This window comes from Ovis aries, chromosome 16 (assembly GCF_016772045.2).
Source record: "Ovis aries strain OAR_USU_Benz2616 breed Rambouillet chromosome 16, ARS-UI_Ramb_v3.0, whole genome shotgun sequence".
Classification (NCBI taxonomy): domain Eukaryota; kingdom Metazoa; phylum Chordata; class Mammalia; order Artiodactyla; family Bovidae; genus Ovis; species Ovis aries.
In genome coordinates this window covers 22,432,719-22,493,666 of record NC_056069.1, presented here as the reverse complement: position 1 = coordinate 22,493,666, position 60,948 = coordinate 22,432,719, and the positions used below count along the sequence as shown (strand labels likewise).

At 39.3% G+C, this 60,948-nt stretch overlaps 1 protein-coding gene across 6 annotated transcripts; it reads right to left on the bottom strand.

Annotated features, from left to right (window-relative positions):
* Window positions 1-2,977: 2,977 nt before the first annotated feature.
* Window positions 2,978-31,931, bottom strand: MIER3 (MIER family member 3). 6 transcript variants are annotated; one of them, XM_042233770.2, is made up of 13 exons: window positions 31,842-31,931; window positions 30,098-30,122; window positions 26,687-26,832; window positions 17,939-18,073; window positions 16,620-16,740; window positions 15,654-15,739; window positions 15,392-15,464; window positions 13,215-13,366; window positions 10,841-10,922; window positions 9,364-9,458; window positions 7,306-7,433; window positions 7,080-7,222; window positions 2,978-6,966 (listed from the first exon to the last, which is right to left on the bottom strand). In XM_042233770.2, exons 3-13 carry the CDS (start codon window positions 26,783-26,785, stop codon window positions 6,509-6,511), a joined length of 1,572 nt encoding a protein of 523 aa, XP_042089704.1. In that variant the 5' UTR covers window positions 26,786-26,832; window positions 30,098-30,122; window positions 31,842-31,931; the 3' UTR covers window positions 2,978-6,508. The 6 variants fall into 6 exon arrangements, with proteins under 6 accessions (XP_042089704.1, XP_042089705.1, XP_060256239.1 ...); XM_042233771.1 differs by lacking the exon at window positions 31,842-31,931 and adding an exon at window positions 31,597-31,656; XM_060400256.1 differs by lacking the exon at window positions 31,842-31,931 and adding an exon at window positions 31,597-31,656 and having other exon boundaries at window positions 9,364-9,455.
* Window positions 31,932-60,948: the final 29,017 nt, after the last annotated feature.

Sequence of the window (60,948 nt, the reverse complement as noted above, 5' to 3'; positions counted from 1 at the left end):
TGTGAGCATTTCTGATCTAGGACTAGGACTTCAGTGACCCTGTTCAGTTTTGTTCAGAGAACCCTGCCAGCCACAGAAAAGAGAATATGGATTAGAGACTTACCTGGGTGGGCAATCTTTAACAGTGCTATACCCCAAGACTATTTTAAATTAAAAATGGAAGCGTGTATAACAAACTACCCAATTTACAGATACCATGCAACCTTTGAAAAAGGAAGAGAAGCGGCATGCTGGAAAAGCAAACCATGGATAGATGGAATGGGTTAAGGTCTACAAGTGTCTAGATTACTCTGCCCTCACTAGGCTCTCTTCCCTCCCCTAAAAGCCTGAAGGGCTGTGCTCCCGTATGGCACTCGGCTGCACACTTCACTGTATTTAACCAAGAATCACTGGTGTTTCTCCCCACTTTGAAGGCACTTCTGTGTATGTGTCCACCAGGGAGGCGTGCTCATCAAGGCTGCTTGGTGTCTGTGAATGAAGAAATGTGATTTTAGATGAGCAACTGAAGCAAAGATGTCCTCTTGTCCTTGTACAAAATCTGGACATTATGTGCCATCTGATCACTGCAAATTAAGAACTAGACAGGAAAAGCTCTGGTCAGAACAAGTGAATTACGGGACCAAACTTGTGAAATTAGGCCAAAGTGAGATATTTACCTTGGGAAGATGAAGAGTTGGGGAAGTTATTTCTGGAGTCTACCAAACAGGAGACAGGGATCAAGACCATCCCCAAGAAAAAGAAATGCAAAAAAGCAAAATGGCTGGCTGAGAAGGCCTTACAAAACTGTGAAAAGAAAAGCAAAACGCAAAGGAGAAAAGGAAAGATATACCCATTTGAATGCAGAGTTCCAAAAAGCAAGGAGAGGCAAGAAAGCCTTCCTCAATGATCAATGCAAAGACATAGAGGAAAACAATAGAATGGGAAGGACTGGAGATCTCTTCAAAAAATTAGAGATACCAATGGAACATTTCATGCAAAGATGTGCTTGATAAAGGACAGAAATGATATGGACCTAACAGAAGCAGGAGATATTAAGAAGAGGTGGCAAGAATACACAGAAATTGTAAAAAAAAGATCTTCACAACCCAGATAATCACAATGGTGTGCTCACTCACCTAGAGCCAGACATCCTGGAATGTGAAGTCAAGTCGGCCTTAGAAAGCATTACTATGAACAAAGCTAGTGGAGGTGATGGAATTCCAGTGGAGCTATTTCAAGTCCTGAAAGATGATGCTGTGAAAGTGCTGTACTCAATATGCCAGCAAATTTGGAAAACGCAGCAGTGGCCACAGGACTGGAAAAGGTCAGTTTTCATTCCAATCCCAAAGAATGGCAATGCCAAAGTGCTCAATCTACTGCACAATTGCACTCATCTCACACGCTAGTCAAGTAATGCTCAAAATTCTCCAAACCAGGCTTCAACTATATGTGAACTGTGAACTTCCTGATGTTCAAGCTGGTTTTAGAAAAGGCAGAGGAACCAGAGATCAAATTTCCAACATCCGCTGGATCATGGAAAAGCAAGAGTTCCAGAAAAACATCTACTTCTGCTTTATTGACTATGCCAAACCCTTTGACTGTGTGGATCACATAAACTGTGGAAAATTCTTGAAGAGATGGGAATACCAGACCACCCGACCTGCCTCTTGAGAAATCCGTGTGCAGGTCAGGAAGCAACAGTTAGAACTGGACATGGAACAACAGACTGGTTCCAAATAGGAAAAGGAGTACGTCAAGGCTGTATATTGTCACCCTGCTTATTTAATTTATATGCAGAGTACATCATGAGAAATGCTGGACTGGATGAAGCACAAGCTGGAATCAAGATTGCCAGGAAAAAATACCAATAACCTGAGATATGCAGATGACACCACCCTTATGGCAGAAAGTGAACAGGAACTAAAAAGCCTTGATGAAAGTGAAAAAGAAGAGAGTGAAAAAGTTGGCTTAAAGCTCAACATTCAGAAAACGAAGATCATGGCATCCAGTCCCATCACTTCATGGGAAATAGCTGGGGAAACAGTGCAGACAGTCACAGACTTTATTTTCTTGGGGTCCAAAATCACTGCAGATGACTGCTGCAGGTGACTGCTGCCATGAAATTAAAAGATGCTGGCTCCTTGGAAGTTATGACTAACCCAGACAGCATATTAAAAAGCAGAAACATTACTTTGCCTACAAAGGTCCGTCTAGTCAAGGCTATGGTTTTTCCAGTAGTCATGTATGGATGTGAGAGTTGGGACTATAAAGAAAGCTGAGTGCAGAATTGATGCTTCTGAACTGTGGTGTTGGAGAAGACTCAAGAGTGTCTTGGACTCCAAGGAGATATAACCAGTCCATCCTAAAGGAAATCAGTCCTGAATAGTCATTGGGAGGACTGATGTTGAAGCTGAAACTCCAATACTTTAGCCACCTGATGCAAAAAGCTGACTCGTTTGAAAAGACCCTGCTGCTGGGAAAGATTGAAGACAGGGAGAAGGGGATGACAGAGGATGAGATGACTGGATGGCATCACCGAGCTCCAGTCCATGGGGACGCAAAGAGTCAGAGTGAGTGACTGAACTGAACTGAACCAAACTATAAACATAATAAGGAAGACTAGTTTACTCTAAATATACTATGAAATAATAACATCTAATCAAATTTCAGATTTCAGGTTTCCCTAAATGACAAGTTACTGAGAACAGTGTATCAAACGTAACAGACATTCAATAAGTATTTCCTGAATGAAACTGAAAGTACATATAATCCTCACTTTGGGATAGCTAGAATTTTATCGTACTGATAGATGGACATTTATTTTAGAGGATTTAAGGAAAACTATTTTACCTATCAATTGTATTTATCTATCAAATATCTTATTTACTACATCTAAAACCTACTTAACAGTGGTTAAATATCTGCCCATGTGTTACAGCTTAAGAGTCATTAGATAAAAATCTATTTGTGGCAAATACTCACACGAACCAAGAAAAAAAAAGATTTCCAGATTTTTATTTCTGGAACTGTACACCAGGTATTAAAGTACAACAAATACAAAATAATGCTCAAAAAAATCAGTGTTTATGTACAAATATTAAAATCAATGCAACAATAGCAACTTCCTCTTGAACATCTGATACTAAAACTTGTTCTGATTGTCACTAATCAATCTCATACTCACGGCGTACTTATTTCAAACCGGGACAACTGGAATCACTGGTCATCTAAGAGGAGTTTTAACATCTACCATATTTAACAATAAAACTAACAGTTTCCTCCTTTCAGTGAAAAAATTAAGAACTTTTTAAAAAACATAGTACTGTCAATATTTTTATAAATTATTTCAATTTCCATTTGTAGACAATGTGCTTTGAAACTCTGGGCAAACAATCTCCTTGGTGGTCAGGTTTATTCATTAGTTTACATTCAAAGTTGAAATATTTACTAGAGACTTTGGTTAAATTAAATAGCTTCACTATGCTCTATTAGATTTGATGTTCTCAAATATTATGACCCTCAATTGTAAAAATTAAAAAGGAAACAATTGCACAGTTCTTTGACCTAATTGTACAGACTTTAGTATTGTTTAAACAGTATTCTACATCCTTCAAGTAAATTCAGCAGTTGACCATAACAAGAGGAAAACTAAACACTGAAAAAGCTAGCATGAAAAAGTGGAGTACAACTAACAAAAGTAAAGTATTGCTATAATCACAGCACCAGTTTCACTTCTAAATGAATCCGCTGTCCTCTTCAAACCCCCTGTACATAAAAAGACACATCAGCCAACACTGCAACTGCTCACCGTGGATTTTTGGTTTGTTCATATGAAAATAATATGGCAAAGAAAAAAAGAATTTATCACAGTTTGTTATAAGAATTGTGCTTAACACTTAATAATAAAGGCATTATTGTTTCTTCATAAGACTGCAGATCAGTTATTTTCACGCTCTCAAACGCAATTCTTCTAAGAAACAGTAACAAATTCTCTGTTAAGATGCTTAAACGGAGAGGGAAAAAAACCCAGTAAATCCAGATTTAAAAGGAAATTCAATAAATAGTTATTTTACATGAATAAAGTCATAGTGGTACAATTTATGAATGTCACATCAAGCATGCACAAAAATGGTATTATACATGGAGGAAGCAGTCAGAAAATATTGAATTAGATCTAAAAAGATATGAAGAATTTACATATATATACAAAAATCTTGCAAATTATTGCCTCATTTTAACAAGGAATTAAAAGTAAACGTTACCAGCTAGTTAGCACTCTCTAAGAGGCTAAAATCAGATTGGTGTTTAAAAATCTATTAAACTAGCTGGAATTTATTTTTCTCTCATATCATTTCTGGATTTTGGTCAAAAATCTTTATTTAAATAACTAAAGTGTCCATTCAACTTGCTGATAATCAAAACTTTAGATAAGAAACACTGTTTCCATCTTATATCAAGATCCCAGCAATGCATAGATAAACTGAATATATTACTGCATCAGCTACTGAGAATGGGCATGTTCATTTAAGTGCAACTGGTATTAGCATTCAGTCATCTTTGTGTAAATTATTTTATACAGACCAGCCACTGTAAACCCAGAGTAAAAATTAAAGTTATAACAATGGAAGATTATGGCCAGTATCTTACTAAATTATAGATGTATTCATTTTTAACAAAAGAAATTAGGTTCAAAGTTTAGCACAACACCACAGCAATATGAAGCTGACAACTTGGATAAAAATATCTGAAAGCAACAAAAAGCCCAGGCTACCCATTATTTACTGTGTGCATACAGGAATGCTGACTTTAGATGTATAAATTAGAGACTGACTTTAAGTTATTAATTTAACTACTTTCGTCCACTGTGCTAAACTAACTTTTTTAGTAAATGTGCTAATGCGTAAACACTTCAAAGCAATCTTCATTAAAATGCTGCAAAGAAAAACAAGAATACAAATCATCCAAAACTAAGGATGTCATTGCAGTTCACAGTTTGTATAATAAATACCCTCCCTTTCCATCACTAAGGTCACTACATTCTATCTATTCATCAGCACAACCTTGAAGCGACTTATACTTAAAAATATCAGCAATGTAGCCAAATATTTAAGTTTTGGCAAAGCAAAACAACTAGTAGAAATTGAAAATTTTAATTAAGACGGTGCAAAAAAAAAAGGAAAATTCTGTTTTAACTGAACTATAAAAGCAAAGCTTATCACATCCTAACACTGCATTACATATTGCGTGAATTCACCTTATAACTTAAAGATGCACGTCTACAGAGCAAAAATGGCCAGAGTTTATGACAATGGTTTCTCATTCACAATGTTTAGAATAAAAATAAAAGTGAGTTTTGAGACGCATCTGAACGTCAATCACTTTTTAGAACTTAAAAGTGGTAACGTACCATTGTATTTCAGATAGAAACTCACATTTTTTCTTCCCAACTGGTCCAAGCTAAACAGAAAAGTTTAAATATACTTCAAGGTTCTACTGCATTATGTGCAGGATCTGGAAATCCCACCTAAATATTAACATTTGAACTGCAGCACTACTAAACAATTGAAAAAGTGTCCCAAAATGTAAACCAGTCTAAGTGGCAACATCCTCGGCTTTGTAGACTGTGCCCTGCAAGTCAACTGCCTCAGGAAAAACTAAGTTATCAATGACCAGTATGATTTTTATGATTACAATCTTGATAATGGTGGACAAAACCCCATCTAAATACCATATCTTCAAATGCCAATTTTTCAGCCAATAAATGAAGTTACACAGAAGTCTTCCGGCAGTAAAATGACCAATTCTGTGTAAGGTAGCCCTGGTCTAGAATTCTGAAACAGGATCCAAGCAAGCGTCTTCATAATTTGCACGCAGTTCCTCGTGCTGGCTTCTATAAAGATGGACTTGCTGTTTTGTAAACTGAAGTGCTCTAGTTGAATAACATGAGAGAAGTTTCCATTTTTAAAAAAATCCTTGCATGTTTGTGCAGTTTAAAGAAACCTACCCCTGCTTTTATTTAATTAAGAAAATAAAACCAAAAAATGCTACATTGAGCAGGGATCAGGATCGGTACCTGTAAACATTGTTATTCCACTGCATCCATTACGGCAAAAGGAATTTACACGAATAGAAGCCACTCCATTCAGTTCAGAACATCTGTGCTGGTTTTGAGCTGGTGGCCTCTGTCTACAGGTTTTAAAATTGGGAGTGAGGGCAGTGGGGAACAGAAAAGAATAGAAAAAGAAGGGAGTGGGGAAGAGGTATTGGGGATGAGGAAGAGATAAGCAGAGCTTAAAGCTGCACCACAGAGTTCAATCTTAGTTCCCAACTCTGCTGATCATAGTTCATTTCCACATTTATGGATTGAAAATGAAAATACTCTTGATAAATCAAGATATAGTTCTATACATACTGACATCACTGATGTCATAGTGAAAAAAGTTCAAACTTCCAGTGAAAGACTAAGCAAACCTGATACTTTCCTGGTACTGGTACTGCACACCCACTGTTTCTGGGCCCTTCACTCATTTCATTCAGAATGCAGGGCGGCATGCTGATGCAGAGCGTGGGCACTGATGAAACCATTGGTCTCGTTGGCAGACAGACTGCCAAAGTCAGCCACAGACACGGCCATTTTGGCACTGGTGATATGATGTGTGTGATTTTCAAAGTCTACACCCAAATTATTTACAGAAACCTCATTCATAAAGGATTCAGGAACAGCAATGCCCATTTTCAATCTCTTTGCTGGTCTTTCTGACTCTTCACTGCACATGTTCATGGGGTTCAGCTCTGAGTGATAAAATCCAGTCTCAAATAAATTAAAACAATCACTTTCCCCATTGCTGGGCAGGGTGAGTAACTCCTCCGTTACAACAGGCACATGATTGACTTGTCCACGGGGCGTGTTGCCCAGTGGAGGAAAGCTATCATCCAAACAATTCACATCCGTTGGATTGCAGACGGTCGCTACGCTGCTGGTCAAAGCTAAAAAGAAATGAGAAATAGTTTCAGTAAGTGGTCCTACATCATGCAACAAAGAGGAAATAATTCTGTCCCACATTACACTAAAAAATGCAAAAAGATGCTCATGTTCTTACCTGTCAAATCACTGGCAGTGAAAGAGTTGAGAATGTTTAGCTGTTGATCAGGTACAGGCTCAGGTCTGTTAGAAGTTAAGGCTGAAGAATTTACTGTCCCACCCAGAGCTTCTGTTTCATCCACCAAACGATCCATGTAGTCCCTAAAAAACACACCCAAATAATGTTGTGATTGCATATCACAGTTAAAAACAAAAATCCCTGAAGTCAAGCCCATGGTACTTACGTAACTCCAGGGTGATGGTTGTATCGTTTCTTTCCAAATTTTGTCTGTTGAGCAAAGTAATCATAACGCTCAGATTTCTTCCACATATAGTAGAATGCTACACATTCAGCAACTGTTCTAGTTCTCACCTAATAAAAAAAAGTTGAATTTTTTTTAAAAACCAAAACATTCTACACATTTTTAGTAACTTTTTAACGCCCATGGGTCTTATTTTCTATCTTCCTAATTATGAAATTCTGAATATGTTACTAGTAAACTGTTTTTATTTTAACACTATTTAATAATGAGGCTACCTTCCAAAGCCCAAGGCTTTTTATTTAAATCAGAATGTAATAATAATAATAAATGTGCATTCAGAAATTATCTTACACCTTTACTGAAAATCTTAAAACACTGACATACTTTACTTTTCTTCACTGAACTTTCACCATGATTCTGACTGTACCAAGGGTATACTTGTTAACCCTAAGTGATCCATGAATGAGCCTCAATGGGATATAGTAATTCCCAAAATGTCATTCAAGTACACTTTTCTGGGGAGAAGGGTGCAGCTTCATGAGATTATCGAAGGGCTCCATGACCCAAAAGAGACGCCGTTTGTAAAGGGATCAGTACTCAACCGCATCTGGAATTTAAGATGATCGCCAGCTAAAGGCAAGATTTTTCCTCTATCATGCATTTGGCTCTTAGCTGCAACAAAGCCTGGTAGAAAATCAAAAATGATAATAAAATTTGAGCCTTACTCAGCTTGGCTCCACATCCAGACTAGGGTTTCTCTAACTATATACAGCTAAAGGTATGAATTCAGATGTACAGAAAAAAAATTCCGTATCTTTACCCAATAAACAGTTTCTCCCCTGTTTAATTATCCAATAAGGAAGTTTCAGAACCTCTATTGTGATTAGTGGCTTTGTTATAAGATCATAATATAGGAACAAGCATTTTAAACCAAGAAATAAAGTATACCTTTCAATAAACACATTAACTGTAAGTCTCCAAAACTTGAAAGCAATCAAGATGTCCTTCAAATGGTAAATGGATAAACAAACTGGTACATCCATATGATGGGATATTATTCAGTGATAAAAAGAAATGAGCCACAAAACATGGAGGAACCTTAAATGCATATTACTTAAGTCCAGAAGCCAATCTGCAAAGGCTACATACTGTATGATTCCAATTATATGACACAATTTTTAGATCACTGAAACTATTCTGTAGGATACTATAGTGGTGGGTAGGTATCGTCATATATTTTCCAAAATCCATAGAATATATAACACAAAGAGTGAATCCCAATGTAAACTATAAACTGTGGGGGATAAAAATATGGCAGTGTAGATTTATCAGCTGTAACAAATATACCACTCCGGTGTGGGATGCTGATGGAGGAAGAAGCCATGTGTGTGCAGGAGCAGGAAATACATGCGACTTCACTCTACCTTCTCAATTTGGCTATGAACTTAAAACTGCTCCAAAAAATAAAGTCATTTTTTTTAAAAGTGTGTATATATTCTAAAAAGCCTGAGATAATTATATCTCATTAAAATATGATTTGTTTATTCTTTATTTTTGTCCTAAGGAAACTAGAATTCTGAAATATTTAACTGGATATTCAATGCCTATTGCTATTCAATATTCTAGGCCTACTGCTTTTTAAACTAGATTTTATATTTCAGAGCAGTTATTGGGTTTGTGGCTCAGATGGTAAAGAATCTGCCTGCAATGTAGGAGACATGGGTTCAATTCCTGTCTCGACAAGATCCCCTGGAGAGGGAAGTGGCAACCCACTCCAGTATTCTTGCCTGGAGAATCCCATAGACAGAGGAGCCTGGCAGACCATGGGGTCACCAACAGTCGGACACAACTGAGCAACTAGATGACATGACATTGAGTTTACAGAAACACTGATCAGAAAGTAACCAATATGTTAATAGCATGGGAGCATTAACAAGTTATAGCTTTTTTCCCCCACCCAAGTGACTTATAAATTATTTGCTTATATTCATTGTAATCACTAAGCAATTTTTCCGTTTATGTCTAATTTGCCTAACTTACCTTATTCTTCTGTATAAGATGAAAATCTTTTCCAAAAAGCATGAGTGCATGTTCAAAGCTCCGGCATTCTTCTTCTGTCCACGCAGTCATTCCTTCTAAAGAAATTTTAAAACAAAATAAACTGGCCTCGAAACTCATATATACAAATCACTGATTTACTTACAGTACGGTTTCCTAATAAAAGACTATAAACTTCTACACACACACACACACAAGTCCTTACTAAAAGTATGCTTTTAGTAATGCTAACCAAAAAAATTTAGAATACCAAAATATAAACATTGGGTTTTTTTTCTCTGTATAATGAGACAAGAATTTATTTTTTTTCCTACAATTTATGTTCATTGTTTTTCTAATTTTTTTTAAAAGAATGAGCATTTTTAATTAGAAAAAAATAAAATGTTATTTCCTCTACGGAAAAAAAGTCTTACTTTGGTCTTATATCAAAATCATTTATGGTCTCTTTAATTAGAGACCATAAACAATCAACACATATTTATTTAAAATCAGTTTGCAGAGTGCTATACTGCAGAAATATGAAAGGAATAAAAAACAGCTTATGCTTTCAAAAGACTAAGTCCCATTCAACTTCCCAGCAGATATTAATACTGATGAATTAAATCTATTTGAAGCAGAGGAGACCTGAAGTGCCTCACTCACAACGGAGAACTGGTCCCCAAAGCCATTCACAATGGTCCACCACAAAGGTGAAAAACAGTTTGACTGAAAAAGAAAATCTTAGAAACCTTGAACTAAAGAAAAATTAAATGCACTTAGCTTTTCAGAGTTTTGAGAGCTTAAAATAATTTTTTTCAAAAAAGCAGCTACTAAAAGGAAACCTTTCAACAGACTATTTCATCCACAAGTTTCGATGCACTGTTTTCAGCGTTTACATTTTTCCAAGTTTATTTACATTATTAAGCATTATTTCACTCTACATATACTTAATGACAGCTGTGGTGCATGCAATCCATTTGTATGACAAAAATATTAAAATTACAGTTAACCGTTTTCCTTGACACACACAAATCAAAACCTAAGCACTATGAAAGTATTGTTACATGATTACTAAAAATATACTTCTTGCATGTTTATTATACATGTTTGGAATATATTTTATGTTTCTTTTTTAATTTTTAATCTCCTTTTCATTTCCTGTCTGGTTTGAGAAAGAAAAGACAACTTTTTTCCCTCAATGAAATCATAAAATCATTCTTGTTAATTACTCTGGATATACTGTCATCTCTGGGGTCTGCTTTGTTCTGGAGGTGACAGGGGGTAACTAATTTGCGTTTGAACAATCTTTGGTATGTCTAAAAGTAGAAGGCAAGAAAAGGAAAAAATTATTTGCTATGAAGATGAACACAGATCTTACACAAAAGTGTGACAGGACTACTCCGTCCTTTATACTCTGCTTATTCTGATCCCAAAGACCAGCCCCTGTCCTTTCCCTCTCTTGACCCCAAGTGCTTCTTACCTTGAGATGCCTTTCCGTTGCAACAGTATCTTTCGATTGCTTCCTTTATGTTATGATTACACTTGAGAAGTTCATATAATGCCTAGGGGAAAGAGGAAAAAACTATTCAATAAAACTAACCAAAAGTTCATACTTAGCAGCATTAAAAACAAACACACACACAAACAAAAACATGTGCATTTTAAGAATCCTGACAAATGCCAGCTGAAATGCTAATTTCAGGACATCTGAAGCGTATGTTCACCTAGACATTTAATTTATCCTATGCACTGACTCTGGTATCCCAGGAGTGTTTTCATTCTCACTCTGCTGCTCAGAAGTCATCTACCAAAATCACTCCTCGCTTTTTAATTTTTTTAATTGCTAGATCTTCTGAGCTGGGAGACTTCTTCTATTTTAGCTGTTTATTTCCAGCTGGGAAAAGTAAGAATCGTGGTCTTGTCTCTTGTTACCACCTGCTCCCTGACTTTTAGAGTTGTAGTAAAAGACAGCAGCAGCAGGCCTAGAGTAGAAGGATAGAGATTTCAATGACTGGAGTTTATAATGGTCTTAGTTATTCCCATCGACTATGGAAGACAGCATTTTTTAAAAATTAGAATTTCCTCCCATTAAATCTGTTTGGAATTATGAATATGCTAAATAGCAGCAGACAGAACTCAATTGAAAGTTAATTAATAATCTATTTTGTCAAGTAAATTTCAAGAAAGACAACTGTATAAGTTAACCTATTAACACATGAATAGGCTGATAATCAATACATCAATAATCAACCATTAAAAACAATCTCAACAGTTGCTAAAAAAGCTTCAGATAAATCAGTACCCATTTTTATTTTTAAAAAGACAAAAAAGTGTAACAGTTGTAAGTAGCTGGATATTATCTTATTCTAAGAAAACAGCCGGCATCAAACCATGGCTGGTATTAGGCTTAATGTAAAAACCTGAGGTGTACTCTGTGGTCACTCACTCAGCTGTGTCCAGCTCTTTGAGACCCCTGGGACTATAGCCCACCAGGCTCATCTGTCCAAAGGATTTTCCAGCCAATACTAGAGTGGGTTGTCATTCTCTTCTCCAGGGGATCTTCCCAACCCAGGGATTGAACCTGAGTGTCTTGTGTCTCCTGCATTGGCAGGAGGATTCTTTACCATTGGGCCACCTGGGAAGCTCTTTCAACCAAAGCAGGCCTCAAACCACTATTACTACCAAAAGTCTCTGAGAGTTATGGCTAATGTAGTAGGACATATAATAAGAATAAGAGATATAAAAATGGTGAGGAAGGAAGAAAAGTCTAATTTAATAATAATTCTAAGACTAGAAAACCTAAGAGAAACAACTGAAAAATCATTATACTAAATTAGTTTCAATAGCTTGAGAAAAAAATTCTAATCTATATATTTCTCTAAATCAATAATATACAAATACAAATATACTAGAGATCCCATTTACAAAGCTAAATACACACATACATTTCAAGACAATGAGGAATCAATTAGATACATGCGATATTTAAACAAAAACATTCAAGCGATTAAAAAAATCAGAGAATCAGATCATGCTCTTCAAGTAGAAGGTTTAATGTTTTAAAGGTACTAATTCTTCCAAAATTAATTTACAGTTTTAACAAAATATCAGTAGAAAAATCCAACAGGATTTCCTGTTGACAGCTGACGAAACTGCTCTGAAGTTCAGCTAGTATGGCTTCTCTGTTATTTGGAAATTCAAGTTTGAGTCCATCTATCTCTGGGCACCCATCAGTCAGGATTAGCTAGACTAGCAATAACAAGTGAAAACGTATACGAGAGGGGCAAAACAATGCCAGGGAGAAAAAACCCTGAGAGGCCCTGCTCCTGCGCTTACCCCACGCACCATCAGGAGACTGCTCTGCATCTACAAGTACACAGTACTTAACAGACCCCCCTAAAGCAGATTTACACACACTTAACAGACATTAACTTCAACCACTTCCTTAATAAAGTTCAAGAATAATCCAAGAAGTAACTTCATTGTAAAATCTTAAAGTCCAATCATAGAGAATGTCTAAATATACGATGGAACATACAGTCACCAAGTCACCAAGAATGAACTATTAAAGAAATCTCAATAGCAAAGAAAATGAGGTTAAGGGATTAAAAGGATGCAAAATGGTATCTAAAGTAGAACATATGTGTGTATAAAGGAAAAAAAGCTAGAAGATATGAAATAATACAGAACGGTGATCATTAGGTCCTGGGGTTTTTTTTAAACCAGTATCTTCCAAGTTTTAGAATCAGAAAGACACAGCCAGTTCATACATTAAAAATGTTTTAATCAAATACAAGAATATCAAGAAGATACTACATTAGTTAGCTGCTACTTCAACAAAAATTGATGTATACCTGTTCATTGTCCCTTGTATGTGTTCCTGCAGAAATTCGATCCATTATTTTTTCATTTCCAGTTCTTAATGAGGTCTCAACAAGGTACTCCTTAACTTTGCTCTCCAAAACCACACCAGGACGCCAAAGTAACTGGTCTTCATTTTCATACACTGATAAAGAAAATCCCATTAACACATTAAATGCATCAACACACTACAAGATGTACACAAACTGTTCTCCCTCTTCCTATACAAGTAACTAACTTTGAAGACCCTGGTCATCTGATTGTCTGGTAAGCTGAGTCTGGTAAGCTGAGTCTTTCATCAGTAAAGATTTAAAACAACTTTTTAAAAAATTTTATTAAGGACCAAGTATTTCGGTGACTAAAGCAAGCAAGTTTTTTTGGTGGCTGGATTTACCAAATTAGAGGCTTTCTATGTAGTCTAATAGAGACTTTTCTAAGTAGTCTAATATAAAACCCAGCAGTGGTATCTTACATTCTTCTAATGAGGGGGTAAAAGTAACTTGTGTAAATTCAGTAATAACTTTACTGAAAATTTCTTTAACTCCCTAAATGACTCTATGAAATGTCTAGAGGTTAAAAATTGCCAACAAATTAAAACAAACCAACAGAAATAAAAATATCAGCCAGTAATGAAATAACTAGGAAAGATCTATTTTTACTTTAATATACTGATGAAAAATGGAAAAGAATGGTAAACAGTAAGAGAAGCAAAGTTTCCACCTTTTAGAGAAGCTCATACTTAATAAGCAAACGTCACTAAAACAAACTGTATATTTTATTAATGCAAACACTGCTGCCATTCTCAAAGCTTCCACTCCACACTATAAAGTCACACAGATGGCCCAAGTATTTATCCCATTGCTCCAACTTCAATCCATTCTTTAAGTGTATAATAATTACTAAATATAGCTAATGAAAGTAATTTACTGAGAGCTCACTATATAGCAGAGACCATAATAAGTGCTTTACACTCACAACTGTATAAGGCAGGCACTACTACTCCCAATGAGCAGGAAATTAAAAAAATAAAGTGTGCCTATGAAGCAATCGGACTGAACTTTTGAGGTAAGCTTCTGGAACCAGTTTCTTTATTCTTTGGTCAAAACTTACATAGGTAAAATAGTTTGAGTTTATCTCTTCTTAAGAGAGAGAAGGTATACGCTCCTTTCTGAAGGTGCAGAACTGAGCGAATACCACCTCCATCATGTCTCATCTAAGGACTGGCTGCTGCTGAACATGTACTCTGCCCAGGGCCAAATCTATGTGGTTTCCAAGTGGAGCTAGGAAAGTGTACCTGGATTTTTACTTCCCACCACCTCATCCATCCACATTCTCAGAACTAGCTATAGTTACAATCTACCAAAACTGTGAGGAAAACTGATTACACTTAAGTAGAGTGTGTAACAAAAGCAGCAGAATCCTTGAAGTGAAGTCAAAGTCGCTCAGTCATGTCTGACTCTTTGTGACCCCATGGACCATACAGTCCATGGAATTCTCTAGGCCAGAATACTAGAGTGGGTAGCCTTTCCCTTCTCCAGGGGTCTTACCAACCCAGGGGTCAAACCCAGGTCTCTCGCATTGCAGCCGGATTCTCTACCAGCTGAGCCACAAGGGAAGCCTGAGAACACTGGAGTGGGTAGCTTATCCGTTCTCCAGCGGATCTTCCTGACCCAGGAATCAAACGGGGTCTCCTGCATTGCAGGCGGATTCTTTACCAGTTGAGCTATCAGGGAAGCCCTGAATCCTTACATTCTATCTTTTCAGGGCTGAGGCAAGGGAACTTCTTCCAGCTTCATTTTTCTTAAGCATTTCTTCTGCAAAAGATTTTATCCCTACTGTTTTCATTATCTCAGGTGATACAGTGCTACCAGCTCCCACTGGAGTGGGATGTAGGCCAAAGAGCTGTACATTAAGAGCAGCTCCACTATTTTAACAGGTGTTTAGCATACTAAGAAGCACCACAAGAGGTGGGGGGATGGAGGGGGTGAGCAGTGGTTCTCTGAGTCTCAAGGTTAATTTTGATACATTATTCCTAAGTCAGGCTAACTCTTCCCCTACTCCAAATCTATCTTTACATTCACAGGATGAGTATACAATCAGATACTGAAATAAACATATTGAGAGATAACTTGGCTTACCAAATATTATCAAAATTAAAGGCCTTTCTTACCTTTCTCATTACCAGCATACTCTCCGAGATAAGGTGGAATCTCTGCTTGATATTGTAAACCAATCATTATTTCCTTCAGAAAAATTTAGAAGTAGAAACAACTTATTATAAAAACAAATACTGAGAAAAAAGTTCCAATTCATTCATCAGTTACTACAAGTCTAAAGTCATCTTGCAAAATTACCTTTAAATTATTTCAGAAATGTTTTTAAAAGCTACTTTAAGCCAAATGATCTAAAGTTGCAATGGTAACTTAACATACCTTCCTCAGATCTTCAGGTGAATTACCGCTGTCTGTTTCAACATCTTCAACCTCTGATTCTTTATCTCCATCACACGTAGTATTTGCTTAAAAGAAGAAAATTAAATTTTAAAAAAGGGTTTTGTTGCCTTTCTTTGCAGCACCTGAAAGAGTGGCTGATATTTTGTGATAAAAATTTGCAGAATAAATGAGATCAGCACAAATACACTAAACTGCTTGTACTATTCTCACTTTTACACAAGTCAAGACGTTGAAAACATGAAGAAAACGAATGTTATCATTATAATTATTTGGTGTACGATCATACAGTTTGGAAAGGCGAGAGGAGAAAGCAGAGCACTGGACTACATTAATCCAGAGAGAGATAGTCACAGAGTGGCACAATGAGTTCATAAAAATAGTCTTTTTGCACACGTATGTGTATTGTATTGGAACTTGTTAACTGAACAGTTCTTCAACCATAAAAATACCTGAGAAATAAGCAAAACTGCATGTAAGAAATTATTTCAGCCCAAAGACCTTTTAAATATTGCTGATATACATTAAAAGATAACACCAAGGAATTAAAAAGAAAGCATTAAATCAATCACTAAAACTACAAAAATACTGTTGGCAACTGATGGCCATTTTCAAAACCAGGAAAATAGGAGCTTTTTAACAGAAACCTAAAAAATGTCTATAAAATTTCATGGCTGAACCAAGACTGGTTGCCTTAGCAACAGATGAGTCTTGAGAAAGAAAACAGCTTTGCAAAACCAAACAAATGCTTTCATTTTTAAACAGCGTATTAGTTTACATCTCTCCCAATAAAAAAATGTTATAATCTTATTCAGATTATAGTAGTATTTTATTTCAATTAAGTAAAACACTTAAAATATTCTGATAAAAAAACTACATTACGTAACAAAATGTACTCAGGCCAGAGTATCAGTGCTACTACTACTCAGTAATGATTGGATTTCTTACATCGTAAAGGTCTAGGGAAGAAGTCAGAAGTTTCATGGGAAGTCACAGATGGAGTCAGATCATCTGCGGAAGACTGAGTTTCCTCATCATCACCTGACAATAGGTCTTTTGCTATTTCCTCCTATAAGAAGAGGAATGCAATGCTAGGGTTAGAAATAATTATATCCCATCAATATTGAAAAAAAATCTTTACAACATTATTCATAAACATGATGGTATTACAGTACAGTTAAGAACTATTAATAGTTGAAGCCTCAGTTTTGAGAAAAGTAAATATGAAATTCTCCTATAATTTACTTCATGTACATAATTACTTACTAACATTTACTACTTAAGTATATGTAATATCTAATGATCCATACTATTACACATTTATGATATAACAATCTGCCCAATTTGTGGGTATTCAGAGAACTTATCTGAAGTGACAGACTAATTTTTAGTGAATTTACAACATAATCTTACTTCTAGGCAGTTAAAAGTCAAAATTCACTTTCTGCCAACTTAAATAACTAAAACAAAACAGTCTCCAAACTCCACTCTTTCAGTAACTTTGAAAAGTTCAACTAATGTACCACTCAGACTAGTGATATAATTTTGAAACAAACAGTTCTGAATTAATTTTATGTAAGTATATAGTCAATCTTGTGCCTGGCACACAGTAGGCACTCAATATCTGCTGAATGCCTATGGCCATTAAGGTCTTTGGTACATTAACATCACTTTTGAAAAGTGGAGACAACACAACTCCCAGGAAGAGGTTCCAAGATGTGGACTCCTCTCCCTGCTTGAGACCTGAAAGTCGAGGAAAGCTTCCCAGGGGCCCAGCAGCAGAGACCACGCCTCTGAACTCTCCTCGCCAGGGACTGGCCACCCTACAACCAGCCTGTGCTAAAGACGCACCCCTGAGGTCTTGGCTGCTATCCCGCTGTCACTCCCAGAGCCCAAGAAAACAGAGCTTCTCTCCAACCACTCCATGCCTAAGCCAGCTTGTTTGAAAACTTCTGGGGATCTATTAATCAATGCATTCATGTGTCCACAGGATCAAAAGAAGTTAGGGCAAAATCTAAGTGTAGATATAATATAGCTACACAGGAAAGATGAAAAGTTATGGAAGAAAACTCTAATATTCAAATTATCATGAAGTTATTACTACTTTTAAAGTAGTGAGATCAAAGCCAAACAATATTCAAATCAGTCACCAAAATGACAACAGTCCACAAGAAGTTTACAATTCAGAATTACGAAGTACTTTAAAGAAACTAATAAAAGCAGTCAACGGTAATAGATCTGGAATTCTTCTCCATGCTCGTACTTACTTTGTCTAGTGTCATATCTGGTAGTTCATCTGCAAGTTCACTTGGGGAGCTATTTGCACTGGAATTTGCAACAGCTGGAATTGTAGGTTCATAGCCATAGAATGCCAATAAATCTTCTAGAGGCATGTTTCCTTCCTATTCAAGCCAGGGTACAGACATGAACTCAGTAGATGCCACAATGCTGAACGGTAGATAAACCATGATGCCATTCATGTTCATAAAGCACACATATCAGAAGAGCAGTACCAAATCAAAAACCAAGTTTTAGTTTTGTTTTCTGTACAATACCCAGAAAACAGGATCAAATACTAAGAGCTGTAATATATGAACAAAAATCTAGCAAGTAACACCTTAGTTTTCATTTTCCAGCATCATTTTACTTTTTCAAAACTTTGTCAAATATTTGCTTTAGGGCATACTTTTTCTTCCACTTTTCATTACTATATTCACCTTGAAGAATGACTTCATATAATTTTTAGCTTGTTTTCCTGCAATTAACAGTTGACCATTTGATTTATTCTTTGTGTTAATAGGAAGATAGCTAATAAGACACCTTGGCTGAACATTTATGAACACTATTATGTTTATATATTAACGTTCAAAACACAGTTATCCTTTGATATTCCTACTACTGTATCTACATTCTCTACCAGCTATTTTTTCCCCTACAACTTTCTGATGAAGTTTGCATTACCACCAGCTTACAGATGAGAAAACTGGGGCTTAATTCTGCATCTGCATTCCAGGCGCTCTAGCTCTCTTACTGGCAATGCTGCTTTGATAAAATTACAAACTCGCTGCAGTGCTGCCTGTGTTACGAATGCTTATGCGATGCCACACAGTGGCACTCAGTCGCTGTTTTTCCCCTTCACTAATCTGAAAATAAGTGCTATATTTCCTTTTTAAAAATATTTTCATTCAACCACAAAGTGCATAGAACCATTCATAACTATCATTTATATAACTTCAAAATGATACACCCCTACTGTATAGCACAGAGAACTCTACTCGGTGCTCTGTGGTGACCTAAACGGGAAGGAAATCCAAAAGAGAGGGGAGACATGTATATGTTTGGCTGATTCACTTTGCTGTACAGTGGAAACTAATATAACATGGTAAAGAAACTATACTCAAAAAAAAAAATTATAAACCCATACGTCAATGAACTAGCTAATTTCTTAAATATTTTGAAGATGTTTACGTCCATCTATTAAGAGGTTTGCTTTTAAAACTTGCTCACGGTTCAGTTTTCCCCTTAAGAAAACACATCTAACTTATGAAGCACACAGCATGAAACTGTGAAGCAGAGTATGCAAAATATGCCCAGTTGACCAAAACAGTGAGCTAAGGAGGACCAGTGATGCTCCCCACAGCCCACAGGGGACACAGGTTCTGGAGATCCCTAAGAATTGGCCTTCACTTTTATAGCTGGGCTTCCCTGGTGGCTCAGACAGTAAAAAATCTGCTCACAAAGCAGGAGACTTGGATTTGATTCCTGGTCAGGAAGATTCCCTGGAGAAGGAAACGGCAACCTACTCCAGTATTCTTGCTTAGAGAATCCCAGGCACAGAGGAACTGGGTGGGCTACAGTTCATGGGGTTGCAAAGAGTCAGACACGACTGAGTGACTAACACACTTTTGCAGTCTAGAACTTACATTCTGCACTATGCCTGAATGAAACAGGATCATGTTATGAGCTTAGAATAAGGTATATGACAAAAGGCCAATTTGTAAATTTGCAATAGGAGACACGCACCTTTCCAATGACCATGCCATTCATGAAACCTTTTCAGCTTGGAACTGAAATCAGTCAAAACTGCTTCAGAAGCATGGACAAATTCAGCTCAAATTAAGCTGTATGGTCAGGATGAACAGAAGTTCACCCACGCCATGGGAAAACTTCATGATTTCTCTCTCCAAAGAATGCCTTGAAGGTGCCAGAACCACAATGAGAATTTCTCCGGTCCTGCTCCTTATGAAGTCCACACAGCCCATTCCCTTTCATTCACACTACTTATGAGACTGGGTTGCAGCCTTTGCCAACCACCTGTTGGCGATATTTCTCTAAAACTTTAAAGTTTCAGATTCCCTCCATGTACTAGGGAGATGGCAATTTTCACTCACCATGCACTGATAGTCCACCTTACCATCAATACAGCGTTTACTGGGTTCTAGGAACTGTGTGAAAGACTATCGGCTACAGAAAAAGAAAATTTCCCAAAAACTTCCTGCTCTCAAGGAATTCAGTCTTGGTGGAAGGAACTGATAAGTTAACAATTATAAAATACCGTGATAGCTGCAATAATCAATTCTGGAACTGGTGCTGTGAAATGGTGGGAAGGAAGACCTACACTCCAGGATCTAATAGCATACGATAGGGAAGTGTCACACAGAGGATAATGACTGAGTCTTGAAAGACGAAGACGCTTGTAACAGACGAGGGTTGTATTCTAGGGACCTGAGGCTTATCGTCAGAAACACTGACTGATTAGTGACTGCCAGGAGGCAGGTGCTGCTGTGAAACACAGGTCTTACCCTTCTACAGCTTCCAGACGAGGGGGGCTACTGACAATCCTCAAATACAGAACTGCCAATTATCATGCGTGCAAAGGAAATGGTCCTGAGATACAGAATTACGTGGAGAGCCTATTGTCGTGGGGTTGCAGAGGAAGACCTTCAGCTGAGGGCCAAAATCTGAGAAGTGACCAAATCAATCCTGTGAAGAGCATTCCAGGCAAAGGAAACAACACACTTGAGGCCTGACTGTGGTTTTCCACTAAGCCAATGGCCAGAACGCAAAGAGTAGAGTGAAGCAGGGTTCAAGAGGAGATTAGAAAGAGAAACAGAGGGAGATCGAGAAAGGGTTCTCGGCAAAGAAACTTGGAATTTACTCCCAACGCAATGGGAAGCCACTGGAGAATTATAAAACTAGAGTGACATGACTTTATTTCTTCTTAAATCCTGAGCAGCTATATGAAGAAAAATTGCGGGAGGTGGAGAGAGACCACTTGGGAGACTCATGCTGGGTTAGCGATACAGACTTGGAAAGAAGCAAATAGGTGAGATACAGTCTGAGGTGGGAATCAAACGGACTATAGAGTAAAAGGGAGAAAGGACAACTCCCCAGATTTCTATCTGAGCAATTAGGTGGTGGTGACTTTTACTGAGACAGAAAAGACTAAAGGACAGGAAGGCTGATGAAGGAATTAAGGAGTCCTGCAGAGGACACAAGTTAAGTTTGAGAGGACTATGAAACATCCAAGTGGAAAAGTCAAGCTGGATGAGAGCCTGGAGCTCGGAGGATCAGGCTGGGCTAAAGATACAAATCTGGCATTCATTAGCATCTCGATGATATTTAAAGCCACAGGAGTAGATGAGCTCACTCAGGGAGAGTAGAGAGAAGGGGATCTATATTTCATTAGAACAATTTTTCAGATATACTACCCTATAGGCAATGGGACGCGTCTGGAAAATTTTGGACATGATTTTCATTCTGAAAATAACGTCCTGGGGGAGTAGAAGAGTAAGAGCCCGAATTAAAGAAGGGAATTATCCAAGCAAAATTAAGAAAAAAGAATCTGTTTCTTGACTTACTTGATTGAGGGAATATAGATTACCCAGTAGTCTAAGTAAATTGCCCATTTCTGGCCTGAGAAGGTTAAATAGCTACAGCGCAATTATAAGACCAAAACAAAAGGCAAACAAGTGGGATGGTAGATGACGGTTTAAGGTGCAAGTTGAAGCAATGGGCTTGAACGAGTCATTCAGGAAAGGCAGAGAGAGTGAGAAAGACAAAAATTAGAACCCTGGGGTACAGGGTTTAATTGATGGTATTCATCAATTAAAATAGGGGTAAATAAAGTAAAGCCCATAAATACAATGAAGAGAGATGTCAGAGGGTAGAAGTAGAACCAAGAGAAAATGCAGGATTATTAAGTTAAGGAAGAAGCAAAAATGGAGAAACCACGGATGGTCACTCAGGTCAAATATCAAAGAGAGATAAAGCAAGATACAGACAGATGTGAATTCTTTGTATTTGTCAATCAGGAATTACTGGTGACCTTACAATCTGTTGGGAGAAGCAAAGCTGAAGACTGAATGAGCGGAGAGACAATATATACACTGTAAAAGGTGAATGAAGAAAGCAACACAGGGTCAAAGGAGAATTTCCAAATGTGAGAAATGTATCAGTAGGATTCCACATTGAAATTTAAAAAGGGGGGGGGGGGGCGAAGAATAAACTGAAGACTAAACGAATGAAAATTCAGGACTAACCTGGAGTGTGAATGATACTTCTGGAACCAGAGGGGACAAAGAAAGAATAAGTATAAAAGCTAAGTTTGCATGTGTGGGGCAAACAGAAGATCTGAGCAGTTATTCATGAAAATTCTACTTTCTCTATAAAGATACAAGTATGATCATCTGTTGAAGGAGGAAGTGACCATCTTAGTGGAAAGCTCATTATACCAGTCAAGGGATGACAATACAATGACCCTGAGAAGGGGCTGGTGCTGAAACACAGAAAGTATCTGTACTAAGACTTTGTACTAAAGCAAAACTGGAAAAGATAATCCAGTCTCTGAAGTACTTTACAAATGAGCTTTCTATTAGAGCCTATTAATAAATCACTTAGTCTTTGAAGCATAGAAGCAATGTTTTCAAAATTGAATTAGCAAATCTCTAAGTCTCTAAGGATCCATGGTGTTGAGATCAACTCAGAAGTTTGATCTAGCACCATATTCCAGGGATGAGGACTTTATTTCTAAGGCATTTTGTTGAATCTATTTAAATTTCAAGGGTCACATTTGAGTCCAGTCATACTTATATAAATGAACTGTTTTATAAGTTGAAGGATTTCTAACAGGAAGAGCACATGATTTAGAGACAGAGGACTCCCTAATTGTTAACTACTACTGTGGGCAAATCACCTAACCCCTCTCATCTCTATTTCCTCATCTGTAAACAGAAAAACACATTATTTCCTTAATCCTGTGATGCACAGCCTCACATACCAGAAATCAGGATGCATCCTATTACCGATGTACAGATTTCTCAAAGCAAGGCTCCTCTCTGCTCCCATCTATGCTATTTTTGAATCTACAGTACATCTTACAATCAACAAGGCCTCTGAGCCAAGGAAATAATGCTAATATTTCTCTGACACACTTGACGGTGTTGCTAGATAGGGTCAGTGATATTGTCTAAGTGAGGTACAAACTAATTTTAATATAACACCAGTCTGATACCTTAAAATACAGGCTGCAAAGCAGAATACATGTAACTTTCTAAAATGCTTTAAAAACAAATAAATAAGGACTTAAACCCAAGCCTAAGTGGTAGAAAAGACGTTTTTCTACTTTTCTCATTTTACAGTGAATATCAGAGGAGAAATCTCTGTATTAATAAAAGCAGGAATGTAAATTACTTTTTTAAAAGTTTTAGGTCTAATTCTAGGATTATTAATTAAAACCTATCAGGAAACAATAACATGAATAAATTAAAATATAGTACAATATAACACAAACCTTATTTTAGTATTTTGGGTAACTAAAATCTTGTCACACAATCTATTCTCTATACTTACCGAAGTGCCACTCTAAGAAAACTAACTTTCTACCTCTTTTATTTTCCATAACATACAATGTACTAAAAATTTTTAAGAACCAAAATAAAGGGCATATATAGACTATAAACTATCAAATTTATTTACTATAAGCATTAAAAACTTCTAATCTTTAAAAACGTGAACATCAAATCCCTAGGACTGTTACCATGTACCATCATCTGAATCACTGTTCCATAATATAAGATTAATACATTATTTTAAATTGTACAGAAATAATTTTAAATTTCTTTATAAGTAAAATGATCCTTACTCTTTACATCTGTGTCTCTATCTACTATTTCTTTTATTTTCATGTTTCACTAAATATCAATAAAGAATAGAGACCGCATTTATAATTATGAGCTTCCCAGGTGACTCAGTAGTAAAGAATCCACCTGCCAATGCAGGAGACTCAAGAGACATAGGTTTGAGGCCTAGGGTGGGAAGATCCCTGGAGCAGGAAATTGCAACCCACTCCTTTCTTACCAGGAGGGTCCCATGGACAGAGGCGTCTGGAGGGCTGCAGTCCATGGGGTCACAAAGAGTCAGACATGACTGAGCAACTGAGCACGCAAGCACTACAGTTATACTCTATAGATAAGAATCACAGTTCAGAGGAAGCGAGCAGCCACTCTCTCTTAGAAACAGTTCTTCTTGTGCCTTGCTCAATGAGAGAAGGATGAGCCTTCTGAGCAGGGACATAGCACTTGGGTCTTCACTAGAATTTATTTAAAAATCACTTGTATTTTTCTGTCCCAATTTCCAAGAATGTGACAAAATGCCAAGAAGAAAAACTGCCTAAAGAGAAGCTGAAATATTTAAAGACCTATAATTTTTCTGAATCTACAAAATTCAGTGATAGACATCACTATAAAGCAAAGATTTAATTACTGGATTTTATACTAAACAAAATGAAAATCACAGGAATAGAAACTAGGTATTTCTGGGAATAGCTAAGTAAATAACTCTTTGCTGTTGATTATTTCTCTATATCTTCCCTAATTTTCTTTTAAAACTCATTAAACACAGATTAAAGTAGATATTACTATATCTCTGGAAGAATAAAACCTACAAGTCTAAAAAACAAAATTTTACTGGTCCATAGATCTCTACCAGATTACCCATACTCAAGTAGTAACTATGTTAACACATTAAAAGAAATTTTAAATTTATACTAGTTTAATGACAATACATCTATTTGCATAGCTAAAGCACAGTCTAGCACATTAGTATTATTTTCTTATATCATGCTGTAACTAGATTGCTGTCTCCCTATCTTTAACAGCAAACACACAATTAAAGAAGGTGTATCATGAGACCACCTAGGACTTTTGCTCATGCCCACAGCAGTATCCTGACTTAAAAAACTAGAGGAGAGAAGAAGCAGCCTTCCACGAACTTCCACATGAGGCTAAACATCTTTTACTACACATAAATCCTTTCTCCCATAGCTCTCACTGCTTACTGCTTTCACAGTTCTTAGCAGAGGACATCAAAAAAAAATCTTTGTTCCCATTTGTCACCCCACACTAGACCGTAAGCTGTTTGAGTCCAAAAACACTGTCAAACTGCTAATTTTTGCAATCCAATGACCCACCACAATCCCTGGCTCAGTGATAATGCTAGTTGGATTATAATTCTCAGTTATTCCAGGCTACCCACTCATGAGAAGTAGAAAGGAATTGCCTGGAAAAAATTAAGGCAGACCTTGAGAATATTGGGCATCTTTTCTTATCAACAGGCAACACACTGTCATCACCCCTGAAAGAAGTAATAGGCAAGACTTTTCTTGAGTATTTCCTAGCAATTTTCTCTCTATATTCCCAAATCTGTTTAGCTTTTGTAGAAGATACACCTATTTTAAAATAATTAAATCTAACTGCAACTATGTTGCATTAATTTGTCAAAGGAATGAACATGTTTAGAAAATTTCAGCTCTTCAGGAGCAAGCCTGGGGTCTAGGCCCTGAAGACTCCTGTGTGTTAAGACGAAGGAAGAAACATAATAATAGCCCAGCTTTGCCTCACAAAAGCAGAAAAGATCATATAAGAATGTTCTTTGTCTTCTTCAAGAAAAAGAAATATGAAAAATTCAGTAGTATTCCTGAAAATTTTGTTATTCTGGGTTTAGAAATTTGCAAATAAGGTTAATTTATAGATAAATATAATCTTTTCAAGGAATCCTCTTTCATGGAGGCCGCTCTCTGTAGTTTCTGGTTATGTGTTTAAAAATTGGGGGTTTTAAAAGTTATAAACTACATTTACCCTACCAACTTTTTAAAAGATAACTGGAGGGTAGGATACAGGGTATTACTAATTCAGTATAACAGTGTGGTATAGTGCCAAGAGGCTGGGCTAGGATTTAGAACTTAGTCTCCTTCTAGAGAACTAAGTTCTCTAGATCTCAGTAATCTCATCTGTAAATGTACCTATTTCATTGTGCTGGTATAAACTTAAAAATGGTTGGAAGCATAGCAGAAGTGTTAGTCACTCAGTCATGTCTGACTCTTTGTTACCCCATGGACTGTAGCCCGCCAGGTTCCTCTGTCCATGGAATTCTCCAGGCAAGAATTCTGGAGCGGGTTGCCATTTCCTTCTCCAAGGGACCTTCACAACCCAGGGACTGAACACCAGTCTCCTGCACGGCAGGCAGATTCTTTACAGTCTGAGCCACCAAGGGACAATCCCACCTCCCACCAAAAGAAACAGATTAAGAGATAAAAAATAATTTTTAATTAAATGAAAGTGTACTTATTAGGCTATTCTTCAAAATAAGAAAATCAGTAACATTCTGTACAAAAGTAAATATGCTGATACTATTTTTTTAATTGAAGTATAGTTGATTTACAATGTTGTGTTAGTTTCAGGTGTACGTTCAAGTGATTCACTTATTTATGTGTGTGTGTGTGTGTGTGTGTGTGTACATACTCATATACATATATATTCTTGTTCAGATTCTTTTCCATTATATGTTATTACAAGATACTGAATATAGTTCCCTGTCCTATACAGTAGGTCATTCTGATACCATTTTTATTTCAGATAGGTTGTAAAATAATTTATAATGGAATTCGAAATTTTTACTATGTTTGTATAAATCTTCACTATAAGTTTGTATTAAAACCCTGAAGTAAAAACCTTTACCTTTTCTAAGTCTTCAATTTCAGAACTGAAGTGTTTACCCTCATCCATCATTTCCTCTTCTTCAAGAGTTCTTTCATCGTCATAGTCATGGACCAACATCTCAGCAGTGGGGTCAAAATCATGATCCTCAGAAGACAAAGACCCAACTAGAAAGAAACACACTCAATCACTTTACAAGTTCATAAGGCTATTTACAAAAGAAAATAATCTGTGTTCTACTGCCAGCTCCTTTTAATGTTTATATGTAAGCTTTATTAAATGCATTTATTATGTACTTCACAAGTTATAAAGTTAAGACCATACAGTTTCTGAAAAGATATTTAAATCAGCAAAAGAAAAAAGCCAGTTTATAACCACTCTTATAAGCTGTCCAATCCATGAGAACATGACTAATAGCAACAAAGTGATTTAAATGGAGTGGTCTTTTAAAAAATGTTCTAACAGAAAAATCACTTATCAGTTAGTTTTATACATTTGTCTAAAAGCAGTAGAAAAATGTCAAAAGGGTTATGAATAGAAGACTTCACAAGAATCTGCTATACACTGAGGCTAAAAACTTCAGGAGGAGGGAATATAAATTTTACTCAATTCTTACCCTCAAATAAAAGTTCAAATCACAACAGAAACCTGGTTTTCTAGAACAAACACAAGTTTCTATGAGGCAGCTACACAGCAATTCAGTCTTGAAAAGCACCACCTCACTTTTCCTGTCTATAACAGTATTTCAAGCTCTCCAAAACTAAACCGTATGAGAATGCCTTTCTGTGGACTACTTGTAAGTACTTAAGACTATGTGAAGGGAATACAGAAAATCATGTCTATGGGCTTTGGAAGATATATCCCATTGCAAGCTGTTATGGTCAACTCAAACTTGTTTATAAGATGGTAGTGCCTGGAAATCCCCCAGCGGCCCAGCAGTTAGGACTTCCACAGCCAGGGGCATAGGTTTGATCCCTGATCAGGAACTAAGATCCTGAAAGCCTTGACCTGTGGCCAAAAAGAGATGGCAATGAATGATTTTTAATGGCAAATCTGAAGTCAACAGGATACCCTGAAAACCAAGTGGAGGAATGAATACTATCTATAATTGCAAGAGAATAAGGTCACATTTATGAAAAACAGAGTTTTCTCCATTTGTTTTACTCTAATATGTAATTCAGCTAGACCAATGCCTCTCAGAGGGGAAAGAAGTAGCAGAATCTTAAGAGTAGAGAAAGGGAGAATTGGAAGGAAGCATATTCAACACAAAAAAGTCTGATGTGTTTTACTCAAGCTTTAATATTTTAAAACTTCAAACACTAAAGGACATTGAGCTCATTACCAAAGCACTGAACTAGACCAAAGCTTTTTCAAAATCACAGACAATTCAATGTTTTTGGCTGAGTTCAGAGGACTCTAGTCATTAGTCCTGAAAATAATAAAATTTCTATAACATGTTTTTAGGAGGTGTGCATTATGATGTTGTTTTTCACACGCAGAAAGATTTTAACCTGCTGATTTTAAAAATCTATTGACATACAGGTGGTTTAAGCTAATTTTAGAGAAAGATGAATACTTGTTAAACAGCAGAAAAGCAGAACATTAACCATTACAAATTTTCTTTTTTGGAGAAATTCCTGGATACCTTTGGGGTATGCCAAAGCGTAAGGTAGGAAATGCGAAGTGAAGTCACTCAGTCGTGTCCGACTCTTTGAGTGAGACCCCATGGACTGTAGCCTACCAGGCTCCTCCATCCATGGGATTTTCCAGGCAAGGGTACTGGAGTGGGTTGCCATTTCCTTCTTTTCTACCTCTTTGATGGCTGAGCTCTACCCTCTTCCTAATCCACATCGCTTGCCTCATTTCAAAGTTTCCCCTTGAGGAAAGCATTCATTCAATAAGGGCCAGAAATGGAAGGGCCTCAGAGTCTACTCTTGGCTCTGTCCCTGGCTTTCTGGGACCTGAGGTAAGTTATTTAAACTTTCTGGGCCTGGGTCCAGTTTTTCATTTGTAAAATATATAGGGTTGGCTTAGATGACCTCTAGTCTCTTCTGGTTCTAAAATTCTCTTAAAAATTGGCTAATTGATTAAAAATAAGTTATAAGTTTGTTTAAACTCCAAAAATCACACTGTCTCTTGCTTTTTATTTAGATTGCAACTTCTTAAACGCAGACAGTGATGCAAAATGGAAAACTTCCATTATCATCCAGATGTTTGGCATCTTGTACATAAATATTCTTTCCCTGAAATCAGTTCTAACAAAGAAACGTCTGTCTCAAAATTCAACAAACTTAAAAACAATTTAAAGACTATTTTCAAAACAGCCACAAATTTCTTCTATTTGGTGTTAATTATAATACCTTAAATGATAATCAAATGAGACCTTGAAGACTGACTAAATACACAAAGTAATATACAAGGAAAATGGTCTGTTCACTCTAAGGCAACATGTGGTAACTGAAGACTTGGGAGCCCATCCAGACTCTGCTATTAACTAGGTAACTCTCAGCAGAATTATTTAAGTCTCCTCCAGTGTAAAATAAGGGAGTTGAACTAGTTTAGAGGCACTTTTCTTGGAGACTATGAGGGAAAAGAGGCAGCCAAAAAGGGGCTGGAAAGGGAATGAAAAACTGAAACAAAGCTGTCCTTACATCTTAGCACATGAGGAAAGGTTTTTACCACGGGATAGGTTTCAGGGGTTCCACAAACCCCAAATTACATGCCATTACCCATTATGCGCAGAGTTCTGTGAACAGAGCCCCTTGCTTTCATCAGATCCTGACAGGGGCTTCTGACACCAAAACAGCTGAGAAACACAGTCCTAGATGGTCTAATGTTGTCTCACCGAAAAAATTCTGTATGACCAACCTCAGAAAGTATGTGTTTCTTTTAATTAGGCCAGCTTTACCTAACTCTCAGTTTTCAATTTAACACAATCTACAGGCATTTCTCAATTCTGAAAAATTTATGAGACAAAGTAAGGGGAGGTGGGGAGAAGTGATTAATGTCAATATAAGCAACCCCGAAGTCCTGACAAATTAGAAAGACGAATTGTCAAAGAAATTAAAATCTAAACTGCTGAAGTTAGAGGAAAGTTTGGGATAGATGTGGCATTAATTGTTTCAGGGTTGGAGAAAAATAAAAACAGGGTATGTGAGAATTAGATATATTACTTTAAAAGAACATGTCCGTTAGCAGCTTTGTAACAAAGTATTTTTTTCAACATGAAAGGGAAAAGAGAGAAAATATGAGATAGAATAGTTGTTCCTTCCTCAAACAACTTAATTACCAAAAAGAACACCGAAACCTCTTAAAAACAAATGACGAAAAACTCGCAAAACAAATTTTTGTTGGAAGAACTGAGCAATAGATCTTTGGGCCCCCATCACCACCCCCTGGGGCCCACCGAAAAGGTAAGCGAACAGAACAAACCTGGGCTCGAACTTCCAAAAGAAGCCTAGAAGAGAAAAGAAGACGTGCGGTTAGATCGCGAAGCCAGGGGAAGAGGCAGCGCCGGCAACAGGGCGCAGAGGAGGCGGAGCCCAGCGCTCCTCCGCAGCTGCCAAAAGTGCAAGACGTAGCTTCGCTCCACTCGCTCCTGGCCCCCTTCGGGCCCCTCTTGGCTGCCTCGCCTTCCTCCCCGAGTCCCCAGTGTACAAACTCGCAGACCCGGGACGAAGCCCGGTGTCTAACAGGCAACTCCAAGCCGCCCCTTGGAGCTCAGCAAGTTACAAAGCAGAGAAGCAGAACCCAGAACAGTCGGCTCGCAGCATCAGTCCCCCATACCCTAGCATTTCAGTAGTTCCCCGAATCCCACCGGCTCTCCACGGCCCCCAAACAACACCTCGCAAGGCAACACCCTTTCCTGGAAGGGACTCGCCCTCTGCATCGAGTCCACCCCCTTGGGGCCCGGTAGCCCCAACTCCGGGGCTGTCCTCTGTCCCCGAGCGTAGGCCAGCTCGAAACCGGACACTCGCCCCCAAACCAAAAGCGCAAGCCCCCCATCCTCTCTCCCGCGTCTAGAGATGCGGATCCGCAGTCCCAGAGACAGTGGTATTCTCCCGGAGTATTTAGTCGCTCCCCGAGCCCAACAGCGAGCTCCTCGACCTAGTGGGCTCCTGCCAGGGGGCTTCTGCTGCGCCACCCGCCCCCCATCCTCCCGCCCCAGCTCACTAGTCCCGGGGGACATGTCCAGGGCAGCTCCGCTCGCCCTGCCGACCCCCTTAAACGGAAGGAAAGTGGGGCTACCAAGAGCCCGTGGAGAGAGCGTCGAGGGTCTTGGTCTTCCCCGTTTACCCCCAGGGGCTCCCGCACCTCCAGGGCTGCGAGGCGGGGAATCTTGCCTCTCCCGAAGCCCAGCGGCCGCGCATCCCGCTCGCCTCAGCGCCGGAGCAAAGTGGAGCGTGAGACTCCTTCGGCCCGCAGCCCGGACCCAAAGGGCCGGGGGCACAAAACACTCCTCCCGCAGGGCAGTGGCGCAGCCCGCTCCCCGCTTTGCGATCCGGCCGCGGAGGGGGGGGGGGGGGCTCGGCCGGTTTCCACCCACCCCGGCCCCGGGAGGCGGCGCGGAGGCTCCAGCGGCCCGCGCAAGCTGCTCGGCGGCACGGCACGGCGGCGTCCCCCGACCGGGGCTCGCTGCCTCCGGCCGCCGCCTCTCGGCCGGCCCCGTCGCCCGGCCGGGTCGGGGCCGGAGCCGCCGCGGCCTAGTCCCGGAGGGAGACCGCTCCCGCGCCCGCTCCCGCCCCCCGGCCGGCCCCGCCGCCGCCCGTCGCCGCCTTGCGGCCCCACACCGCCACGCCGCCCCCCGCAGGGCCCCGGGAAAGGCCTCGGCTCCCCCAAGCCGGCTTGGGGACCGCGGGAGACCGCCGGGCGCCCGCTCCAGCCCGGCCGCTCCTGCCCGGTTTCCCTGCTCACCTCCGCCATATTGGTACCTTTAGGGCGAACGAGCAGCGCCGAGCCCAGTCCCCGGATGGGGCGCCTGAGCCAATCGCAGCAGCCGCCGCCGCCGCCGCCGCCGCGGTCCGCCCGGCACCCGCCCGGCGGCGGAGGCGGCTCGGCCCCTTATAGGGCAGGGCGGCCCGCGACACCCCCAGCCCGCTCGCAAGCCCACCCCGCCCGGCGCCCCTTGCCGCGCCCCGCGCCCGCTGCGGGCGCCTCGACCCGCACCAGCGCTCACCCGCTCTTCCCCTCTCGGCTGGAGTAAAGTTCCTGCCGAATTGGAGGCAGACGGGGGACGGATGGAAACGCCGGCGCGGGACAGACTCACGTCCAGTCAGTCGAGGCCCAAGAGCCGGTCGGGGCGGCTGCGGACCGACTTACAGACCCTCCGGTCTGGGTGGGCGTAGGGGAGATGGGCAAGAGACTTGGAGGGACAACTCGACAGACTTCCCGAAGTAAGGAGAGAGGAGGTGATCGACGGCCGAGAGGAAGCCCTGTGGGAGGTGGACTGAATGGATTGACGGATGGACGTGAATAAGCCCAGAATGAGAGGACAGCGACCAGGCATTTTGCGGTTTCCCCTAAAAGACCTGCAGAAATGGGAAGTGCTGATCACCGTACATTGGCCCATGGAATAAACGGTGGAAGAGGTCATTAGCCAAACAGACTCTGGAAGATAGTGACAGTACAGAAAAAAGGGCAATAGGGCAAAGAAGTGATGCCCGATTCAGAGAAGATGCTTATAAAGTACAAACTGTGCACGCGCGAAAAAAAATAGAACAGTACTAGAGGTTGTTAATCACCAAATAGGGTGATTTGGGGATACGGTTAATCCCTCCTCCCCCCTTCCCCCCTCACCCCCCCACGCAACAGGAATGACACAGAGGTACACATTCCCTAGACCTGGGGAAGGGCAGAAATAGTATATCAAGAGTCCTGAGCCCAGTCTTAAGAACTCGACCTCCCACTTCGGTCCCCAAAGTTCAAACACTAGCTTAGGGTCAAATGGGAAGCTACACCTGTGGGCACGTGGGTGGGTTAAGGATGGAAGACAAGGTTTAAGAGGTGTGCCTTCTAAGCATGCGTTTAGCAGTTTGGTCTTCATTGGGAGGCCTAAGTAACTCCTGGCAGGTCAGTTTTCACGCAGAACAACTTTGAGCAAAGTTCACAAAAATACCAGCTACTGGATGGTAGCCCACAAAGGTAAATCTTGCAAGAAGTTTGAGCCCACATTCCTAGTCGGCTTGGCACACAGTTGACTTGGCACACAGTTGTCTTGACGCAGGAGACAGAAATAATGATATGTATGGAAACCAAAGTAAAAAAAAAAAAGATGATGTGGAAAAGAGAAGTCGACTGTAAAAGGTCCTGGATAAGTGATGCAAACACAGAGAAGTATGGCAGGACCCTATGAAGGCTTGGACAAGAGTGTAATCTCTGACATCAGGGCCCTTCTAATCAACTTTTGCTGAAACACTAATATGAAAATATAGAGTTGAGGTTATCTGCCATAATCTCACAAATTGAGAAACTTTTTAGAAGCTTCAACTTTCCATTCTTTTTGTCCAAACATGAAAGATCTAGGTTGTAATCTGGGGTTGCCTTTGATTCTCCCTTCCAATGCTGGAAAATAGACTATAGATAGGAGTGGAGAGGGTTACTTCCAACATTTTTAAGCAAGGCATCTCAAAATTAGAGTTATTCCACTGGTAAAAGTTATTTATTTATAGAAGTTTTAGGAGAAAAGTCACTTCAACCATTTCAAAACATCATAAAGACATGGAAAATTACACTTTCCCTGCTGTGAAAGATATCGTTCGACCTTTTGTCCAGTCAAATAACTCAAAAACAGCTGAACTTTGAAACCAGAGGGCTTGGCACACATTGTATGTTCTGTCCTCAATGAAGCGTTTAGAGTTTTCAAAGTAAAAAATGGCTTGAAATTAAGTGCAAGTGATTAACTTTAGAAATGTGGCAGTGAGCACATCCCATGGACAGAGCCATTAAACAGTGCCCTGAGCTTTTGACCACAGGCCAAGCCACCACAGAATGGGGCTAAGATAGTCACGAAGTATCTCCAACAGCCTGCCTTGTCATACTTAACAATAGGAGAAACGTTTTCTTCATAGCAAAATGTGGCCCATCCAAACTATAAATCTGGCCTTAGGTTCCATTTTGCTATGTCTGTGAAATATACAGACTTGCATAAAATATACTTAAAATACACACTTGCATAAACTTAGTAGAGTGTCTGCAGATTCTCTTTTTATTAAATTATGAAGATTTGGGTAGACATTTGTAATTTTGACTGCTTATATTCTCTTTATCCTAGTACATAATTTATGTAGTCTATGTCCAAGGTATTAAATAAGGAGTCATAGAAAGATAAGTGAAGCTAAATTAATTTGAAGTTTAAAGAAACAGAGCCACTTTCCACTCCTAATCCCCAGAGAAAAAGTTTACCACCAGTCTTACATAAGATATTCCTTTTATGATAAAGTATGTAAAGTCTACTATTCGTACATGGATCTTTCATTCTTTTTGATGACATGACTTTCAGGAGTCAGTATAGATAAAAAGTCCCCTTGTTCTAGAGAGTTGAAATGAAAAATTACTTTTTATTGTTGTTATACTGTCACTACACAACAGATGGCATAAAGAAAGTAAGTCCTATACTGGATGCTGGGAACTATGGGATCACTGCAAAAGTCCTTGCAAAGCTTATAGTGTAACTGAGTAATTTTTATATGTGGTAGATGGGAACCAGAGCAAGGAAAACTCAAAACTGAAACCAGGTTCTCCTTATTCCCTAAGAACCAAAATGTAATAGAGCCTCCAGCCATCTTTAGAAATGAAATAAATCAAGAAAAGATTATAAATGTGTGGTCTGAGATGTCTTACAACAAATACATACAATAAAATAAGAAAATGTAAATACTGTATAAAAAATGAGGACTAGTGAAAATAATTAGCCTAGATTAGGTGAACATTCAGAGAAGAAGTTAGAACAAGAATATATGCAAGAAATGAGGGGTGACTTGCAACATGAGAGTTAAGCCATGACTTTGGCTTAGAACTTTCTGGAGTCAAAGCAAAAACATACATACAATCAGTTGCTTGTCCTTGAGATTCTTATTGTCCTTGAGAAGAAATGTACAAATTCTTCCATGGAAACAAAGCTTTTCCGAACCTTTAAAGAAATGCCTTGCCAGAGCTACATAGCAATGTAGAGGGAAATACCCTCTACCAGATCCCCAAAGGGTAATAGTGGGGTTTACAACACTGTTTCTTTTAGTGACCATCCATGAAAGTTGAGGGGACCCTATAAATGTATGACCTACTGAAAGCAGTTTTAATAGGGCCATGGTAATGCAATACAAATATTTAGCTTTCTACAGACTCCATCCATTAATAACCCAAGAGAAAATAATAGACTATCCAAACTTAAATTCTCGATCTCAAGTGCCTGTGCTAGTCAGGCAGGCGCAATGAATGAGTGAAGCTGAACATTGTGAAGACAAGTAGCAGCAACAGCAAACCAGGAGAAGGTAACCCTGTCCGAATGGAGCAGCAGCTAACTCAGTCTCAGCAGACTGGCCTTGTGAGAATGTGGGCCCAGTGTTCACAGGCATTCTCAATTTCCAAAAACAGCTGGAAAACTGATTATGTGAATCTTCTGATTTTTAAATTTTATCAGCTAATTTAAAAACCGTCCAACACAATATAGGACAAATAAATCATGTTAAATAAATCACGTGAACTGTGAGCTTCCAATTTGCAGACTTTTAGAATCTCTCTTAACTTTACCTCTTAAGATGGCTTTGGATAAGATTAATACCAACAATTCAGGTCTCTATTACATCAGACTTCTTGCATTTTTCTAAATATATCCATTTATCATGTGTGAAACTCAAATATTTTTTGATGGATAAACAGAATGAATGACTACTCTCTGAGAAAGCTAATTCACTGCAGTAAGCTTTGCCCAAACAAAGATTGTGAACAGAAAGGAGATGCTCTATGTAGTAATTTAAAAAAAGAAGAGAGCTTTCACAGAGATGAAAAAGAGAGAATGAATCCTCAATTCACTACAGAGCAAAAGGAACCTGGTCCACTGACAGGAGAATCTACCGGACCCATGAGTCAAGGCTGTGCTTATAAGAAGAAGATGTTTTCAGGCTAACATACTTTTGAAAGGCAACCCAATTGTGAGATCTTATAACTCAGTATCGTCCCCTAAGGGACATTCTCAAAAGAATTTTGAAGAACTGTATCGCTTTTCACATATCCAAAAGTGTTAGTGTCTCAGTCATGCCCAACTCTTTGCCACCCCATGGACTGTAGCCACCAGGCTCCTCTGTCCATGGGGATTTGCTAGGCAAGAACACTGGAGTGGGTTGCCATTCCCTTCTCGAGGGGCACTTTTCTGACCCAGGGACTGAACCAGATATCCAAGTTGACATCTAAGTTTTTCATTATAAATTTAAATATTTGCGGGCTTCCTTGGTCATCCAGTGGTAAAGAATCTGCCTGCCATTGCAGGAGACGTGAGTTCTGTCCCTGGTGTGGGAAAACCCCGCGTGCCCTGGAGCAGCTAAGCCTGTGCACCACTGCTGAGCATACACTCCAGGGCCCGCGTGCCACAACCCCTGAGTCCACATGCTGAGCTTACTGAAGCCCACATGCCCTGGAGTCTGTGCTTCACAACAAGAGAAGCCTCTTGTTCACAGAATGAGGAGCCCATACTGCAACTAGCGAGTAGCCCACTCGCCGCTGCTGCTGCTAAGTCACTTCAGTCGTGTGCGACTCTGTGCGACCCCGTAGACGGCAGCCCACCAGGCTCTGCTGTCCCTGGGATTCTCCAGGCAAGAACACCGGAGTGGGTTGCCATTTCCTTCTCCAATGTATGAAAGTGAAAAGTGAAAGTGAAGTCGCTCAGCCGAGACCCCATGGACTGCAGCCCACCAGGCTCCTCCGTCCATGGATTTTCCAGGCAAGAGTACTGGAGTGGGCTGCCATCGCCTTATCCGAGCTCACTCGCTACAAGAGAAAAGCCTGCACAGAAACAAAGACACAGCACAGCCAGAAATAAATAAATTATTCAAAAATTTCAATAGTTGCAAAGGATATTCTTTCCAATGTATTGTAATGGTGGTCGTTTAAAAACAAAGCTATTACATAACACTGTAAAATGTATGCAGTGGAATTTAAATACCATAGTAAATTTTATATCTCCATCATTCTGTAAAAAAAGACCCTAATTCTTCTTTAACAACAGGAGATTTTACATGATTTCTCTTTCTCCTTCAACTCATATTCTCATTCTATTTCCTCCAAAAATTCTATTCCAGTGTTATATGCTTTATGCCTAAAAGTCTTTTGTGATCTGTAGTATCCTTCTCTGCCACAAAAATATCTCTATAAATCAACACTCAAAATTAAGTAACTTTCCTCCAGACTATCAATAAAACTATTATTAATTCACAATTGATCAAAATAATATGAATGTATTATAAATTTTGATTAAATTTTATTGAACAAAATATAAATTATCTTGGAAATCAATATCTTAATGAGTTGAACCTTAAAAAAAATTTAGTTCATGTACCTATGGATGAGTATTTCTTAATGCTAGAATGAGAATAAGTTTAAGAACAATTGCATTCTTTTTATTTGTGTAGAAGTAAGCTCTGAGAAACCATATTCATACAATTAGAAGATAGAATGGAAGAGTTATATTATTAAGCCATCACTCAATTCTTTGAGCTTTTTAGTAACAGAGCATGCAGTGATCTAGCAAACATTTTTAATGATCTTACACTGATATTTTGATTGTCCCCAGTTTTAATGAAAATAAAGAATTAAAAGCTACCTGACTTACAAAAGGATTTGTTTCCTAGCCCTTACAGTCCTGCACTATACTCACTTTAATTTTGATGAACACAAGAAAAGTCTTTGCCAAGATTTATCAAATGACATGCACTTATTGTACATGGTTTATAATTTATTTCTCTGTGTAACAGTTTTATTTATTTTTTTCCACTTAGGACATCTGTTTAACCTAACACACTCAGAAAAGGGAGGTAAAATGGAAACATTCTTGATTCTAATACTTTCTTCTGAATACAGTATTTTAAATAAAACTTATTTTTTTATTATGTCATGTGTTTTAAATATATTTTTGTTAAAAACCTTAGAGCTGTGAACTTAGCCCTTTCAGTTTGTGGAATATATCTTCCACAAACTAGCAAAGACTGTCTTCTTTGTCAAAACAAAGCACCAGGTCAGACTTGCTTTCTTTCAGAAAAAGCCTGCCTTCCTTTTTCAATCCTAATGAGCATGTTAAATCTTATCTTGAAGCATGTTACAAAACCACAGAGAAATAAATTATAAACCATGTACGATAAGATACATTATCATACCACCAAAAGGAGGCAATTCAAAATTAAAACGATGTAAGACCTAATAGAGTTAATTTATTCAGTTTATAAGTTTAAAAAAAGACTAATCAATAAGTAGTTCCTCATTACTAAGGTTGCTGTCATTCAATGTGGTGGTTTAGTTGCTACGTCGTGTCCAACTCTTGCCTCCCCATGGACAGAGGAGCCTGACAGGCTACAGTCCATGGGATTCTCCAGGCAAGAATACTGGAGTGGGTTGCCATCAATGTAATGTATAGCTAAAATGGAAATTTATTTCTATTACAAGGAATATGATAAAAGGCACAATATTCCTTTGGCAAATATGTGTACATGTATGTATTGAACCTTGGAATTTGCTTTGGGAATAAAAAAGAATTAACCGTAAAAAATCAGAAACACTCCATTAATTTCATTTGTGTTCAAAATTTCTTATGTATTTGATAACAGAGAAAGGTAGATGTTGCTAAAAATAATCAGTCCAGAAGTTAGCCTTTCATTTTGTTTTTAATAGGAAATGGAAAGATGAAGTCATACAAGGATTTTTACCTGCAGCTTTTATCTAGTGTTCATAGAAATGTGGAGGTCTCTGAAAACATTTGGTTCCTCTCAAAACATGGCCTACAGACAGGCATTGAGATTAATTTAAAATACTTGCTTAAATAGTTTTTAATATTTCCTGCCAATTCTTTGTTTTGCTCTTTCCAGAACTCTCCTTCAAGAGCAATGCATTCCTTGACAGTGGTCAAGAGAGAAAAGAAAGTCATTACATAAAAATTATTCTTCCCCTCACTACCTACACTCCACAACATAAGTCTGATGTCAGAAAATTCCAACAAGGGCCAAAGCACTCCATGCCTCATGCCACACTTTATCTTTTACTGAAATTATATAAGACAGGGAGATTTAATATGTATTAAAAATGGTCTAAAAGCTTATTATGTTTCCTTTATTTAATGAAGATTTCTTCTTAAACCTTATTTACTCTGCTATTGTTGTTCAGTCACTACGTGTGTCCAGCTCTTTGCAACCCCATGGGCTTCAGCAAGCCAGATTTGCCTGTCCATTGCTGTCTCCCAGGGTTGCTCAAATTCATGTCCATTGCGTCGATGATGTCATCCAACCATCACTTCCTCTGTTGCGCCTTTTCCTCTTGACTTCAATCCTTCCCAGCATCAGGGTCTTTTCAAGTGAGTTGGCTCTTAGCATCAGGTGGCCAAAGTATTGGAGCTTCAGCTTCAGCATCAGTCCTTCTAATGAATATTCTGGGTTAATTTTCTTTAGGATTGACTGGTTTGATCTCCTTGCAGTCCAAGAGACTCTCAAAAGAGTCTTCTCCAGCATCACGATTGGAAAGCATCAGTTCTTCAGTGCTCAGCCTTCTTTATGGTCCAACTTTTCCATCTGTACATGACTACTGGGAAACCGTAGCTTTGACTACAGGGACCTTTGTCAGCAAAGTGAAGTCTCTGCTTTTTCATATGCTATCTAGGTTTATTATAGCTTTCCTTCCAAAGAGCGTCTTTTAATTTCATGACTACAATAGGTGGCGCTAGTGGTAAAGAACCTGCCTGCCAATGCAGGAGATGCAAAAGACACGGGTTCGATCTCTGGGTCAGGAAGATCCCCTGGAGTAGAAAATGGCAACCCACTCCAGTACAGTACTCTTGCCTGGAGAATCCCATAGACAGAGAAGCCTGATGGGCTACAGTCCATAGGGTCACAAAGAGTCGGACAGGACTGAAGCGACCAAGCACAGCACAATGTTTAATGAAGGTATATACATTCTAAAGACATAATGCTATTGCACGCTTAATGGAAAATGAGACTGAAAACAAACAAACAGCAACAACAAAACCTAACCCTGTTAATTAAAGACAAACACTGACAAGGAATCTTGGGGCTGATTCTGACCTAAATATAATTTAATCAATAACATGCTCCTTCATTACATACATCATGTTCAGAGGACTCATCATCACTCTTTATGAAATATGAAATTAGAAAGTATACCAAGTGGCTCCAACTGTGAATTATTCTAAGATTTAAAACAAAGGAAATTAATCCATGATTGGTTATATAGGTCATGATTTGACTGAGATGCCAGAGGACTGTGAAGCAATCCATAAATTTTCAAAAGCAGAAGGTGCTACCACTTTTGAGCTAGAGAGACAAAAGGAAGACTCAATGTTCCCACAGCCCAGAGGCCAGTCACTGGGGGAAACTGGCGTTATTGTATGCTTGACTAGCTACAGTGGAAGATACAGCTATGCTGAGGATGCCACCAGGGACAGAGCGAGAAGGACAAATACTCTGGCTTTTCTCTTCCCCTTCCAATTTCCCACCAGTGCCTCCCATTACCTGAACTTGGGAAAAAGCCAGCTGACCCAGGAGCCTGGGAATTGTAGCCTACAGAAGTTGAAGGTTATCATATGGAGCAGTTTGAGGGAAGGATATAGAGTGAAATTAATATACTTTGGTTACCTGATGTGAAGAACTGACTCATTGGAAAATAACCTGATGCTGGGGAAGATTGAAGATAGGAACAGAAGGAGATGACAGAGGATGAGATAGTTGCATGGCATCACCAACTTGATGGACATGAGTTTGAGCAAGCTCTGGGAGTGGGTGATGGACAGGGAAGCCTGGCGTGCTGCAGTCCATGGGGTCACAAAGAGTGGGATGGAACTGAACTGAACTGACGCGGACAGGGTAAAGATTGGCCGGGGCTTCCCAGGTGGCTCATTAGTAAAGAATCTGCTTGCCAGTGCAGGAGACATAAGTTTGATCATTGGGTCAGGAAGATCCACTGGAGAAGGAAACGGCAACCCACTCCAGTATTCTTGCCTGACAAACGCCATGGACAGAGGAGTCTGAAGGGCCGAAGTCATGAGGTCTCAAAAGAGTTGGACACAACTTAGCAACTAAATCAACAACAAAGACTGGCCCAGAAAACAAGATAGGTTAACTTCGAGAAATTGTTAGAAAGTCAATAATTTTACAGGACAGGGAACTGTACCTTGAAGGAAATATATAAAAAAACACAGCTATAGAATAGTTGACAGTAGAAAAAAACAGCCCTGAATTCAAATGTCATTAGCACATGTGACTTTAGAGACGTCATTTCATTTATCTGAACCTCACTTTCCTCTTTTTAATCTGTGCTCTAACCCTATTAGGAACAATGTGCATTACATCAGAATTGTCCCACTGAGGGGTGAGGAAGCTGGAATTTTATTTGCCAATTTTATCCCGTCTCCCTTAAAGGTCACTCCTGGGCACTTTTGGCCTGCCCTTCCTTCAAGAGGGCCAAGTCCACCCTGTAGCAGGCCAGCCTCCATGTCCATCACCAACTCCCAGAGCTTGCTCAAACCTTAGGCAGAGAGATGCAGAAAGCAGGTGTGTACAGGTACTGTCTGAAGATGCCTCCAGGGTAGACTGAGGAATATGGATCAAACACTGGCAGTACCTTTTGCTGATGCATAACTGAAAAAGGTCTGGGAATCATAATGAAGATACAGCTATGCTGGAGAGGCCACCAGGGACAAAGAGAGAAGGACAAATACCCTGGCTTTTCTCTTCCCCACTCCAATTTCCTGCCAGTGCTTCCCCTTACCTGAACTCAGGGAAAAAGCCAGCTGGCTCAAGAGCCTAGGAAATGCAGCCTATAGAAGCTATCACATAGAGCTATCACATAGGACCCTATCACATAGAGCAGTTCAAGGGAGGATATAATCCTTCCCTTAAACCAACACAGCTGTGCTTTCATGTTCCCCTAGATCAGTGCTCTGCAATCTTTCCTGGCCTATATCCATAGTTAGAAATATGTTTTTACATAATCCCACAATGACAAGAAAACAAACTCTGTGATTTCAATACCTTTAGACCGTGAAATTTTTGCCCCTTGTTGTATCTCTTTGGATATTTTCCAGTGTCTCCTAGTTTATACTCTTTGGGAACTTGAATAGACTTTGTATCCTACTGTTGTGTGAAAACTGTATAAATCTTAATTATGTTGAATTGGTTCATGGTGCTTTTCAGGTCTACTATATCCTTCTACTTGTTTGCATATTCATTCTATTAATTTTTGAGAGTTTGATACTGAAACTTCAACTAAAAATCTTAATTCATCTACTTAAAATTGTACTATATAGTGGAATTATATGTAACTTTGTTCTGGATTTTGCAAGTCTTCTGTGTGTTATCATACTTTCATAATTTAAAAAATAAATAAATAAATATGTTTTTACATTGTAATACAGTACACCTGTGTGTTTGTATACTTACACATGTTTAACTAAAACAAAATTTCATTAAGCAAAACTTATTCCAAGTAGCATGGACTCTGATATCTTTATAAGTCTTTAGTTTTTTTTTAAAAAAAAAAACAACAAAGGTTGCAAGTCCCAAAATTGATTTCATGATCCTCTGAAGACCTTAGTTCATTTTCCTTGCTGCTTTAAGTGTAGGCTGCTGCTGTGACAAGGAACTGGAGCCAGAAGGTAAACAAACTTTGTCACTATGCCCTAAAGTCATTAAGCACTAAATTCAGCTGACATTTCTTTCATAGCAAGATATTCTCAATGAAGGAAGCAGTGTGTTGACTCATACTTTGGCTCAAACTCCTTGTCTAGTCAAAAACCAGTAACAAACAGTTTATGGATTCACGCTTTGAGTAGTATTGCCCTAGACCACACTTGAATGGGGTTTTTAAAATGGCTTCTTTTAAGTGTAAAGGAAGAATTTTTCTAACATTTACCCTTCTCTGTTAACAGATCCTTACCCCTCCAAAATTTTGCTCAGTTATTTCTTGGAATTTCTAAGGGACACCTCTGATGATGTCATTAAACCACATTTACAGATGGTCCCCACCCTCTCCTTTGTGCCAAAGACTAGAAGCAACAGTAAAGACCACTGTCAACCCTGTCTGCTTACCCCTGCAAGAAGGACCACTTGGTTGGTCCTGGCTCCCTTTCTGCTGCACCTAGCCTATTTGGAAATAAGATTCAAGTTCCACTTTTTTAGGCCAAAAGGGGAGGAAAATTGGGTCCCACACCACAACCATGGACCCTTCTCCAGGCTACAGGTTAGTTCTCTGAAGCCACTACCTCCCAGAACAGCAGTCCTCAAACTGATGAATGCTAGGGCAGTGAGTGTCATCCAGGACCCATTTTGCCCTCATCCCTGGACACTTAGTAACATCTGGAGACATTTTTGCTTGTCACAATGGGGGCAAAGGGGTTGCTACTGGCAGGTTAGTAAGCAGAGGTCAAGGATGTTGTTGAATACAATGCATAGGACAAACTGCACAACCAATAATTAAATGATGAAAAAGATCAGTGCTGAGACTGAAAATACCCCACCCTAAGGGTACACACAGGCTTCCTGGGATCAGCAGGTAGATTGCTCTTAGCTGATTTGTTGCCATGACATGCTGTACTAAGTCACTTCACTCATGTCCAACTCTTTGCGACCCTATGGACTGTCAACTGCCAGGCTGCTCTGGCCATGGGATTCTCCAGGTAAAAATACTGGAATGGGTCTTCCCGACCCAGGGATCGAACCCACATCTCCTGAGGCTCTGAACTGTAGGCGGATTCTTTATGGCTAAGTTGTTACTTATCTTCAATTATATTTGTAATCTTTCCTAAATTTGGCCTTCCACAGTCTGCTAATTCTCCTTTTCAAAATCCCTTTTACAATGGCCTTTCTCCCAAGTCCCAAATATACATTCCCTGATATAAAAACTTCTGAGGCACCCAATAAGGGACAATTTGAGTCTACGGCTCTCTCCTGTGAGGAAGAACTGTCCGACAATTTCCTGGGTGCAAAGCAAAAGAGCTTCATAAAAACACAAGAGCCACAGTACCTTGTCTCATGCACTGCTCAGAGTTCTCAGGGTGAGAAACTCCTCACAAATCTCTGAAGCTTATGCATACAACTATGTTTTGGAGTTAGCATCTCAAAGTAAGATAAGTTAATCACAGGGAGACATATGAATACATTTGTATTAACTGATAAACGAAGTCAGATTTTTTCTAACTGAAAATTCAATCTGGTTAATGGGTCTGACAGTGAGGACTGGCTTCATTTCAACTATATAGCAGACATTTCCATAAACTAAATCAGCTAAATCTGCAGGTCAAGGTATAATATATGACATGCCAGAGATGACATCCTTTTCAATTATTTAGATTTATAATAGAAAAATTTACATGCTAACTTAAAAATGTGAGAGAAGAATGATACTGTTGGTGCAAATGTAAGGTGGTACAGCTACAGTGGAGAACAGTATGGAGGTTTCTCAAAAAAATAAAAATAGAATTACCATATGATCCAGCAATCCTACACCTTGGCATATATCCAGACAAAACTCTAATTCAAAAAAATACATGCATCCGAATGTTCATAGCAGCACTATTCATAATAGCTAAAACATGGTCAACAAAAGAGTCAACAAGAGTCCAAAATGCAGTACTTGGGTGCAATCTCAAAAACAACAGAATGATCTCTGTTTGTTTCCAAGGCAAACCATACAATATTCACAGTAATTCAAGTCTATGCCCAACCACTAACGCCAAAGAAGCTGAAGCTGAACGGCTTATGAAGACCTACAAGACCTTCTAGAACTAACACCAAAAACAGATGTCCTTTTTATCATAGGAGACTGGAATGCAAAAATAGGAAGTCAAGAGATACCTGGAGTAACAGGCAAGTTTGGCGTTGGAATACAAAATGAAGCAGGAAAAAGGCTAACAGTTTGCTGAGAGAATGCACTGGTCATAGCAAACACCCTCTTCCAACATCAAAAGCAAATAAACTCATGAACACCAGATGGTCAATACTGAAATCAGATTGCATTATTGCAAAATTCAGGCTTAAATTTAAGAAAGTAGGGAAAACCACTAGGCCACTCAGGTATGACCTAAATCAAATCCCTTATGATTACACAATGGATGTGACAAATAGATTCAAAGGATTAGATCTGATAGAGTGTCTGAATAACTACAGATGGAGGTTCATAACATTGTACAGGAGGTGGTGATCAAACCCATCCCCAAGAAAAGGAAATGCAAAAGGACAAAATGGCTCTCTGGGGAGGCCTTACAAATAAATGAGAAAAGAAGAGAAGAGAAAGGCAAAGGAGAAAAGGAAAGGTATACCCATCTGAATGCAGAGTTCCACAGAACAGCAAGGAGAGATAAGAAAGCCTTCCTAAGAAATCAATGAAAAGAAGTAGAGGAAAACAATAGAATGGGAAAGACTAGAGATCTCTTCAAGAAAATTAGAGATACCAAGGGGACATTTCATGCAAAGATGGGCTCAATAAAGGACAGAAATGGTATGGACCTAACAGAAGCAGAAGATATTAAGAAGAGGTGGCAAGAATACACAGAAGAACTATACAAAAAAGATGTTAATGTCCCAGATAACCACAATGGTATGATCACTAACTTAGAGTCAGACATCCTCGAGTGTGAAGTCAAGTGGGCCTTAGGAAGCATCACTATGAACAAAGCTAGTGGAGGTAATGGGATTCCAGCCGAGCTATTTCAAATCCTAAAAGATGATGCTGTGAAAGTGCTGTACTCAGTATGCCAGCAAATTTGAAAAACTCAGCAGTGGCTATAGAACTGGAAAAGGTCAGTTTTCATTCCAATCTCAAAGAATGGCAATGCCAAAGAATGTTCAAACTACCACATAATTGCACTCATCTCACATGCTAGCAACACAATGCTCAAATTTCTCCAAGCTGGGCTTCAACAGTACATGAACCGATAACTTCCAGATGTTCAAGCTGGATTGAGAAAAGGCAGAGGAACCAGAAATCAAGCCGCCAACACTGGATCATAGAAAAACCAAGAGAATTCCAGAAAAAAAACATTTACTTCTGCTTCATTGACTATGCTAAAGCCTTTGACTGTGTGGATCACAATAAACTGTGGAAAATTCTTAAAGAGAGGAATACCAGACCACCTTACCTATCTCCTGAGAAACCTGTATGCAGGTCAAGAAGCAATAGTTAGAACTAGATGTGGAACAACAGACTGGTTCCAAATTGGGAAAGGAGTACATCAAGGCTGTATACTGTCACACTGCTTATTTACTTATATGCAGAGTTCATCATGGGAAATGTCAGACTGGATGAAGCACAAGCTAGAATCAAGATTGCAGAGAGCAATATCAATAACCTCAGATATGCAGACAATACCACCCTTATGGCAGAAAGTGAAGAGGAACTAAAGAGTCTCTAGATGGAGGTGAAAGAAGAGAGTAAAAAAGCTAGCTTAAAACTCAACTTTCAAAACACTAAGATCACGGCATCTGGTCCCATCACTTCATGGCAAATAAATGGGGAAACAGTGGAAACGGTCACAGACTTTATTTTCTTGGGTTCCAAAATCACTGCAGATGGTGACTGCAGCCATGAAATTAAAAGATGCCTCCTCCTTGGAAGAAAAGTTATGACCAACCTAGACAGCATATTAAAAAGCAGAGACATTACTTTGCCAACAAAGGTCTATCCAGTAGTCATGTATGGATATGAGAGTTGGACTGTGAAGAAAGCTGAGCACTGAAGAACTGCTGCTTTTGAATAGTGGTGTTAAAGAAGACTCTTGAGAGTCCTTTGAACAGCAAAGAGATAAAGCCAGTCAATCCTAAATGAAATCAGCCCTGAATATTCTTTGGAAGGACTAATGCTGAAGCTGAAACTCCAATACTCTGGCCACGTGATGCGAAGACTTGACCCATTGGAAAAGACCCTGATGCTGGGAAAGATTGAAGGCAGGATGAGAAGGGGATGACAGAGGATGAGATGTCTGGATGTCATCACCAACTCAATGGACATAGTGTGAGTAAGCTCTGGGAGATGGTGAAGGACAGGGAAGCCTGACGTGCTGCAGTCCATGGAGTCGCAAAGAGCCAGACATGACTGAGTGACTGGACAACAACAACAAAACGTGGAAAACAACCTAAATGTCCACTGACAGAAGAATGGATAACGAAGATGTGGTATGTGCATACAGTGGAATACAACTCAGCCTTAGGAGAGAATGGAATAATGCCATTCGCAGTAACACGGATAGAAGTGGAGATTACCTCACTAGGTAAGTCAGAAAGAGAAAAACCAACACTAGATGATGTCATTTATGTGGAATCCAAAATATGACACGAATGACACAGAAACAGACTCTCCAACGCAGAGAGCAGAGTTGTGGTTGCCAAGGGGGAAGGCGGTGGCGGAGGGATAAACTTGGAGTTTGGGGTTAGTAGATGCCAACTATTGTAGACAGAATGGATAGACAACAAGGTCCTACTGTATAGCACAGGGAAATATATTCAATATCCTGAGATAAACCATAATGGAAAAGAATATAAAAAGAATGTACATATATGTATAACTGAATCACTTTGCTGTGCAGCAGAAATTAACACAACATTGTTAATCAACTATACCTCAATCTTAAAAAATGTGAGAGGAAAGTGATAGAAGCCAGAATAGAGGTTATCTATAAGTAAGAGAGGGCAGGTATCAATAAAAAGGGAGCAAGAGGAACCTGCTAAGGTGCTGAAAATGTTCTACATCTTGATCTCAGTGGTGGTAACGTCAGTGTATAATTATGGAAAAATTCACTGAACCAGACACTTAAAATCTGTGTACTGTAGAAAAGTTATATTTTAATAAAGGCAAAAAAATAAAGTTTTTTTCAAAAATATTTTATGAGAGTATTCAAGCAAAAAATGACTACTGCTTTGGGAGAATGAGAGGACTAGATTTTCCTGGACTTTTTCCTTCTTTTCTTATAATCATAGTCTAAAACACATCTCTTTCATCCTTTCTTCTCAAGACTCCTTCTTTCTAACCTATCTCATTTTCTCTTCAAATCCTTCCACTAAGGCTCCAGAAGCTATATCAACATATCCCTACATCCTGAGTCACTTGCCATGCATGTCCCTCTATCACCTGCCTTACCTGAAATCTACTCCTTCTCCTTGATCACCCTTCCCCTCCCCCCACAAGACTTCCTCATCTTTTCAGACTGCACATACCTCAGAGTCACGAGGGGCAGTCTGTATCCTTGCTCTTCTAATATAGGCAAGGTGCCCCCCCCCCCCGCCCCCGCCCCAGAATCTTAGCACTCAGTCACACAGCCTTCACTCCCATCAGTGTCATTTACTGACTTCCTGGCCACTGCTCTTCGTCCACTGAGGATTTGGTGGCCACACAGCCTTCTCAGAGAAGGCAATGGCAACCCACTCCAGTACTCTTGCCTGGAAAATCCCATGGACGGAGGAGCCTGGTGGGCTGCAGTCCATGGGGTCGCGAAGAGTCGGACACGACTGAGCGACTTCACGTTCACTTTTCACTTTCCTGCATTGGAGAAGGAAATGGCAACCCACTCCAGTGTTCTTGCCTGGAGAATCCCAGGGATGGCGGAGCCTGGTGGGCTGCAGTCTATGGGGTCGCACAGAGTCGGACACGACTGAAGCGACTTAGCAGCAGCGGAGCAGCAGCAGCATTCTCTGCCTTGATCTCTGCTATTCCCTTGGTTATATTTATACTTGAAAGTGAAAGTAAAGTTGCTCAGTCGTGTCCAACTCTTTGCAATCCCATGGACTGTAGCCCACCAGGCTCATCCATGGGATTTTCCAGGCAAGAGTACTGGAGTGGGTTGCCATTGCCTTCTCCAGGGGATCTTCCCAACCCAGGGATTGAACCCAGGTCTCCCACATGGCGGGCAGATGCTTTAACCTCTGAGCATGGCAACCCACTCCAGATAACAGATAAAGAACAGATAACTTTAGTTTTGGTAAAGTTCAATATACCCATTTTTAAATGGTTCTTCTATGACTGCATGTATGCTAAGTTGCTTCAGTCGTGTCTGACTCTTTGCAACCCCTTGGACTGCAGCCCACCAGGCTCCTTTGTCCATGGGATTCTCTAGGCAAGAATACTGGAGTGGGTTGCCATGCTGTCCTCCAGAGGATCTTCCCGACCCAGGGATCGAACTCACGTCTCTTATGTCTCCTGCATTGGCAGGCAGGTTCTTTACCACTAGCATCACTATGTAATTTTTGCCCTCTCCAAGTTCTCAGAGATTTTCTTCCATATCTTTTTTTCCCAAATATGTTACAATTTTAACTTTAACATTTAGGTCTACGATCTGATTTGATTTTTATATTTGATGTGAAATAAAAGGTTAATTTTTCCTATATAGATATACAGTTGTCTCAGCACCATTTGTAGAAAAGCTTTCCCCATGGAAATAACTTGACAACTTTGTCAAAAATCAGCTGAGTACAGTGGTCCCTTGGTATCTATTGGGGGTTGGTTCCAAGACTCCCTCCTTAGATACCAAAACCCACAGATGCTCAAATCCCTTATAGAAAATGGTATGGCATTTGCATATAAACTAAACATCCTTATGTACTTTAAATCATCTCTAGGTTACTTATAATACCTAATACAATGTAAATGTTATGTAAATAGTTGTAAATACAATGTAAATGATATGTAAATTGTTACCAAAGTACAGCAAATTTAAGTTTTGCTTTTTGGAAATTTTTGGAATTTTAAAGAAGTGTTTTTGATCTGAGGTTGGTTGACTCTATGAATGTGGAACACATCAATACAGAGAGCAGACTGTACTATACAATTTTACATGACAGACTTGAGCATCTGTGGATATTGGTATCCGTAGGCAGTCCTGGAACCATTCTCTCAGATACCTGGGAATAACTATATACATAATACATATAATATATACATATTCAACTGAATCAACTGAGATGTTTATATTATATTATAAGATATTATGTAGAGCTTCCCTGGTGTTTCAGATGGTAAAGAAACTGCCTGCAATGCAAGGGACCTGGGTGCGGTCCCTGGGTTGGGAAGACCCTTTAGAAGGTTTTGATTATCCACTCCAGTATTCTTGCCTGGAGAATTCCATGGACAGAGGAGCCTGATGGGCTACAGTTCCTGGGATCCCAGAGTTGGACACAACTGAGCTACTAATACTACTACATATAACATAACGCCTATTTCTGGGCTTCCTATTTTGTTTCATTGTTTTGTATGTCTATCCTTAAGACAATCCCACAGTCTCAATGACTTATAGTAATAAGATATATAATAAATCTTGAAATCAGGTAGTGTAAACTCTTCAACTTTGCTTTTTCAATATCATTTTAGTTATTCAACATCCTTTGTTATTTTCATATGAATTTTAGAATCAGTTCATCAGTTTCTACAAAATGCCTACCAATGTTTTCAGTGAGATTACACTCAATCTGTAGATCAATTTGGAAAGAAATGACATCGCAACAACAGTGAGTTTTCAAATCCATGAACATGACACACCTCTCCATACACTGAGGTCTGTCTTTCTTTCAGCAATATTTCATAGTTCTGTTTACAGGTCTTGTACATCTTTTATTAAGCTTATCCCTAAATATCAATATTTTATGTATTTTCAAAACTATTTTAAATGACATTTTAAAAATTTCATTTTACAATTGTTGAGAGTATATCAAAATTTAATTTAATTTAATTTCTATATTGACCTTGTATCCTACAACTTTGCTAAACTTGTTTTAGTAGCTTTTTCATAGAATCTGTAGAATATTCTGTTCACAAACATGTCATCTATAATTAAGGCAGTTTTACTTCTGCCTTTCTAATCGAAATTATCTTTTTCTTTTTCTCGTTGTAGTGCAATGGCTAGGACCTCCAGGACAATGGTGAAAAAAAACATATGTTTATATAACTTACCCTTCCTTGTTCTTGATATTCCTGGGGTAAGGCATCTAGTTCTTTTACTCTTGTGGTAATTATGAAAGATATTCATGACTTCTCTGACACTTCTCCCTTCAAAAAGTGGAGCTTAATACCTCTCCCCCTTGAGTGGGCTGTAGTTAGTGACTTGTTTGTAATGAATAGACTCTGGTGGAAATGATGGTGTATGACTTCCAAAAGACCAGGTCATAAAGGGCATCGTGGCTTCCTCCTTCTTTTCTCTTTCTCCTGGATCACTCACTCCAGGGGAAACCACTTGCCAAGACATGAGAACATTCAAGAAGCCTTGTGAAGAGATCCATATGGTAAAGACCTGAGGCTTTCTATAAACAGCAAGAACCTGAGGTTAGTAAATCCTCTAGCCCTAGTCAGGTCTTCAGATGGCTACAGCCTTCACTGATGTCTTGAATGCAACCTCATGAGAGAACCTCAAGCAGACCCACCCTACTAAGCTGCTCCCAAATCCCTAACCCTCAAAAATTGTGAGATGATAAGTATTTACTCTTTAAGATGCTCAGTTTGGGGATTTTTTTTTTATACAACAGTAGATAAATAATACATCCATTAAGTCTCATCATATTTCCAATCTATGCTCTTTATCAACATTCCCTTCTATTACTAGTTGGCTGAGAATATTTATCATAAATGAGTGTTGAATTCTGTCAAGTACCTTTTCTTCATACATTGAGATGATCCTATGGTTTTCCACCTTTATTCTAGTAACATGGTGATTTTCAATGTTTGATCAAACTTTCATTCCCGGGATAAATGTTACTTTATACATTCATCTTGTTGAGCAGTAAAAATACATGAACAACTGATACATACAACAACATGGATGAATCTCAGAAGCACTCTGGTTCCATTTATATGATGGCATGGGGAGGGAGGTGGGACGGGGGTTCAGGATGGGGAACACTTGTACACCCGTGGCGGATTTATGTTGATGTATGGCAAAACCAATACAATATTGTAAAGTAAATAAATAGATAAATGAAAAAAAAAACAAATTTTACAAAATGGCAAACTAATCTAGAGACAGAAAGTAAATTAGTGTTTACCTGGCACCAGAAAGTGGATGGAGATTGACAGCAAAGGGCAGGAGGAAAGGGTGATGGAAATATTCTGTATCTTGGTTACGGTAGTGGTTCCACAAATGTATAGCACATTAATCAAGGCCCTTAAAATGGCACACTTAGATGTAAGTGAATTTCACCTAAAAAGAACTGATGTTTAAAAGTTATACCTGAATTCTATGAAATTAAAATAGGTTGAGAATGTATTTCCACATCATGCCCATTACAATAAAAATGCTAAAACAGTAGGTCTTTAAGCATGGTTATCTGTGTTACAACTAAAGCTAGCAATTTGGTTAATGACTACAGTAAGGAAGAAAACACTGCCCTAGTTAATGGCTTTAATCTATTTTGCAAGTCTAAATGGTTGTTAAGTAAGGCTTCTGCTGTATATAGAATCATTACTGTTTCAAAGTGTACTCACTGGGCCTATTTTCCTACAGAGAAATTCAAGTATATTTGGGAGATCCAAACCCAAGTCAGTTTTCCAAGGAAGAAACCTCTACTTCAGTGATCCTAGCCTCAGAATAAAGGGTTATAAACGGAAACACAATCCACGACTTTTCTAATGGTTTTTCTCATTGTGCTGACAGCATTCTCCTTTAGCTGAGGTAATCCTGAAATCTGTATCACCCTGAACTAGGATTCTTCAGCCTAGAACACAGCCTGGTACAAACATCAACTGATCGAATGCCAGTGGTACAAGCGATGGATCCCAGGTCTCCTGCATTGTAGTAGGATTCTTTACTGGCTACTAGGGAAGCCCAGGAATACTGGAGTGGGCAGCCCATCCCTTCTTCAGTAGATCTTCCTGACCCAGGAATCAAACCAGGGTCTCCTACATTGCAGGTGGATTCTTTACCAGCTGAGCTACCAGGGAATCCACAAATGTCAACACTTGTTCCTAAATAAACCAGCCATAAAAGAGAAGCTGTTGATAAGAGGAACAATTAACAGTATCAATTGTAAGTATTTGTCAGTAAAAACTGATTTATTATAACCAAGCCTAATGCTGACCCTCCTCTCTCTTATCTTTGCATTTGCAGAAAATGAAAAAGACTGGAGGCAATGAGAGTCTACCTGTAAACTGGTAATTGCACTGACCATGCTCTCATCCTTGGCACTCTCAGGTTGGAATTCTAGAATAGCTGCTGCCCCCAAGTCAGCCCCTCCTGCAACCCTCAGCTTGTCATTCCAGCAACATGAACAAAAGAGAAAGAAAAGAGCTAAGGAATCTGTCAGTCACATTCAACTTTCCTCTTTCTCTAGTCTTTTATTTTGAGGGTAGAATCTAAGAACCTCATTATCTGCAACCCCTTTTCCTTAGTTGGGGAAGCCAAGAGCTGGTTACACCTCTGTGATGGTAGATGCCTTTTGTAAGAAAACTTGAAGAGCCCTGAAATCAAGGATGTGTGTATATTCAGTCACTTCAGTTATGTCCAACTCTTTGCAACCCCATGGGCTGTAGCCCTCCAGGCTCCTCTGTCCATGAGATTATCCTGGCAAGAATACTGGAGTGGGTTCTCATTTCCTCCTCCAGGGGATCTTTCCGACTCAGGGATCGAATCCGCGTCTCCTGAGGCTCCTGTATTGACAGGTGAATTTTTTACCACTGAGCAGCAAAACAATTGAGGTCAGGGAGCCAAGAGCCAATAGGAAGAACTAGGGGACCATAATCAAAAAGACAGATAACTGTGGATGAATATATGAAAAAATTAATACCTTCATACACTGTTGGTGGGAATGTATGAATAAAATGGTGTAGCTGCTTTGAAAGCCGTTCTGACAGTTCTCAGTAGCTTAAACATAGTTACCATGTAACCCAGTGATCCCACTCCTAAGTGTACACCCAAGAGAAAGTAAAACATGTGTCCATGCAATAACTTATACACAAATGTCAGAGCAGCATTATTCATAACCACCATGGAGTGGAAACAACCCAATGGTCATCAGCTGAAGAGAGGATAAACAAAGTGTCGTATATTCACACAATGGAATATTAGCTGGCAACAAAAAAGAATGAAGCACTGATACCCATACTATATGGCTAGATCTTGAAAACATTATGCTGAGTGAAAGAAGCCAGTCACAGAAGACCACGTACTGTTTGATTCCATTTATATGAAATGTCCAGAATAAGCAATCTATCGAGACAGAAAGTAGATTAGTGATTGCCTAGAGTGAGAAGGGGAAAGTGGTGCCTGGAAGAGGGTTGTGGGTTGTTGACTAAGTGGTACAATGTTTCTTTTGGGGGTGTTGAAAAGATTCTAAAATTAACTGTGTGATGGTTGCACAACTCTGAATTTACCAAAAGTCGTTTAACTGTACACTTTAAATCAGTGAACTGTATGGGATGTGAATTACATTTTAGTAAAGCTCTTACAAGAAAAATGAAACAAAACAGGGGGCCAGGGCAGGAATGGAAAACCCAAAAATTAGCCACAGAGAAAAAGGAAGCAGGCAGGTAGCCTGAGGCAGTTTGTAGGCCATGCTATGTGCTGCTGCTGTTGGTCTCTATTTGCTACAACAGGAGGCACAGATGAGCTGAGCTGAATTTAAACTGTGCGTTGAGCTGCCGTTTTTATAGCAGAAGACTGCCTTTATAGTCGCTACTGAAAGGTTCTAAAAGCCTGCTTCTGTATTCTGGTCTTTTTAGAGGGTAGGTGGTGAGTACCTTGTTTATTTGTTTATTTAGGTCCTCAGAGTTAGAAAGTTGAATTACTCATACTCGGTTCAAGACATTTTATCCTCATCAAACCCATCTGAGGCCTTTTTGCAGGGATATATTCCTTTTAACTCCTAAATTTCACTCAAACCACCATTCTAGTGGACATAATGAGCATTTATTTGCGTGTGTATACTTGCAGATTGTTATTGCTTTGTATGCAAGTATTCTTAATTTTAATATTATTGCATTGGACATCTCTTTCTGGTTCTTCTTCCTCCTTTTTTCACTAAGCATGTTGTTTTTAAGACCAATCCACATAGCCACACTGTTAGGTATATATCTTTGCTCACTGGAGTGGGTCTACTACATATTACCTAACTACTTTCCCCATGATTGACATACAGGCTGCCTTCTTCTCTCTGCTACCCTCAGTAATGTGTGGCATCCATGAGAATGCTCCTCACAGACCTCAGACCTCAGGAAGGGTAACTGAGCAGAGGCCCCAGCTGCTGTACTCTGAAATCCAGCTCTGTGCTTCACCCGAGGTCACACTGCTCACTGGCTGCTCCTAGCCAGTGACTGAGTACATCAGGGACACTAAGACGAGCCCATTCCTGGGAGACGTGGGATTCTTCTCACAGCTGATTTTGGCTTGAGGACTTCCTGGTGGACTCGAAGAACCTTTAGATTGTATGGCAATCATCTAGGACACTTTCACCAGCCTACCTTCCCTTTCTCCTTCACTTGGGATCAGACTTGCGTTATGCTATGACAGTCCTCCCAACCCTCCCCATTTTCTCTCACAGGCATATCCCCCAATAACATCTTTGTAAACTTAAATGATTTAACCCACATCTTGGCACCTCTTTTTTGAAGAACCAGGAAATGGCAACCCACTCCAGTGTTCTTACCTGGAGAATCCCAGGGATGGGGGAGCCTGGTGGGCTGCCGTCTATGGGGTTGCACAGAGTCGGACACAACTGAAGCGACTTAGTAATAGTAGTAGCAGTAGTAGGCTAATCCATAATGCTGTACCAAACATCCTCATACATGTCCCCTAATAAGGTGTAAAGATTTCTTAGGGATGTACATCTAGGATGGAAATTGTTGGGCCCTAAGCTGGGGCCAAATATCTGCCTGGAGGGGTTGCTCCCATCTGCATTCTCAACAGCAACACATGAGATTCCTGTATCTTCTCATCTCTCTCTCAATGGCATTATCTGCTCATTTCTGCCCATCTAACAAGCATAGAACAGTACCTCTTCATTGTTTTAAATTTCTTTTCTCTGATTACTATAGTTACCAGTCATTTCTTCATGTTTTTTAGTCTTTAGGGATTCCTCTTCTATAAATTGCCCGTTTCATTCTTGGCTCATTTTTATGGCGTTGTTTTTTTGAGGGGGGTTAAGGAATTCCTTGTATATCCTAGATACTGAGCCCCTGCTGATTTTAGACTTTGCAAACATCTCCCATTTACCATCTAGTAACTTTTTCCATGATACCCTTAATGGAACAAAATCATTCATTTTAATATCAAGAGCATCTCTAGGAAAGGGGAGAGTTATTAACATACCATATCATGGTCAAAAGCTTCAACCATGGCCAAAAACACTCAGACTTCATTCCAGGCTTAACATCTCCAGGATGTGGACATCTAGGCAAGTTATATTTCTTTCAACTTTTTATCGCTAAAATGGGAGTAATATAAGAGAACACAACTCCATCTGAAGCAATTTGGATAAGTAGATCAACAAGGTGAAGAATCATAAAATTCCATACATATGTTATTTTCTTTTAACTTAAAATATACAAATATTTGTGTACATATCTTCATACAGAACATAGGCCTTTTCTTTGACTAGTCTTCACATCTTTTTTCTTACCTAATCCAATCTATAATGCATTGACAATAATTTCCAGTTTGGGATTCCTTAAGGTATATTAAGAATTTATATCTCTCTTATTTTTACAGTGTTTTTCTTCCTTCAGCAATTGTTCTTACTCATATTTAATTGACAAAATTTTTTGTGATATCTTTCCAGAGCATTCCACTTAATTTTTGTAGAAACAACTCTTCATACTCATGTTTAATATTTATGTCCTAACTAATCAAATTGCAAGATTGTAACAAGCACAATAGGCACAAACAGGTTTGAGAACAAAGATAATTTCTTTTCAAGCATATAACTCAACATATGGGAGCAGCTGGAGAAGGGAATTGCAATCCACTCCAGTGTTCTTGCCTGGAGAATTCCATAGACAGAGAAGCCTGGAGGGCTACAGTTCATGGGATCACAAAGAGTTGAACACGACTGAGTGACTAACACACACACACACACACAGGCGCAGCAGTGCACAGGCCATCCAGAGTCCTTCCACGTGTCCTTAGAATCCATCCTTGTAGGTCATGGAGGAAACCGAGTGCCTTGGAGAATCTGATGGGTTGTTCTAGTAGACTCTGCTTGGAAGTTTCCATTGTTATCTGCTTTTACCACTGAGCCACCCAGGAAGCCCTTCAACTGGGTACCAGGCTACTAAGCAGGTCCTCTGAATTCTCATGGAAATGACTTTGATAGAGTAATAAGGATCACATTACCACATTATAAGAGGGTTTGGCATGAAAGGAAGCTGCATAGTGTAGACCCCAAGGATACTTTTATAGTCACATCCCAGAAGGTAAAATTGGGAAATAGTGAAACTATGACACAGCTAGTTGTCTTTTTTTTTTTTTTTTTTTTACTTTGAAACATTTTACTCAGAGGAGATTTGCATGTGGCCCTGAAATTTCTCTGCCCATTCAAGTTTTAGCCACTCTTTTTGTGACATGGATCTACGGAACAGCAAGTGCCATAACCTTTAATTCACGCATGATTGTCCTCCGTGTAACGCTATGGGATTCAGCCAGGCCTGGCAATACTCACGTGTGGATGGAAGGAAAGGAGACAGCGAGACTTGGACTGCCTCTGTCCTTCAGGGTCAAACTCTAGGGAGGGAGAGGGAACCAGCAGCTGCCGGGAATTTCAGCTCTGTGCACGTTGCAGGGTGGGTGTGGCTGGAGAAAGCTGAGCAGGCAGCTGAGAAGGAAGAGGAGCCCAGCAAGCACAGCAGTGGGGCATTTGAGGTGGAGCACCCTTAGAAGTCAGGGACACCCAGCCAGGAATCTGTCAGCACGGGAGATATTTGTGATTCTGATCCTGGGATCTGGACTGGCAAGGCCAAGGGCGGCTCCTGTTCTGAGATGGGGACATGACCAGGTTACTGAGAACAGGCTCCAATACAGAAGCCCAGACTCAAGAGATGGGGGCCTGTGAAAGAAGATGGAGAATTTAGGAACAAATTAGGCTCTGCTTATGGACCTCTGTGTGGGTTGGCCATAGCTGAGTTGTAGTAGAGAGACTGCTTTTTGGGAAGAGAAAAAGGAAGAAACCAGGCTCCAGACTGGACGAAAGAGGCGGGGGGGACTGTCACTGTCAGTCGCAGTACCCTTGACAGCCTCTGTTGCCCCACTGTGAGCTCAGTACCCTGCTCGCTAGAGTCTCTGGGCTGCAGAACAGTCCCTTCCTATGCGCTGCCCCCAGAGTAGCCCCACAGGCCACACTGCAGAGCTATTAGCAAAGTGATAAAGGAAACCCTGCGAAACCCTCTAGGCTGAGATTTTAAATATTTAATCTTCTCTGCAATTGATTCTCAGTCGACTTCTTTGCTCCCTGCACCTTGCACCTGCCACTAGAGCTCTTTCTAGGCAGCCAGCCCCAACTTCCTAAACCTGGGAGCATTCTCTTTAAACAAAGTCCATCAGAGGTGTCTAAATGGGAGACAGAATTGGACAAAAAGAACAGAGGAGGGAAAAGGGCCAGTTCTAACTGAAGTCAAAGTTGGAAGGACACTGAAAAGTAAGTGGTATTGAGAGAGGCTGCAGGATGCTCTCCAAAGCGTTCTGTGCTAGGACTACGTCATCCTTGTGTGTAAAGTTTTTTGATGCTGATCCACAAATGAATGAATAAGTCAGTGAATGAATCAATCAGTGAACTGACAAATGAAAGACTGATGAGGCTAGGAAAATGGCAGTGTGCAATCATCATACAGATATGTGTTATGTGTGTGTATGAGTGTGTGTATACGTGTGTATACGTGTGTGTACGTGTGTGTGTGTATACACGTGTGTGTGTATGAAGAAGGACAATTTCAAAGCATTGATGGGTATAATAGGTACACAGGGGCCTACTCTGGCTCTTAGAGGTGGACTGGTAAAGAAGTAAAGGAGAGTAACAAGCCCCAAATTGCCCAGAAGCCCCCCACTCCTCGAATGGCAAGAGATACATGAGGCAGCTGCATACTGTAGCCAACAGTTGTCATTTTTGACTCTTCCTTCCCCCATGGGATGTGGAGTAAAGAGGGGCCCGAGTCAAAAGTTGCTCCATTCATAATTTCTATTTCTTCCTGGTTCAGTCTTAGAAGATTGAACTTTTTAAAGAATCTGTCCATTTCTTCAATGTTATCTTATCTATTTTATTGCCATGTAGTTGTTCATAATAGTCTCTTTTAATCCTTTGTATTTTTGCATCATCTGTTGTAATCTCTCCTTTTTCATTTCTAATTTTATTGATTTGATTCTTCTCTCTTTTTCTCTTATGAGTCTGGCTAAAGGTTTGTCAATTTTATCTTCTCAAAGAACCAGCTTTCAGTTTTATTAATCTTTACTACTGTTTCTTTCATTTCTTTTTCATTTATTTCTGCTCAGATCTTTATGATTCCTTTCCTTCTACTAATTTTTTTTCGTTCTTCTTTTTCTAATTCTTTTAGGTGTAAAGTTAGGTTGTCTTACTCGATGTTTTTCTTGTTTCATGAGGTAGGATTGTATTGCTATAAACTTCCCTCTTAGAACTGCTTTTGCTGCATCCCATAGGTTTTGAGTTATTGTGTTTTCATTGTCATTTGTTTCTAGAAATTTTTTTATTTCCCTTTTGATTTCTTCAGTAACCTGTTGGTTATTTAGAAATATGTTGTTTAATCTCCGTGTGTGTGTGTTTCTTACAGTTTTTTTTTTTTTTTCTTGTAATTGATGTCTAGTCTCATAGCATTCTGGTCGGAGAAGATGCTTGATACAATTTCAAGTTCTTAAATTTACTGAGGTTTGACTTGTGACCCAAGATGTAGTCTATCCTAAAGAAGGTTCCATGTGCACTTGAAAAGATGGTGTATTCTTCTGCATTTGGATGGAATGTCCTTAAGATATCAATGAGATCCATTTCACCTAATGTATCATTTAAGACTTGTGTTTCCTTATTAATTTTTTGTTTTGATGATCTGTCCACTGGTGTGATTGGGGTGTCAGAGTCTCCTACTATTATTGTGTTACAGTCAATTTCTCCTTTTATGTCTGTTAGTATTTGTCTTATGTATTGAGGTGCTTCTATGTTGGGTGCATAGATACTTACAATTGTTATGTCTTCCTCTTGGATTGATCCCTTGATCATTATGTAATGTCCTTCCTTATCTTTTGTAATATTCTTTATTTTAAGGTCTATTTTGTCTGATATGAGGATTGCTACTCCAGCTTTCTTTTGCTTCTCATTTGCATAGAATATATTTTTCCATCCTCTCACTTTCAGTGTATATATGTCTTTAGGTCTGAAGTAGATTTCTTGTAGGCAGCATATATATGGGTCTTGTTTTTGTACCTACTATTATTCAACACAGTTCTGGAATTCCTAGCTACAGCAATCAGAGAAGAAAAAGAAATAAAAGGAATCCAGATTGGGAAAGAAGTAAAGCTCTCACTGTTTGCAGATGACATGATATTGTATATAGAAAACCTTACAGATAGTATCAGAAAATTACTAGAGCTAATTGGTGAATTTAGCAAAATTGCAGGATACAAAACCAATATACAGAATCACTTGCATTTCTATATGCTAACAATGAAAAATCAGAAAGAGAAATTAAGGAATCAATCCCATTCACCACTGCAACAAAAAAATTAAATATCTAAGAATAAACTTACCTAAGCAGACAAAAAAACTGTACACAGAAAATTATAAGACACTAATGAAAGAAATCAAAGATGACATAAACAGATGGAGAGATATTCCATGTTCCGGGGTAGGAAGAATCAATATTGTAAAAGTGATTATACTACCAAACACAATCTACAGATTCAATGCAATCCCTATCAAATTACCAATGGCATTTTTCACAGAAATAGGACAAAAAATTTCACAATTCGTATGGAAACACAAAAGACCCTGACTAGCCAAAGCAGTCTTGAGAAAGAAGAATGGAGCTGGTGGAATCAACCTTCCTGACTTATACTACAAAGCTACAGTCATCGAGACAGTATGGTACTGGCACAAAAACAGAAATACAGACCAATGGAACAA

Excerpts from the sequence above, each read along its gene's own strand:
- MIER3 (XM_015101295.3), bottom strand. Across the intron at positions 7,434-9,363 it reads ATCTTATACAGAAGAATAAG|GTGAGAACTAGAACAGTTGC; the intron begins GTAAGTTAGGCA and ends TTTTTTTATTAG. Across the intron at positions 6,967-7,079 it reads CACTGCCAGTGATTTGACAG|CTTTGACCAGCAGCGTAGCG; the intron begins GTAAGAACATGA and ends ATTTCTTTTTAG.